General features: G+C 33.5%; 7 protein-coding genes, 1 long non-coding RNA gene and 1 pseudogene across 18 annotated transcripts; 2 read left to right on the plus strand and 7 right to left on the minus strand.

Annotated features, from left to right (window-relative positions):
- Positions 1 to 2,166: 2,166 nt before the first annotated feature.
- On the plus strand, positions 2,167 to 3,138 carry LOC133696357 (histone H1.1-like). Its single transcript, XM_062118529.1, has 2 exons — positions 2,167 to 2,370; positions 2,467 to 3,138. The coding sequence occupies exons 1-2, from the start codon at positions 2,242 to 2,244 to the stop codon at positions 2,935 to 2,937; spliced, it is 600 nt and encodes a 199-aa protein (XP_061974513.1). The 5' UTR covers positions 2,167 to 2,241; the 3' UTR covers positions 2,938 to 3,138.
- A 113-nt stretch (positions 3,139 to 3,251) lies between these two features.
- Positions 3,252 to 10,568, minus strand: LOC133696324 (uncharacterized). Of its 6 annotated transcripts, XM_062118490.1 has the most exons (7): positions 10,352 to 10,568; positions 9,469 to 9,607; positions 8,694 to 9,183; positions 6,115 to 8,470; positions 4,432 to 4,547; positions 4,188 to 4,300; positions 3,252 to 3,735 (listed from the first exon to the last, which is right to left on the minus strand). In XM_062118490.1, exons 3-7 carry the CDS (start codon positions 9,100 to 9,102, stop codon positions 3,628 to 3,630), a joined length of 3,102 nt encoding a protein of 1,033 aa, XP_061974474.1. In that variant the 5' UTR covers positions 9,103 to 9,183; positions 9,469 to 9,607; positions 10,352 to 10,568; the 3' UTR covers positions 3,252 to 3,627. The 6 variants fall into 6 exon arrangements, with proteins under 6 accessions (XP_061974474.1, XP_061974476.1, XP_061974475.1 ...); XM_062118492.1 differs by lacking the exon at positions 9,469 to 9,607 and having other exon boundaries at positions 8,694 to 9,133; XM_062118491.1 differs by lacking the exon at positions 9,469 to 9,607 and having other exon boundaries at positions 8,694 to 9,179.
- Positions 10,569 to 14,174: 3,606 nt separating this feature from the next.
- On the minus strand, positions 14,175 to 19,555 carry LOC133696115 (probable complex I intermediate-associated protein 30). Of its 4 annotated transcripts, none has more exons than XM_062118167.1 (9): positions 19,315 to 19,555; positions 18,866 to 18,933; positions 18,124 to 18,211; positions 17,904 to 18,017; positions 17,540 to 17,590; positions 16,246 to 16,337; positions 15,614 to 15,694; positions 15,391 to 15,489; positions 14,175 to 14,619 (listed from the first exon to the last, which is right to left on the minus strand). In XM_062118167.1, exons 3-9 carry the CDS (start codon positions 18,173 to 18,175, stop codon positions 14,431 to 14,433), a joined length of 678 nt encoding a protein of 225 aa, XP_061974151.1. In that variant the 5' UTR covers positions 18,176 to 18,211; positions 18,866 to 18,933; positions 19,315 to 19,555; the 3' UTR covers positions 14,175 to 14,430. The 4 variants fall into 4 exon arrangements, with proteins under 4 accessions (XP_061974151.1, XP_061974150.1, XP_061974148.1 ...); XM_062118166.1 differs by having other exon boundaries at positions 18,866 to 18,997; XM_062118164.1 differs by having other exon boundaries at positions 18,866 to 19,000.
- Positions 19,556 to 21,011: 1,456 nt separating this feature from the next.
- Positions 21,012 to 26,968, minus strand: LOC133697610 (uncharacterized). The gene is made up of 6 exons (XM_062120285.1): positions 26,392 to 26,968; positions 24,684 to 24,846; positions 24,088 to 24,264; positions 23,899 to 23,982; positions 21,721 to 21,802; positions 21,012 to 21,613 (listed from the first exon to the last, which is right to left on the minus strand). The coding sequence occupies exons 1-6, from the start codon at positions 26,760 to 26,762 to the stop codon at positions 21,177 to 21,179; spliced, it is 1,314 nt and encodes a 437-aa protein (XP_061976269.1). The 5' UTR covers positions 26,763 to 26,968; the 3' UTR covers positions 21,012 to 21,176.
- A 9,030-nt stretch (positions 26,969 to 35,998) lies between these two features.
- Positions 35,999 to 36,457, minus strand: LOC133696708 (uncharacterized; annotated as a pseudogene).
- A 1,152-nt stretch (positions 36,458 to 37,609) lies between these two features.
- LOC133697823 (protein WVD2-like 3) lies at positions 37,610 to 41,170 on the minus strand. Of its 2 annotated transcripts, XM_062120623.1 has the most exons (8): positions 40,962 to 41,170; positions 39,624 to 40,194; positions 39,338 to 39,420; positions 39,128 to 39,221; positions 38,921 to 38,992; positions 38,671 to 38,781; positions 38,213 to 38,461; positions 37,610 to 37,805 (listed from the first exon to the last, which is right to left on the minus strand). In XM_062120623.1, exons 2-8 carry the CDS (start codon positions 40,188 to 40,190, stop codon positions 37,797 to 37,799), a joined length of 1,185 nt encoding a protein of 394 aa, XP_061976607.1. In that variant the 5' UTR covers positions 40,191 to 40,194; positions 40,962 to 41,170; the 3' UTR covers positions 37,610 to 37,796. The 2 variants fall into 2 exon arrangements, with proteins under 2 accessions (XP_061976607.1, XP_061976606.1); XM_062120622.1 differs by lacking the exon at positions 37,610 to 37,805 and having other exon boundaries at positions 37,973 to 38,461; positions 40,962 to 41,168.
- A 10,272-nt stretch (positions 41,171 to 51,442) lies between these two features.
- Positions 51,443 to 56,055, minus strand: LOC133697788 (ureidoglycolate hydrolase). The gene is made up of 12 exons (XM_062120563.1): positions 55,780 to 56,055; positions 55,495 to 55,580; positions 55,142 to 55,216; positions 54,748 to 54,876; positions 54,275 to 54,361; positions 53,907 to 54,109; positions 53,727 to 53,829; positions 53,130 to 53,221; positions 52,910 to 52,972; positions 52,439 to 52,679; positions 52,088 to 52,128; positions 51,443 to 51,738 (listed from the first exon to the last, which is right to left on the minus strand). The coding sequence occupies exons 1-12, from the start codon at positions 55,981 to 55,983 to the stop codon at positions 51,641 to 51,643; spliced, it is 1,422 nt and encodes a 473-aa protein (XP_061976547.1). The 5' UTR covers positions 55,984 to 56,055; the 3' UTR covers positions 51,443 to 51,640.
- A 3,174-nt stretch (positions 56,056 to 59,229) lies between these two features.
- Positions 59,230 to 63,660, plus strand: LOC133697903 (DNA repair protein XRCC4-like). 2 transcript variants are annotated; one of them, XM_062120729.1, is made up of 5 exons: positions 59,230 to 59,493; positions 59,575 to 59,717; positions 59,832 to 59,960; positions 60,416 to 60,814; positions 60,911 to 61,774. In XM_062120729.1, exons 1-5 carry the CDS (start codon positions 59,361 to 59,363, stop codon positions 61,556 to 61,558), a joined length of 1,452 nt encoding a protein of 483 aa, XP_061976713.1. In that variant the 5' UTR covers positions 59,230 to 59,360; the 3' UTR covers positions 61,559 to 61,774. The 2 variants fall into 2 exon arrangements, with proteins under 2 accessions (XP_061976713.1, XP_061976714.1); XM_062120730.1 differs by lacking the exons at positions 60,416 to 60,814; positions 60,911 to 61,774 and adding exons at positions 62,174 to 62,296; positions 63,081 to 63,660 and having other exon boundaries at positions 59,233 to 59,493.
- A 798-nt stretch (positions 63,661 to 64,458) lies between these two features.
- Positions 64,459 to 65,009, minus strand: LOC133695939 (uncharacterized). Its single transcript, XR_009842577.1, has 2 exons — positions 64,947 to 65,009; positions 64,459 to 64,847 (listed from the first exon to the last, which is right to left on the minus strand). It is a non-coding gene; the product is annotated as an uncharacterized LOC133695939 (long non-coding RNA).
- Between the last annotated feature and the right edge of the window lie 4,695 nt (positions 65,010 to 69,704).

Raw genomic sequence — 69,704 nt, forward strand, 5'->3', positions numbered from 1 at the left:
TATATGTCTAATTAAGATTATGTTCATGATCTAGATTATAAATTTTATCCTTTAATTTAAGTTGACAGTAGTTAATACAATATGATATATTTTTAAATTTTATTTTCAATTTTATTTTTGATTTTCTTCTATCCAATCATTAATCAAGACACATTTAATGTCCAACAAAAAAATAAAAATAAATTATGGAATCGAATTAACTTATTATGATAATGTGCATTATTCATATTCCGTTATTAGGAATAGTTTGACCGAATAGTCTACAGAGTCTCCAACAACGCTACCAAGGATTTCTTTCTTTAAATATATAGACTGTGGTGTTGAGAATAACACGGCAAGGAGTTTACAATCAACTTGTCTCTTTCTTTTTCATGTATTTTTAGTGTAATTACTTTATTTATTTGGATTTTTTTTATCTCTTGAATGTGACCGCTCTACTTTTTTTTTTCTTTGAGGACAGTAAAGACAATGAAAATTTGAAACTGACTAGAAAAATAATTTAAATAACTAAATCAATATTTTCTAGGTTTAATTTAAGAGTATTTTCAGACATTAATTCATTATAACAAGCTGACCATTTTACAGAATCCAGCATGCAAGATAACTCAATTCAATTACTAAATATAAAATTACGATTGATTTTGTGAAATTACATGTTTAGGCTTTGCCTCATTTATTTGTTTATAGATATATCCTCAACAAGTTTTAAGAGTCCATTTGTTTACGCGACTGCGTTTTAAGTATACCTCAGATTTAAGTTGTTTGGTAAAGTAAAAAACAGAATTTACTGTTTATGAACCTATTGATTACTGCGTTTGCAACGCAAGGGGAGAAAAAGCAGCTCCAAGCTGCTTTTTACAGCACAGTAACCAGAGGCGCGCAACTTTCTTCTTCCAGTAACCAAAGGCGCGCAACTTTTTCTTCTTCTTCCAGTTAGCATAGGCGCGCAACTTCTTTTTCTTCTGCACTTCCATGTCTCCACTGTTCACGTGAACAATGAAGAAATGAAAGTGAAGAAGAAGAAGAAGGAGAATGAGGGGCTGGGAAAATAGGGAAAAAGTAGCTAGCTTTGTCACCCAACTCCAGCATGCAGACACGGAGGAACAGAATAGAGAAATATCATGAGAGGAGAAAGAGCATAACAGATGAATAGCTAGAAAAGTGCACGACTTTCATCTTCATTCCCTCCCGCTTTGCTTTTATCAACATTACACTATTCAAGTGAATTTTAATTCACTTGAACAGTGTAGCAACACGTGTGAATTTAGTACACGCGTGTTGCTTTGCCCAGCCGAGTCACTGGCTTGGGCCAGTGACCGAGCCAGGCTGGTTAGGTTTAGCCCAGCCCATATAGGTCGGACCGGGTCCGATCTAAACCTAAATTCATTGACCCGTCCCAAACCTAAATTCATTGAACCGAGTGAATTAATTATATATAAAATAATTAATATATATATTATTTTATAACCTCAATTTGAAAAGTATTTTTTTAACCAAACACATTAAATTACTTTTTATTCAACCTCAATTTCAACCACAGTTTTAACCAAATATATATTTTTCTAAACCAATCTCAACTAAAAGTATTTTTTATAAAATAACTTTTTTTAAATCACAACCACAACAGCTACTAACAATACCAAACGCATTCTAATTCTCTAGTACATATTTTGTCACGTGGAGTTTTTATTTTATTTTAAATTACACGTGTTTTCTTGTTATCTATATAACAACTAGTTTATTATTTTTCATTTTTCCTCGAAAAACGCAATTTCAAAATTACGATTATCTACAATAGCGTATAAAACTGTTTAGCGATATACTTTGGTTTTCCATTTCTTTTTGTTGGGAAGTGATATTTTGAAAAATTACCCCTACATATCATTATTTACCGTGCGCCGATGACTCCCGATCCAACGGCTCACCTTCCATACAAACCCCTTCAAATAGCACAATCCTCGTCAAACCTCTTTCCAGCAATCACAGCCCACCTCATCAAATTCTCTTTCCATTTTAAAATTGCGTCACTCACCGTAGATAACATCCAATCCAGCGGTCTTAATTAAATCACCCAACACCCGCGCAGAGCGATCCGCGTCGAGCCGATTCCCACCAATCACAGCTCCCCTTTCTCATTTCCCCTCTCCTATATATCCCCACCTCTTTTTTTCCCAACAAAGAGCATCATTTCGACACAACTAGATCTCAGCCTCTAGATTTATTAATTCTCTGTAATCAATCATGCCCTCTGCCGCCGTTAAAGCTCCGTCGAAGGCCAAAGCCAATCCTTCAAAATCGAAGAAACCTCCAACACCAGCAGCATCTGCTGCTGGTGCCAAGAAGCCTAGAGCCTATCCTACTTATCACGAGGTAATCGATTGATCAATCATAAAACAACAACTTATTCGCTAATCACAGTGCAATTGTGAAGTGCTGATGATGTATTTGTGTTCTTGGTGGTTGCAGATGGTGAAGGAGGCACTTGTGGCTTTGAAGGAGAGAACTGGATCGAGCCAGATCGCGATTGCTAAGTTCATCGAGGAGAAGCAGAAGTCAAGCCTCCCTGCAAATTTCAAGAAGCTGCTGCTTGTTCAATTGAAGAAACTTGTTGCTAATGGCAAGCTTGTTAAGGTCAAGAACTCCTTCAAGCTCCCTCCTAAATCTCCCGCTACTGGTGCAGCTGCTATGAAGAAAGCGGCTCCTACCAAGCCCAAGCCCAAGCCCAAGGCTGAATCTAAGCCGAAGAGTGCACCAGTGAAACGCAAGGTTGTGGCTAAGCCGAGCCCGAAGAAGGCGGCGAAGACCGAGGCTGTTAAGTCACCAGCGAAGAAGGCTGTTGTTGCGGTTAAGAAGAAGACTCCGGTGAAGAAGGTTGTTAAGAAGCCAAAGAGTATTAAGTCACCGGCGAAGAAGGCCGTTAAGAAAGCGGCGAAGTGAAAGTAGTTAGTTTGTTTGGATGGAATGGCAGGATTGTAAATTTAGGGTTTGGTAAGGGTTGCTTTGGGTATAGAATAGTCAGGTTTTCAGGAGAAACAATTTCGATGCAATTCAATTCCTGTTTGAATGAAATTTGCTTTAATCTTCCAGTTGTTTTACGAAATCAGTTGATTAATTAAAGGTATCTCGGTTTGAATGAAATTTGCTTTTGATCACACATTCTATGATTTTTTCTTAGAAATATATTAAAATATTATTTTTTATTTTTTAAGATTTATATTTTATATTAAAACATATAAAATTCAAAACCATCCAAAAAAAAACACACACAATTAATTCATTAAAAAAAAATAAGATTTTTTAGAAGCTTTACATCCTAAGAAGATCACTACATCTTCCATAATGATAAAACTATTGTTCAAAAATTTAAGCTACGACTGAAACATTCTATACGGAGAGTAGTATTTACAATGTAATTCATCTAAAACAAACCCTAGCTCGCAAACAGAGTATATATTTCGAATCTCTTAACCCCCACCGTGAAAGACAGCAATGATGAGGAAAAGGAAGAGATATATGGAGGGGATGGTGCCACCAACCTGTGATTGTCTGCAAAGGGAACACAGCTCACTTCAGCCCCAGTTCTCACTTTTTGCATTTCTTGCAAGCAATACCTGAACTTGTATCTGTCTAAACTCCTAACATTTTCATCTCTTTAGCTTTCAATCTCAAATCTTCTTCAGAAGGTATGTTGCCACCACCCTTCAATGTTGCCCGCCACCATGCCATTAGCTCATCCTGCAAAATGCACCAGACAGGTTGAGCCACCGCTTACAAAAGTAGAAAGATGCAAAGCAACGTTGGAGTCTTTGGTATGATTTGCACAACTGATAGGGGTAGGAATGTGAGCTCAATCGAAAACATGAAAGCGGAATCTGAAGGTCCATACTTAAATAGCCATTATATTAATGATAGTATTACTTCTTCTACTAACAAACAACAGGTTTTCTGTATTTGAAGGGCTCGTAAATGATCTGAACTATGTTGGGTGAGAATGCAGTGGCATAACATCAAAGACTCAAACTGTCTTCATGAGGAGATTCCATCAAGCAATTGCAGATTCAATCATACAAATCATCAATGAAGGAGACCATTTCAATGCTACATGATCTAAATTTATACATCAAAGTTGGAATTGAAATCGCTAGATTACATTACGCGCAAACTCGTTTCCCGGGTCACACTTTTACCTCAGTGAAATCTTGGTTGGAGATGCATTGACTCTCAACCAAATATTTGATCCCACCTACATTGACAGCAATAGAATTTTTGGACTTCTGTGTTGAACTCTCACTCTCAACCCCTGTATGATCAGAAGAAATAAAGAAGGAAAAGAGGGTGAGTTGACACCAGAAAAAGGAAGCTAATTCATGACAAATATGCAACTCATCTACCTACCATAGACTGGTGAAAGGGCAAACAATTTCGGCTTACCAGTTATGCAGGCTACATAATATCCAGTTCCCCCTAGTCCCTGTTCCCACTTCCCAAGTCGCAAGCGCAGAAAAAAGCCATCAAGTCGTGAGGGTGCTGTGTGAGAATCCATCAATCTGGTGCCCGTGCAAGCAACACAGAAAACATCAATAAACAGATTCAAAGCAAACAATTCCCACTAGAATAAAAGTCCAAGGCTCTGATGAATATTGCTAAGCCCAGTTTATTTCTTGAAAGTCAGTATTGAGTTTTCTGTCATATCAGCACTGATAAGTCGTTCTTTTAAGGGAAACAGGCATAAATGAGAAGCGGGACTACATTTATAATCATCTCGCAACTGAGTTTTCCAGAATGATTATCAATTGCCTTAAACGTGCGGAAAGATAACTAAGATTTGGTTCAAGAACAAAAAGTCTACATAATTTGTTATCATAAAGAGGCACAAACATATTTGGGATCACACAATCAATCCACTTTATTCAACCAACATTTTACATGGAGGGATACCGACAGAAGAGGAATAAAAGGCTACTAAATTTACTCCCCGGTGATATTGACCATGCAGGGAGCTGTAGCATAGGCAGAAGGCCATCTGAGCAATTCAAGATATGAAGGACAGTACTGTGGTAGAACTATCATAACTTAAGCAGGCTGGTACTCTCATTCTATGTCTAGTAACTCTTCTTTTGCTCCTGACACTCTCTTCCTCAGCCATAATCATTTCTCCTTTTTTCTTCCCTGTGCTTCACCAACGCAATATCTAATACATCAACTTCTTGGTTTTAACTTATTGCATAAGTTCTAAAGTATGTTACCTCATAAAAATTCTACCAATAGGATTCTTATAGTCACTATCCTGAGCTCCTCGCTAATTGTTCCTTGGAATTAATTTTCCAAGAAGGTCACTCAAATTTTGTTCGAGTTCAAAAATTACGGAAGCTAACAAGAAGAAGAAAGAGGTCATTCTTCAATGGTCCTGACCAACACTACAAACAGATTACAGTTTGATCAGCAGCAGAAGGTAAAACAGTTATCTAAATGCCATCATCTTGCTACAGGGTCAGACTCTCTACCATAAAACAATGTTGCAGAAACAAGCTTTAAAGATATGCAAGTGAAAAATTGAGAAAAACAGATTTGGAAGTGGGAGTGCAAATGCTAAAATCATCCGCCAAAGTAATATGACGAGAAAGTAGAAGAGTAGATAGAATTAACATGGACAGACCAATAAGAGAGATGCCAAGCCAAGGCATTTCAAAATTAGCAACTCACGAATTTTGTTGTTTAAATCTGTCAAACTCAGTTTATCTTTAGGCAAATGGGGCTTTATTGTCCTTACCAGCAGTTACTAGATTTTCTGCATAAATTGACAGGCATACAAACTTCCGCCTCAGACTTAGTTTTTATTATTGATAAAATAAGTCGGATGCTGGAAACCAGAGAGGCATGTCTTCCCAGCTCCAACAGTAAACAAGATGCTGTGATGAACAAACACTGCCTATTACAGGTCTAAACAACTACAAAAAAGCTCAATCAATGGTTAAAACAACCTTCAAGTTGTCTCAAACAATCGGAGGAGGGATTCAGATACCAAGTGCTAAAATGTCTCTAGTTATTGCATGTAGGAAAGATCTTGCAAAAATAACAGCGAAAATGACAGGTTAGTTGGTATGATCTACTTACTTGAGAATAACTGCTCGAGATAAACGAAGCATTTTCACTGCATCAAAAATTCCCTTGGGTCCGTCTGATATCTGGCTATCAACAAAATTACTCAAAGGCATGGCCTGATTTTCTTTCAACTTCTTTTTCCCAGAGCTCGAAACTGTTGGGAAACCAGTGTCTTTTCCAAACAGTTTCATATTCAAATTCATTTTCCCAGAGGAAAAAGCTTCATTCAATTTCTCATTGCAAACTGGAGGCGCATGAGCAGTTGGCAATTGACCATACTTGCCATCTGACTGCTTTGCATCGTCTTCATTTCTTGGATTAAGCAGAGTTTTACCGGGGCTGCATTCATGGACAAAAGAGGCGCCATATTCTGCTTGATATCTTGTGCTTGAAGAGGCATTGGGACATGCAAAAGCCCAATGATTTGACTGGAAACATCTTATGCACACACAAGGCAATTCTTTTGCTCCGTTATACAAATTAACATTTCTTAGAAGACCTTCAAGCTCACTATCTGGTATCTCTGGACAATCTCGCACATGGTGACCTTTTATGCCACAAAAGAAACATGCCAGGTTTCCATGAACAGAATCATCCGTATCATACGACGGCATGATGTGCTTGAGGGCATCCAATCTCCTTGCAAAGACAGAAGCCATGGCCTCTGAATTTCTGAATCTTGAAAAAGGCAAGATAGGATTCAGTTTACATATGGACTTCTCATCATCTTGTCCATTTACCTCATTTATGCCAAATGAAACTTCAGTACTCGTAGCACAATTTTGCATGTATACCGGGTCCTCATTGGAGTGCTCCTCCTCCCTAGCCATCACAATTTTATGATGGAAAGAAGTATGATGGTTCTGCCATTGAGCATTCAGCCTCATGCTATCAGTGGAGCTGTCAAGAGCTTCGCCAGCACTTCTGTTGCAAGGATCCGTGTTTGACAAGGGACCAGAACTTTTTGGAGTCAACCGAGTGATCCACGAGCTTGTGAGTGGGTCACTTTTGTACCTAGAATTGTTAGCAGGCTTGCCTTCAGATGGCAGTTCAGCATCTATGTTCTCGGCACTGTTTCTCTCACGTTTACACAGAGAGGAATTGGAGCTTGTCCCGTTTTTCTCCTTATCAGTTGCCAAGTTGTATAAATTTCTGTTCTCTGCATAGTTGCTCCTGTTGATCACCTGAGCAGAAGCAGTACTGGTGGAAAAAAGTTGGGTCAGGGCCGCTGGAGCTGCACCATTGCCAGATGTCGACTCATTTAACTTGTCATTTGATTGAAGAAACTGTTTGTACACATTGCCAGTCACCATACGACAGGATAATGGAGTAGCATTAGTGTCACAGATCTTGTTGTCCAGCTCAAGTTCTTTAGATTCTTTGGCTTGATTACTGGCGTGCGAAGAGACAATTTCTTGAGTCTTTGTCTTTGGACAATACAATGACTGAAAAATAGAATGAAATCCCGTAGTTTTGCACCCTTTATCCTGGTTTCTATTACATGAAACAAGATTCTTGTCAGGATTCTCATGTCCATGATTATGATTAGCAAGGGTAATTGCAAGGGAAGGTGCCTTATCTTCTTTTGATTTTCCGAACCCCTTCATCATGTTTGAGATCCAATTCATGAATGAACTATCTTGTTTAACAAATGAAGAGGAGCCGGGACTTTCATGAATTTTTGTTTTGACACTTTTGCTCCCAGCACACAACTGTGGATCAAGGTTCCATCGCTTTTTGCCAGATGAAAATAACCCAGCACTGTTGCAACTTTCAACACTTTCATGACTGTCATCCTCCATATGCACTCTTTCATCTAGATCTCCATAAGATAAAGCCTTATCCCTGCCTGTCATCTGATACCCTTGGGTTCTGCTGTTTGTGGGAAACTTGGCCTTGCCTTTCATCTGATACCTCTGGGTTCTGCTGTTTGTGGGAGACTGTTTAATCCCACGATTATTGTCCCTAGAAAGTATCTCATCACCCTGCTGAGAGCTATTTTGGACTTCTTGGGCAGATGCTGATCCTACAATCTTAGTTGCCACATCACAGACATTTTCACCATGTGGAGTTTTTATATCATTCTCTGCAGTTGACTCCAGTTTTTCCAGAGGACAGATGTAGGGACCAGTCTCCACCTTATTTTCTCTCTCCTTTTCCATGCATGAAGGTGATTCAAAATTTTCTCTTCCTGAGGATGGTGCTTGCATTTTAATGTCATAAGATTCACATTCTTTCACTGAGCAAACTTGTGAGGTCGAAACATTTTCTGTCTGTAATGTGTGAATCCCGTCACCAACATCTCTAATTCTGACAATAGGTTCCTCGGAAGTCGGATCATTCTTTGCCACATCCAGGTTCGGTCCAGCTGTTTAAATTGAAAAAAAGAAGAAAATCACTGTCTTGTCAGGAATGAGAAAATGGAAGCACGAGAAAGCAGTTCTTCACACACCAAAAAGAAACAAAAAAAGATGATAAAATAAAAGTTCCAGTAATTCTAGACAGGTTTCATCATGTACTAGATAGGAATTTTTATAGGTCGACATTCACCAATACATAATACATTATATCTGCAAGGAATTCATAGTTACCTATTTTGATTTCATGTCTAGATTCACTTAACGGAAACATGCTTGTATCACTGGTAACAAATTTAGTGGAATTGTCTCTTCCAGCAACTTCACTGTTCACATCAGATGCACCAAGAGGTGTCCAGAAATATTCTTTACTGATAGGTTTGTCAGTACTTGATCCACTTACCATATTACTTGGGCCTGCACCCCATAACAGAGAGGGATTTTTGTAGGAGAAGCTTCCATCAGCGCATTTAAGACACAAACCTTTCTGTGGAGACCAAACTAGTTCAGACAGGGCATTGGTGGCCGCAAATGTCTTGTCTACACTTGAACCTGCATTTGCACCTGCACCTGAATCATTCTTCACTCTTCTCTCAAAGCACTGATCAGTCACAGGTTCTATGTTTTTATCATCTGCATTCATCTTTGTTGGATGAACTCTTCAGTGGGCAATCCTGAAATGCCAATCAGGTCCAGGTCAGACTTCTCCATGGTGCAAAACTGTCTACACAAAACAACGAAGCAAATATATGTTACTGCGGACCTTGGAGAGGCAACAATCACAAGATGAAGCATAAGATAAAATTTTCTGGAAAAGTTAGTGAAATAATATTGTTTCAAAATGAAATATGAATTTAGAAGATTCTTGAAGGGCTAAGTACTCATTAATGATAAGTCAAAAAGAATATGAAGAGTAGGCGGTTTTTTTACAGAGTCAATAAAATCATGCCATTTATCAACTGTCACATAAACCGCAGTACTGCTCCTATAAAATGAGAAACATCCTTACTGATATCGGCAATTTCAAATTGGTGCTAATCTGGAGTGCATGCTACCTAATAGATGGCATAGAGATATGTTTGTATCAAAATCACTATGGATACAACCAGATCCCAAGAAGACTGCCTTGGTGCTTCGAAGCATTTGTCCTATCACGTACAGGATCAGAAATTATCAGTTCACTTTGTATATTAATAAAATTATTCAACTCCCAAGTCAAATAAAATTAAATGGATTAAGTAGGATTCGAATCAAAACCAAAGCATATCTTTGTTTCGTGCAATGGCGAGCTTACTCAACAGAGGGTAACCAGCATTGTAGGACTAGGCAGGGTAATTTCATAAGGTGTTCAGTGGAGTAGCTTACTCTACCGGCAGAGATAACTCATTCTTCCTCCCGCAATCCCTCTCACCCCAAAGAGTGGCAAGTGTAATATGGTCGTTATGATCAATACAGACTAATACTTCTGCACTTACTCTTAAGAGATCCCTAATAGGATGAATCCAGCATTGCTTGGCATACAAAGAACATACACCATATGATTGAATCTCGGAAAACAAAAGGACTTTTAACATTTGTTCCAAAATAATAATAATAAAAAAACCGAAGGAATATTATAATAAAGAACCGAATGATATATATTTCATCTGCAAGATTAGATAAATGCATCAACAAAAGAGGAATTTAAAATCACACAATCATCATCTCAAAACAAGAAGTCTCTAGTATTTAATGCATGAATGAACATATATAATTGGGAGAGGCTTGCATGAAAAGACCATCAAAATTCAAACAAACTCTACTTACAGCTAAAATAATCAATGGCAGTTAAGAGAACCGAAAATGGAAAAAAGAAGAAGAAACTTTGGATTGAATCTTGGAGACCCTCATACCTGACAGTCCCTTAAATCCCTAAAACAAGTAATCTTTCGAGTCCTGATGATCCTATGAAGCACAAGTAGTGCTATATATGCACTTTCTAAACAAGGCTAGACGGTTTGAGTACGTATGGACTTCACTTTTAGAGAGGAAGTACAGGATTTGGTATCCAAATGACAATGCTGTACAAAAGATTACAAAGTGGTCGTCCTGCTACAGAAGTAACATGAAGCACAGACACTGCCTTTTTCTGGATTCTAAAGCATGAGGTTCAGGGAATGCCACGTGGTGACATTGTACGCCAATAATATCCTGTTAAGCGAATGCAAAAAAACAAAATGATCGGGACCAAGAAAATTTCTTTTTTTCTTTTTTTTTCTCTTTTATTTTTAGTTTTATCCTTTATTATTTTATTTTTATAATTATTATATGTTTTGTTTTGAATCATTTAATTTTTCTCTAAACATTTAATTTTTATGTTAAATTTAGTTATATATTTTTTAATTATTATTATTTTTGTTTTGCATTGTTTTTTTATTAAAAAAAATTTTCAATTTCATCCATCGATATTTGTTTGATTAAAAATCTGACTTTTTTGTTTTTCCAAGTTTACATTTAATGGGATCACCCCGGTTTCATGATTCGGGTCATAGTTATGAAAATTTAGCTCAAGTTGATTTCCGTATTTTTTAAAGTATTATTTTGCCAAATTTGTTTTTCCTTTTCTATTTATCAATTTCATGTCTTAGATCATATGTTTAATTTGTTGATTCGAGTTGGATGCCAAGTTGCTCTTGTTATTTTTTTTTTAACAAGTTTTCAAATTTATATTTTTCAAATTGGCTTATAATAGAATTATTAATAGGACTTGAATCTAGGATTTCATATGTTGTGAGCTTTTTAATATTTGACCATGTTTATGATGTTTGTTCAAATTTTTGTAGTTTTTACAGATGTTTTCAATTTCTTCCCCTATGATTTTTTTAATTTGTTCATTATTTTTTTAATTGTTATTTACTTTATTTGAGATTATTTATTTTATTTTTTCATTAAATTGCATCCTCTTTGAATTTTTTATATCAAATTTTATCCTCATTTTATTTGTTGCTTTTGCATGTTTTTTTTTCTATCGATCTCATATTTTAAAATTAAATTGGTTGAAAATTATGCTTGTTGATTGAATCTGAGTTAAAAACTTTTTGGATTTGCCCTTTTTTTTTCTTTTTTTTCTAAATTGATGTTTTTTTTATTTTTTTATTTTTTTTAGTTTGATTCTATTGGATTATCCCTTAATATTCTTTTTTATATTTCATCCCCTACCATTTCTTAATCTATAAATAATCTATCATATTATAAATAATTTTTAATTTCACCCCCTATAATTTTTTAATCTTTCAAGTTTGATCCTAATTGTTTTAATTGCAAGTTTTTTTTTGTTTGGGATACTTTTTTTTTTCAAATTTTATACTCGATGGATTTTTTCCTATCATATTTTAGCCTCATTGTTTTTTTGTTGTTCATTTTCTTTTGTAATTTTTTTTATTAATAGTTTTTTCAATGATTTTATCCTTCAAAATTAAATTGGATAAGATTTAAGTTTATTGATTGAACTTAAATCCATGATTTAAGAAGTTGCAAGTTTTTACATTAGATTAAGTTTAGGTGGTTCACCTGAGTTTACTTTGTTTTTTTCCATTTTTTTACGCTATTGTTTTATGTTTATTTTTTTTTTCATGTTTGAATCTTTTTTTAATGTTTTTCTTTTAATTAGGTTAGTATTGAGTTATTTGATAATTTGAATAGACTCGGATAAGGTTTTTTTTATTCGTTATTTTTTTTTTGTATTATTTAAATTGCTACTTTAATCAATAATTTAAAACTTTGATTTCTTTTGCCCTATCACTTTTTTTATATAAAAAATAATTAACCGACAGCAAGGAAGCGGATGCAGCATATCTCATAATAATATATATATATATATTTAGTAGGTTTGGAGGTTTCAACCTCATCCACAGAGATAGCAAACCAAAAATAAAATATTTTAGTATCTATGCTTTGTTATTCTATGCAGGTTCAAGCGCTCCTTTTGGCATCCAAATCCATGATTGGTATGCTTACAGCATCCATTCCTCACAGTTAAAGTTTTGGAAACTTTAATTAAAAAAAATTCAAACTCAAGTCCCAATCCTGGACCTATGGACGGGAATTTAACTTTATGTCGAGTAAAGTGAAACAAGATATTTTTTAATACAAAATATATTAAATTAATTCTTTATGTTTTGTTTTTATATTTTGTATAAATATATTTAAAAACATTAATTTTTTTATATAAAGTAATTTAAAAAAAACAAAAACCTCTGGAATGACAACCGGGTAAAAAGTTGAAAGATTATCAATAGCCAATCATAACCGTTCAACAAAGGAAAAAGGATCCTTCTTTCTTGACGTTTATAATATTAATAATCTTTTTGAAAGCGGATTCAACCGACTGTCGTTGACGATTCACTGCAACAAAATTAGCTTTTTAGTAACATTTGTTGGCAAAACTTATTAAAATAATTATATATATATATATATATATATATTTAATAGGAACAACTTGATTTATATCTTGGATTGAAACAGTAAAACTAAAAGTTTCCTCTGTTTATTAGTTATTATCATATTTAACAGGAACAGCTTGATTTTTTAAAATTTTTAGCATAGTAAAATAACTAAATTATTGTCTTTAAGACAGCAGTTAATTTAACCGTTCCATGATTCAGCTGGGGGTCATTCTGACAGTGGGACTCCTACGGAGAGGACATCAGCTTTACTGTAATGGCGAGGGTTAGCTAGGGATGTGAGAGAATATGCTCAACTTGTCAGCAATCCAGGTATGGAAATGTGGCTTCAGGACCAGGTTCATCGAATCCTTTGCCTGTTCCTCGAGCAATCTTTTCTGATATTACTGTGGATTTCACTGGTGTTTTGCCTTTATCTCAGGTTAAATCAGTGATTTCTGGTGTAGCAGATCATCGATGAACTGAATATACACATTTTATTAATTAATTTGGCACACCCTTATTCTGCTAGTACCGCGGCTATAAATCTTTTATGGAAAATGTGTTTAAACTCCGTGGATTGCCCAGCCATTATTTGTTTCTGACAGAGATTCAGTGTTCTTGATAATTTTCAAATTGAAAGGATTTGGAGGCAGCCAGTCTTGCTTGGTCTCTTTGTTGAAATTTCAACTCTCGCACTGCACTGGTATAGCGGGTGTCTGTATTCATTACACGTGGTTGATACACCATACAAGCAATCCTTGCAAACCGAACATCATCTTGGACAATAATCACAGCTAGCACTAAACATCAATGAGCTTATACCTCAATTAACACCAGTGATCGGAGCCTTTGATGCACCCCTTTTTTTTTTATATATATATATATATATATATATATATAAAGAAACTGTGACCATGCCTTCTTGATCATAACAAGCTGTAAATGCTGGTATTTGAGAGTTCGATAGCAATTATTTTTTAAAGTATTTTTTATTTAAAAATACATTTAAATATTTTTTTCATTATTTTTTATATTAGCATATCAAAAAGACATAAAAACATAAAAAAATATTAATTTAAAACAAATAAAAAAATAATTTTTTTTTTCAAAAACGCAAAAACCTTGCTGATGTTACATCTCAAATCTCTCACATCATGATTATCAAGCATATAGATGTAGTGGACGGAATGGATTTTCAAATATGATAATATGCCCTTCACTCGTTTAAGTTCCTAGGGTTTGATTGAGAGGGAAGAATAAAACGATAAAACACCCCACAGAAAACTGTCGCTTACAAAACATGACATTATCCCAGTTCTTTCGGCCGGTATCCTAGATTTTTTTTATAAGGTGGCTGATGAACGATCATCCGAACAAGATAATTGACGAGGCTGGATGCCATTGTTAATTTGGCATGCATGTGAACCAAACAGGACGAGACTACATTATTGGGGCCTGGAATGAGTGTTTTACTATTTTTGCACCAAAACAAAACATAGGCTTTGAAACAGCCATTTCCACAATTCTAAGCAACAGTTGACAGCAAGTCACTGTGTCCTAAAGGCTTTTATCCAATCAAGTTCAACTTTGAAATCACCTGGTCCGGATCTAGCACCGGGGATCCCACCACCTGCATTGACGGATAGAGACATGCCGAGAATGCGAGATTGATTCATTTCCATGCTTGCATCTATAACGTTTCCTCTCCATGTTGGCAAATATCGAGCAAGAGGTATCTGAAAAAAAAGTGCAAACCAAAAGGCTTAATGTATTTACTCTACATAAACCTTTACATGTGCACAAGCAACATACTCTTGTGCATATGTCACATTAACAGCACTCAATTCTTAATTTACTAGCAGAGAAAGACCAAGATCAAGCAAACATAAAATACTCCTTCCGATGGGATTCCGTCATGCCCACAAAATAATCTATTTGACAAAATCAGATACCATAAGAGGCTAGGCCACTGATCAATGATTTCTTTTGAGCACAGCAACTATATATTTGCCCTACACACTTACGAATGACCAATATTGATTAATCTTGCATGTAAGGTTATTCCATTAGTACAGGGACAGCATGCCAACTTCAAAACTTCAACGTACCATGTTCCAATTGCAAAAATTCTGCCCCTGGCAATAGTAACGAATAATAATAAAGTGACCCTTGAATGTTTTTTTTGGGAATAAATTTTCTTTATCAGGGGTTAACAGCAAGACAAATGAAAAAGGTTATGATGTGATAATTTCATTGTTTCTTGTGCATCTATAGATTGTAAGCAGGGATGCCATGTTCCCCAAACAGGGGCTTCATAACAGAGAATCTCTAATTCATCATGGACAGATTAATTAAGATCCACAACAGCATGCTACCTACAACAGCCAATTTTTTTGATTATGATGGTTCTTATTCATTATAACTGATTCCTGTAAACAGCATGCTACCTACAACAGCCAAATTTGATATCATGCCTTGGCAAATAAGCAAGAGAAAGAGGGACATACCCTTGCAATATACCAGTTGTCTTTGGGTACAAAAACAAAAGCTTGCCATGAATTATCTTCCATTTGTCCGGGTGAATTCACCCAATTCTCAGTATAAATCTGCATTAGAATCAAATAAAGAGATGGTATAAAACATGCAGTGACCATTAAGCAGCTAACGAAAAAGGCTACAGCAGTTTTCTTACTCTATACCATTACATCAGCAAAGAAAGAACAAACTCACTGTGGATATGTAGCTTCTTCCATCACCTTTAAGCTTTAGAGCTATTGTATCATATGCGTCTAGATCAATGAAACCATCAAACTGCAAATGATTAAAACAGATAAATGTTGTACAGCAGTGTCTAATGTGATATTAAGAGAATGGAAGGATGGGAAAAATGCAAATGAAAATACCACACAATTTTGTTCTATATTTAATTTGAAGCATACTGTCCAGAAGTGAGAAAACTACAAACGAGTGTTCATTAAGAAAAAACATTCTCTTACTCAAAAAATGTGCTCATGACAACAAGATGAAACTATAACCAACCCCCCATGACTTAGGTAACATGGATAAAGAATAACCTTAATCTAGGATCTGTGAATTGAAATAAAGGTCTTTAATGCATTAGGCATTCAGTCATGCTTAGTTTAGTAACTAGGAAACATAAATAGATAAAGAGAGAGAGTGGGGGAGGGGGGGGGGGGGGGGAGGCCACATGGTCCAAAAGTCAGATAATGTTTTCACTTAGTTTTGAGAGTCATACATTTGACATCTGAGAACCCATTATTTAATGTGAAAGAAATGCATTACACACTATATATGCCGCACGTGAGGTGAAAACATAATTGAAAATATTATTCACTATTCACCTTCTTGGACCGCATTCCACAGAAACCACTCCGACTAATATTCCACTTTGAACCCTCAGCTACATCCAATGACAGGTTACCAGAGAAGACTCCTATCAGATAAATTTAAGTTATCAGGAATCACAAGTGAAAAGCATGAAAATTGACAAAAAGTAGTGCTATAATGGAAGAGGTGAAGTTAAAACAGCGTCGGATTCACAAGCTCTAATTTGCAGAGTTGCCACTGGCAGGCATGCAGCATTTTTCTAACAGAAAGCATCAGTTTTCATCAAGTGGCATGAATGTACATGATGCATGGCCAAAAACAACAAAAAAATCCAACTGCATAAGATAGCCAATTACAATTAAAACCAAGTTACCAAATAGCTAGAAGCTTCATGATCTAATAGATTAACTCCGGACTGATCTGTTGTTACAAGTCAAATATGTAACATGTAAGGCAATGAAATAATCACAAGAAGAAGAAATCTGAAAGCAGCAATTGCATTTGAAGTACAATTAATAAGAGATTTAAAATTCACGCAGAGTGTGATCTTCCTCAAGTAAAGAAAACAGCAAGAAACAACATTCAGAATGAGGTAAAGGCAATCCCAGGTTGAAGAGCTTCAGTCTATTAGTTATTTGTGAACTGCACAGATAAAATCCTATTAATTCTTTGCTACAGGCAAACTGGAACATCAAACAATAAAAAATAACTCCCCACCTACTTGATTTTCCATAAAATTGGAGAGAAAAACTGCATAATTCAGCACAAAACATAGTTGGCTTGATTTATGACATCCTTACAAGTCACATCGAAATAAAAATCACACCAACAGTTGCCCTAAAACATTTCCTACATTAACCAAAGCTAATTTGGAAAATGAAGTTATTCCTTCAAAGCTGTATGAATAAGAACCATCCCTAGACATGAAAATTAACAGAAACCCAATATAAGTTTTGGGTCCATAAAAAATGAACACTATGAAGGAGTACACTTGTCAAGTTACATTCGACACATGAAGGACTTGAGATCCCCGTTGTTGAAGAGGATGGACCTTCTATGTGATGTTGCCAAAGGTTGGGAATTCCAAATCTAAATTTCTTTGTTAGTAATTGATTTCAAGAACCACATACTACTTCCCGTTTGAGATTTTCACCCACTGTTGCATCAGACTTTTAAGCACAGTATTAAATGAATACTGAAGTTGAAATAGCAAAGTAATAAACACATGGGTTGGAGGGCCATGGAATCCATCACTTTGGCGAAAATCGTAATGTAACATGTGAAGAAATAACAGGAACAGGCTGATACCTTTTAGTCCATTTCCCTCATCCATGATCTCCAATGACGCTGAGGACGAACCTGAATAAATAAACAACTAAAACTTTAAACAACTAAAACTTTGATCAGTAAAATTGTTGGCTTGATCAGTCTATAGTGATTTACTGCATGCCCAAGACTTTCCCAGTCACAATCATTCAAAAGTATGGTACTAATGGAGGGATTCAAGAAATGATATTCACCCATATACTTCCATAAACTTTCATATATACTAGACAGTACCATATTTTCCTAGTGGAATTGTCTTTTAAAGACATGGAAACAACAGTAATTTCTAGCAATTGAGCTCACTTAACCAATAAATGGATGGTGAAAGCAAATAATTGTTTTTTACCTCCGTACTCAGAATCAGAATAAAGATGCCACTTCTTTAGCTCTTCCCTTGAATTGAAATTAAAAATGAGCCTCTCAGTTGGAGGCATCAAGTCTTCCACATTCCATGTGAGAGCTATAAACATGAAAAATTCTGTGAGTTGTGATCATAACTACAACTTTGCAGTATAGCATAAAGAAACCATTATCAAGCAAAAGAAAAAAAAAATCAAAGGAAGTGCCTTTCTTGGTAGCATCCAAAGAAGCTTGCCAGAGTGATCTAAACCTGGACATCCTTAACAATAATTAATTGGACCTCAAATTTCCTTCCTGCACAAACATAATAGACATTTTAGAGAATCCATTTATTTATGTACAAGGACCAACAAAAACCCATTAAACAGAACCCACAAAACACATTATAACCAGAAAGGAACAAAATTACATCAAATGTGTAGCTACAATTTTGTAATGAAATCTCAATATATTTGATATCAATAAAGCTCATAGCTTTCACTTACAGCAAATGGTTATTTACTTTTTTTTTATTTTGAAAAAAATTGTTAAATTTTTTTACAATTTCTCGTATTTACCTTATCTAATTCCCCTACTTTTTATCTTATTTTTCCAATGAAAAACAATTGCTGAAAGAAAGCATATATATTGACTTTGTACTAGTCTCTGACAACATCTTTTTATGATGGAGCATTACAAACTTATCAAAGATCACATACTTGCTCATAATAAACGTGAGTTACTCTCAATTTGTACATTGCAATCTATATCCTTATAATAAAGATGCATACCATAGAAATATGCATTTTCTAAAATCTTTTGGAAAGTTTCACATGGTATTGGCATTATAAACTCAAAACCATTAAGCTCTTAAGGAATGGCAGAACCACATTTGGATACAGCGAAGAGATTAAAGCTATTTTATCCAAAATCAAATCAAATAATCTTCTATGCAAGAATGTATTTTACCTTAAGCAAGTCCCAGTCACCCTCTAAGTCCTTATACACAACTAGCTGCTGGGAACAAGAACTTTCACCTTCAACACGAAATGGAAGCAAGACCTTTAAAATTCTTCTTAGTGATCTACAAGTTGATATAACCTACTATCCGAAAGAAAAGTTAAGATCAGTGTCCACTAGATAAATTTCTTGACTGCATTGGTTATTTTTCTTCTTCTTCAGATTATAGAGAATTATACTATACATATGTTGTTTTGAGCATATTTACAGAGAGAAAGTTCAAACTTCAAAGCAGCATCTGATGGTAATCATCCTTGTTTTCTACGATAAACACAAAAAGAAACCTAACTGCAACAGTTCCAACCCCCCACCCAGTATAGGATAAAACCATCATTCAAGAGACTTTATTCCAGTAGAAATTGAAGAATAATAAAAACCCAGTTCAAGAAACAACAAACCAATTGGAGTGGGGTAGCTCGTGCAGTGTCGCGTGGATTCACACGTCGGTGAAAATGGGACTTGGACAGCCGGGTCGAGGCCTTCTAAATCTCTTATACTCGTCGGAGATGCTCTCCTCCAGCCGATGAGGGAGATCGGAGATAGGGAACGTGGCTAGCTTGCCGGCGTCTGTTAACGCTGCCGTTGCTGGTGCCCGTTGCGCTACTGACTGCTGTCACTATTTGCTACACGTATAGTGTTTTTGTTATATATATAAATATATTTATAAAATATTTAATTTTTTTAATACAATAATATATATTAACATAAAACATTTATATATAAATAGTATTTTATATTTTATAATTTAATATATACTTTAAATATATATTAATTAATAAATAATAGATATTCATTATTAAATGACCAAAACTTAATAAATAGTTTATAAATATTTAATTTTTTTATTTGATAAATAATAAATAAAATATAAATATTAAAAAATCCAACTGCAGCTTCCCGTTGTCATCCATGGTTGCAGCTGGCTCGGGTTTGGTACGATGTAGCTAAATTAAAATATAGTTTTAAACGCGAGTGACAAATTGAAATATCTTATATAGCAAAATTATATATAAAGTAAGAATTCTTTTTATGGGTAACGACACACACACACACACACACACACACACGTGTGTGTGTGTGTGTGTGTGTGTGTGTTCTCCATTGCTATAAATGATATGCATGCTACAGTATTTGAATTGAATATTTTATTGCTTCTTTAATGCGCTGCTACTATATTGAAGATCTCATTGAAGACAATACGGATGTAAATAAAATAGCGTGCATTTTAAAAACTACGATTAACTTTTAGTCAGCTAAGTTTTAAGGATATATAATTTTAATCAATGTAATGGAGGTTGAGTTCAGTGGTGAGAAAAAAATCAAGAAAAATATTTAAACAAAAAAACCATAAAAAATTAATTGAAAAAACCAAATTTTTTTTTAAAAAAACTGAATTAATTTATTAGAAAACCCAAAAAAATTATGCCCGGTTTGATTTTAATTTTAAAAATTTAAAACCAATTGAACTAGATTAGTTTAACCTATATTGAAAGAACTTAGAAAAAAAACAAATATAAATAGTAAATTTTCTTCTAACTCTAAAATCAAAGCAAAAGGCAGTCGTTCGTTCATACTTGTCTCGCCTATCTCTCTCTCATTGTCCCCAAGCAAGCTCGCAATCCTCCATCGTCCATCCTTGCCTCTCTATCCATGTAGATTATGTTTGAAAATCCTGTTGTAATTGTTTTTCTGTTTTACTTAGAAATTTATCAAAATAATATTTTGATTTATTTTTAAAAATCATTTTTAATATTAATACATCAAAAAAATTGATACAGGAAAGAGAGACCTGGATTTGGAGCCGATAATTCATCCCAACCCTCCCTCAAGCTATCTTAAGCTCCAAATGCTTGAAAACATGTCTGGGTCAAGAAGCCTATCGAGTTGCATTGGCCTCCTAATCAAAATCCTCGCTTAGGTCCTCACTGTTAGAGTTTGGTAGCTTTTGTGAAAATTCGACCCCCCACTAGGCCCATACCCGCTCTCTTCTCAGGAGAAAAGAAATTGCATAATTCACAAGTATCTTTAGTGATGATCCAGTATGAAAGTTCTAGAGGGGAATGGCGCACGAGATTCTTAACAAAGAGAGACAACAAGAAAAAATATTGATCATTGATCATTGATCTTTGATAAATATTGGCCCATAACTCAACAAGTGGATAAAATTTCACAAATCCTTGAAAAACTCAACAAGTGTTGAAAATTTCACAGATCCTTGAAACGGTTGGGTAGGTACATGATATCGTTGATCTGAAAATTCTCACCTCCGTGCAATTCTTTGGCCTGCTCCAAATAACAATGCCTTCCCAATTGCACCGGAGTGAAGACAGCAAACCAGTGTTACCGTTCCGCCTATAGCTATCCATTTCCAATCAATTCCGTGATCATTGTGTCTTTGGATATCTACAGCTTGACTTTTATCCTCTTCACCACCAGCAACTGGTTCTGATGAATCCATGCCTTCATCAAAAGAAATTTTTGTTGTAATTCTAGCCATTAGCGCACTTCTGGACAGTGAAGCCTCTGATTTCCTTGCATTCTGGTATGCTCTCATACCAGAATGCAGCTTCTTGACAGCTCCCCACATCCCATGTCGAACCCCCAACTTTGCCACGTCTTTGGGGATCCCCATGTCCTCATAATGTAAAAGGGTAACCTCACATGCAGACATCTGTCCATCTCCTCTACGAGATTCCACTGTATGCATGCAACAAAGACACAAGAAAAAATGCGCCATTGCTTTTTCAAGAAAAAGTCTGTGAAACTGTGAAAAAAGAGATTGTGCAACCAACAACAATGCTTACCAGCCCTAATCACCCAACTTGAGAAATAAAGGTCAACACGCCTTGGCTTGTCACGCTTGTGCAGGCCTGGATAAGGCACCCCCTGCGATGTTGTAGATTTGAATGTCAACTAAGATTGTGATAGTAACAACCAATGCTAGATATAGTAATTCTACTGTAATGCCCCAAAATAAAAATAAAAATAAAAATAAAATGGATTGAAAAGTTAACGAGTGCCCTTGTGTACATTGTTATGGGTATTGATGGGCAAATTGGACAATTCATATGATTTGATAAATATATATATATATATGGTCAAGAGAAAAGAGAGAGAGAGAGAGAGAGAGAGAGAGAGAGAGAGAATCAGATTTGTAGAGAGAGAGAACTGAAAGATGAAAAGGGGAAGATGGAAAAAGGATGAAGAAAGGGAAGAAGAAGTGAAAGTTTGATTTTAGAGTTAAGGGCTTCTAAGGTGAGATATTGATGTTCTTTTTATGCTTGAATATGCTGGTTAAGTTTGATTTTAAAGTTTGAATTGTTTAAGAGGTTTAATAGATGTTTAGGGTATTAGCTTGGCTTAAATTGAACTGATTATGGACTAAAATTTTGAGTTTTAAGGATCTGCAAAATTTTAAAAGACTGACAAATCGAGATTCTAGAATCCCGATCAACCAGTTGGTTGAACCGGCTGATTGGTTGGCTTGATGGTGCCGATCGACCAGTTGGTCTGAATCGGCCGACCAGTTGGCATGTGGTGGCGGTCGACCGAGCGATGGGGTTCAATCGGTTCTTTTAAGTGCGGTCAGTTTGAGACATGTTCGAGATCGATCGGGTGGATCTGTTTTGGTTTTTATAATTACGCTTCGGTCTCTACTATAAGAGTTGAAATCTTTTATGTTATAAGTTTTGAATCGTTTTTTAGTATTTTATGTATTCGTTATAGGTTCTGTTGATGTTTCTCCTAACAATCTTCAGTAATCTCCAGTTCTATGTTTGTTTATCTTTTGCTTTTGTTTTCCAGTTGAGTAAAATAACCTTTAATATGCATGTAATATAAATATGAATATAATGATTAGAAGATGAGCACAACTGGTTATTTCTTGAATATTTATATATGTTTATTTTTTAGCACTCATCAATTTTTTAAATATGTATTCGCATTCTATTGAATTAAATTCTATTTGATATCACATTCAATCGCTTTGATAATTATATGAATATCTATTATATTTTGATATCGGACTTGTCAAAAACTCCATACTATACTATTAGAGAGTAGTTAACCACTGAGCACATCATATCTATATACCTAGCTGGTCAGAGAAGCAATTGATCATCCCACAGTGCTATGTTCTGGAAACCTTAGAGTTTCATATGTTATCTCATCTAACATGTATTCTACTACCATATGCTAATATGCTTAGTATGTATATATGTTTATATCAATATATATACAACTTAAAATTTATAATATCTAAAATGTATATTAAATGTTATTCCTTTACTAAATTGTTTGAACTCACCCCTCATTATATATGTTTTTAGGTTCTTAGTTTCTATTAGCATGTTGACTTTATCAAGAGTTACTGCTTTTTTGCTTTTGATTGGAATGCCTTGCTTGCTTTAGCAAGGTTTTTATTATATTTTTTATTCGATATCTTAGACACTCCACTATTACACTGTTTTATTTGAAGTTTGGATTTTCATATTGATTTTTATTGTTTTTGAAGAGCATTTTGAAAGTTTACGAAACACTGTGAATTTTGTATAATTTGTTTTATGATATGTATGTTTTGTGGTTTAGTGTAGGTGCAGTGTCCTCACAGCATCGCTCTAGCGTTGCCAGTCACGGACCCGGAATTCAAGTCGTGATAACTACATTAAGTCATTAACAAAGAAGAAAAGTTTCAGATCCAGGTTAAAAAGGGATATATCAATCTAATTGCCAATAGATCACCATGTATAGTAATGATTGAATTGACAGAGGCAACAAAGAACACGTTAAGTTTTCATATATCATCAGGATGTCCACTATGCTACCAAACACCTTTATTTCATCCTTCAATTAACCATAAAATTCCAATCAAACTCTTCCTCCCTAATAAACAGACAGGGGCCTATTCTTGAAATGCATAAAAAAGAAACAAACGAGGACAAAGGCAACAGCAAACAACAATTACGATATATCTCCATCAGTACCTTGGTCACACAATAAGATGCCTTCCTAGCATCCCATATTCTTCGACCAATGATATATTCTCGATCACTACAGAAAAATGGGAACTGCAGATTGGAGAAGCAAACCTCAATCAATGAAACATGTTCAAACAAGAAAGTGGAAACAGGATAACAATAAATAAAACTTTGGGCATAATTTATACAACAAACCTTTTTTATCCAGTGCACAATCATTCTACCAGTATGAGGGCACTCTTCAAGTATTTTAAAGTAAGCAAGCATCGGATCCCATTTAGGTCGAAACTCATCATCCCAGAAGAAATCTCTAACCAACTCTGGAGTTGCATCCTCAAAGACAGTTCTACTTCGGTAAACAGTGGGACCTTCCTGATAGAAAAACTCACCACCAGGTACAAATGTGTTACTCTCAAAATCATTATCTAGCATTGCTATATGCCACATAATTTGAAGAGAATTAAGGCCAAAAAGGAACATTATCAAACATAGACTAAAGGGTTACACAAACATATTAGAAAATGCATGCTAGGCATGCAGCACAAGGCATTTTGGCCAAACAACCAGCCATTTGAATACGTGACAAATGTAATAACATATACACACCTCAAGACCAAATCCAGAAAATGCCAAGGGAACTAAGTTGCAATATCCATAAGCTCCATAATGAGAAATTCCAGCATACAGCAATAATACCCAAAAAATATGTAGTTACAGTATGGTTGTTGAATAAAAACCACAAAATTATTTCTCTCAGACAGTTTCAGCAGTGAAACACAGTTTGAATCTACCTGAGGCTCATGGCGCCAGGCTTGGTATCTCATGTTTGAGGTTGACCTTTCCATCATACATTGCCACTCCTTCTGTCCATCCTTCCCCTCCAGCAGATGCAATAGGTGTTCTAAGTCTTTCTCTGTCACAATGTCCTCCCTGTCCTCCGGCTCACCAGTGGAGCTGCATGAAAGTAGCATACCACAAACCAAGTCATCTACGTGAACCAGCAGTACACCATTTCCAAAACAACATATTAATGATAGCAAAGGTATCTAATATGGAAACAACTCAAACAGGGACGAGCTAAAAATCAATTATTATCACCCTACAATAATCCAATCAAACCATTCATATCTTTTGTGTGTGTGTGTGTGTGTGTGTGAGAGAGAGAGAGAGAGAGAGTCTGTCAACACCTCAGAAGTTACTGTTTCAATAAAAAGAGTCTGAGATCATCTCTAGAAAATAGCTACAATTATCATATATAATAAGAGAGGCTTTGTTTTTTTTCCCCCTTCTTTTTTGTAGATGAAGGCACAAGTCACATGTATCACAAGATCCTGAGAGTTTAAAATGGCAAACAGAAAGACTATTTTTGTTTTTGCGATAAAGCTGCAATTATCATATATCATAATATCCAGAGAGGTCAGAAAGAACTCCAAACATCCATTATCTGAAAGAGCGACAAACTCCACTAATAAAATGGATATTTTCATTCACGGAGAATGTTTGGATCACCTTCTTGTACATTGGAACCTGCATGTTATTGCTTTTCAATTGAAGCACACAGTCATTCTCATGAAATAATTCACAGTGGATGGATGATACACTATGTATTACCTATGGCAGGAATACAGAATTTTTCTTGAAGCACAAAATCCCTGGTTTTTCTTCTGATATACATGGCATTTCACTAGAACCTATAAAATCTACTTTTTGACCATGCAAGGAATCAAGGACAGTACCCAATAAAGACATTTAAGCAACCAAACAGCATTGGCATTACAAATGCTGTTTAATTATTCACCATGCTTATAACACGAGACGCCGCCAGTTACTACTAAAAACTTCAACAATCAAAACATGGTAGTGAAAGATGCTCTAAGTCTTCAAAACAGTGACTTGAAATCAGTTAATATAACCAGGACCTGGCATTTCATACCCCTATAACTGGTTTCCCAAACAAGGCATGAATATATCTAGCACATAGGTGTAAAATTACAACTAAGAAATGTACAAAGTCTCAAGCCCCTGGATATTGGACGCTACTGAATTTCTGGACTAGAAACTGAACTTAGACACTCATCATTTATGATATTACCTCTTTAAGAAATGGATACACAAAATACATGTTTAACACCCGTTTATTGCGTCAACCTTGTTCTACCCCAACACATGACATTTCCCCTATCAAATTTAAAGCAGTAGCTAAAAGCACTCATATTCCTTAAAACTTGCTATGCAACTACACAACTGTAATCGATAGGCCTCAATGATCTCAAACTAGCACATCCCATCGTTGTATGCGACCTGCTAATAAATATGAATTATTGCTAATGTACCTCAACTTTTCAGGATTTTAGAGCAGCCCGCATATAGGGTTTCCAAATAAACACCAATTAATTTCATTTCAAAATCAAACTTGCAATTAATCAGAAAAAGGCCACTGCAAAAATATTATTTAAAACCAACAAAAAAAATATAGCAAGAAAAAAAAAAGCCACTAACCTAACAGAACCGTCACGTCTCTCCCCCGAATTCGCTCCCGAAGATGAAGCCGCAGCGGCGGGTACTGATTTTCCATCTTTAACCTTAAAATTGGACCAAATGGTGCGGCAAACAGAGAGAGCAGATAGAGCCGTAAAAGCGAGCCAGAGACGCCGAGCTCCGAATCCAGGAGGCGCCCAAAGGAACCTAAACTTGCTCCTCAAGCCAAGAAAGACCAATCCGGTCCACCTAGGCCGCCAAGACCAGCCAATAACGAGGCCGATCATAACGGCTAGCCATATCGGTACTGCACAAAGCAAAATGTCGACGAATGTTTCAGTTATTGAAGGTTTCTTTAAAAACTCCATTAGATCGAAGAATGTCTCGTCCATTGCGACAAAATTAGAGTTTTTTTTTATGAGATTGAGAGGGTTGACGATCTACATGGATGAATTAATTGTTTGTCGATTCTTGATATTTTCTCTGCTTTCATCTGTCTCTGGATTTTGGTGGTTCTAAGGGGAGAGAGAAGGGTAGGAATGAGGGGGGGGCCGTTGATTTCGTTGTTGCGGTCACATGACGTGGCATTGGTTGAACCGTCGATGGGGGGTTTGGTTTGGGGCGGGAGGACATCCTAACATTTTGTTTTTAGGCCGACGTGTTAAAGAAAAGGACATCCTAACTATTAAATTTACTCCATATTTTTAACCATTACTTTTACTGCTTGTTTTCTAATATTCTTCGAAAAATTATATTTCGATTTCTATTTAAAAGTTTTCAGCTCAATTAAGAAAAAAAATACTTCTTTTTTCGGAGTAGAAGTTAAATCATTATTTATCCAAATTTAATGTTTGAAAAGCTTTAAATCAATATAAATAAATTTATAATCAATTAATATTTTTATACCACCCTTCACGCGCATGCTTAAAATATTTTTTAAAAAAAAGTTAAACAAGTTGAGTAAGCCACCTATTCCCACCAACTCAGATTAAATAAATTTTATAATTTTAAAATTTATTATAGATAAAAAAAATTAAATTTATTATTCAAAAAAATTGTTGAGATATGAGATATTCTATTTCATCTATTTAAAAGTGTGATTGTGATTTCGATTGTTATTCAAAGTATTTTTTATTCAGAAATGCATTAAAATAATTTTTTTTATTTTTATAAATTATTTTTGACATCAGTATATTAAAATAATCTAAAAATATACAAAAAATTAATTTTAAAAAAAATTTCAAAATTTTAAAAATATTTTTAAAACACATGTTTTAAAAACAAACATGAAGTTAGCTATTCCTTCTATCCAAAAGGTACAAAACTCGGAATCCTGCTCTGTGGACAAAACAACAAAACGGCTTTGATTAGATATGATGTTTCACACTGTAGTTGAAATATTGTTTGTTTAAAATTTAAATAAAAATAGTTTAAAATTAATTCTTTTAATATTTTTAAATTATTTTGATATATTAAAATTAAAAATAAATTTTAAAAATAAAAAATAAATTATTTTAATTTATTTCTAAATAAAAATAATAGACAAGCTGTGATCTTGGATCTGCCCTCTCTAATTTAATTGACCGGGCTTCCTTGCTTCTTCTTTTTTTTTTTCTTTTTTTTTTTAAATGTAATTGCCACCATGTAGGGTCGCTAAGACTGTTAGAGTTCAAATTTTCTCTCCAGTAAACTAGTTGAGTTAATTATAACTCAATCCCTCTAATCTACCACGATTAATTAAGTAGTCCTTATAAGATAAAAAAACAATTAAATAGTCTCTTGATGGATATTCACCATCCTTGATTAATACTAGATATTTGACCCACGTATCCCTACGGGTTAGATATTTTTTTTCAATAAAAAAATTATATATATAGATTTTTCGACATGTTTTAATTATTAAAAAAATTCTAAGTGAAAATTAAAAAGTTTATACATATATATAATCAAATAAATCAAGCATTATGTGTGTTAATAAATGAAAAAAACAATAAATAATAATTAAAAATAACAATAAAAAAATCAAAAGATAAATGTAAATCAAGATATTTAATTTTGCAAAATGAAACATTTATTCAGCTGTATTTGCTATATTTATTTATTAAAATAATTTTTTTATTCAATCAAACGATAATAGAAATAGAAACATGTTAATTGATTAAATAAAATAATAAAAAAAAATTATGCGAGCATCCACATATTAGAAATATTATCTGTAAATAATTTTTTTTCTCCTCTCCATAACGAATTTTATCTATACAAAAGATAAAAAAATATAAATGAATCAGAAAAATCTTTTAAAAAATTAAATAAAATCATCATTTAAAAGAGACTCTTTAAAAAAATAAAAAAAAATAAGCGATATTAATATAAATATAAATAAAGTAAAAAATTGAAAAAATATAAAAAGTCATAAATTAAAAAAAATAAAAACAAATCAATTGCTATTAAGCTCAGTAAGCCATGCCAATCCGCTTAGCCTAATTTTTCAGGGCTTGTGTGTTGGTCTGTCGTGGCAGGCCCGGGCGACTGGCCCTTAATTTATTTTGAAAGCATTGCCCGCCCAAATGTTTTGGAAATTCCGGTCAAAATTCTGCCTATCACCTACTTCTCTTTTCCTTGTTCTGTTTCTTTTTTTTTAAAAGAAAAATAAAATACGACACAAAAGATATAAAAACATAGAAATTAAATATATAATTTCTAAAATCATAAGAATTAATTAATTTATTTATTAAATTATAGGAAGTAACTTATAATTCACCGAATAAAGCTTTCTCGCATACTCTTGATCACAAGACGATCTACACAATTAATAATTAACTTTATTTAGTTTCGTTAAACAATTGTCAGTCACTTGTAATTTGTTTATTCAATGAAATCATCTCTTAAACTCTCTTCACTCGCTACAAAAATAAGAATTATAAATTTATTATTTGTTGAGATTATTTAATTTTGATTTTATGCATCATATCTATTATCTAGGTCTAGGGTACTTCACTCATTAATTCACTCTTCGAAAGGGTACGATATAGAATTAGAAAAGGAAAGGCTGCACCAAGTTCAAGGTGGTGTTTTTAATCATATTTTTAAATTTTTTAGAATTTATTTTAGTTTTTAATTTTTTTTTAAATTATTTTGATGTGATGATGTAAAAATAAAATTTAAAAAATAAAATAAAAATTATTTTAATGTATTTTTAAATAAAAAAAATATGTTTTAAAAAATAATATATATCATACTCTACATATACTTATAGAATACATTAAGGGTGATTATTTTTGGTTTGATTCGGTTTTTATTACAAAAAAAAATAATCAAACCAAATTATTATTTTTTAAACTGAAACCGGTTCAAACCAACCGGTTTCGGTTCGGTTCGGTTTTTTTGAACAAAAACTGGTTCAAACCGGTTTGACTCGGTTTTTTCAGTCTGGCTCGGTTTTTTCCAGTTTAGGTTTGGTTTGGTTTTTTTTTTGTTTTAGGCTTATAAAACCGAACCGGTTGGTTTTTTTAAAATTTTAATCAGTTTAATTGGGTTTTTTTATGGTTTGATTTTTTCAGTTATTTTTTTTCCGGTTTTCTCAATTTAATTGGTTTTTCAGTTTTTTTACTCACCCGTAAAATACATTATCACATCGTTAATCTTGCAAGTAAAAAAGATTGTGAGGTCATGATTTTTATTGATGTATTTTTAATATTAAAACGTTAAAATAATATATTTTTAATCTCAAAAGGAAAAGAAAAATATATTTGGGCACAATATCTGGTGAGTCCTATGCCCAACAAAATCTCACTTTGTCTCTTTTCAAACAGCCTTTTTTCAAGTGTTTTTCAAATTAGCTGTTGAATGCTTTTTTAACCAATTTCATGTCGTCAAGTCACAGAAAAATAAAAGCAGTAAAAAGTATGGAATATGGACTTTATCGAGCATAGGGAATACCTTTTTTTTTTTTTTTTCTTTCCTTGCCATACACACTCAAGATGTCTCTCCTTCTCTTTTGACTCCTCTGTCTTTGGCTTGTAAAGGACAAAGGGCCACCCATATCCATTGGATCGTACAAAAATGATGTCATTTCCTACGATTCTCTTGCCACCAAAATGATGTCATTTACGATACTGTAACGGATGAATCCTGGGTTGTTTCAAGATCCCATGAAAGGGAAACCCAGATTAATTTGTCTGGGTGTTGATTTGTATAATAATCCTGTATTGAAGAATTTTCCCAAAATCTAATGCTGCCAGCAACAAGTGTAGCCAGACTGTCAAGCATAACTTCATAACAGCCATGGATCATTTATGGAATGGATTTGTATACATTTTCCCCCACCGAAGATGGCCTGTTAATTTTGCCAGATTCTGATACCGGACGGCTATATATATATGTAATGAAAATATGAGTACGAAAATGATACTCTTCTCTGCCATGGCTTTGAAATACTTGCAAAGAAGATATCGTGATCTCATGTAGTAAATTAAGGACTAGCAGAGACTATATTTCCATTCCCTCCGGTCTATGTTCTTGATAAATGAATCATCTTGATAGTAACTCTTACAGCGTATACCCTATCCGATGCAATTCTTTGTTGTGTCCCTTCACCCATTTATGCAATCAATTTCATCAGCTGGCCTCTATTTTATATGGATTCTCCATTACCTCTTCGAGTCAGAAAATCAAACATGTGAAGTAGATAGTTGATTCTCATGGTCAGATCTCACTATATATGAGACAAAAGGGTTAGCAGTTCACAGATTATTACTGGTTCAACAAAGCATATGGTAATGAACAAGGACTACTTGCCAAGGACCTAAATTCATTCACATGGCGGCTTTGCTACTTTGCTCAATTCTCATGCAGAGCAAACCCGCATGGAAAATGAGCCACGAAGTAGTTTAATGGCGTACGTGTATCAGATTATGGGCTAAGAACAGGATGAGGAGAGACAGATCCACATGGTGGGATAGCACTTGACTGACCCACTTGGCATAAAAAAGGAAGGGATGGGCTAATGAGTAAGGAGCCGGGTTATGATGGCAGTCTTAATGTGGAAAAGGAGCAAGTTCAAAGCATATTGATACTAGACACTCACTCCTCTCATGCAAAAAATAAAGTGAAAAGCTACATCAAGCTTCAATATTCTTTGCAACTCTCTACAAGCAAAGCCAAATTGCCAAAATTTCAACCTTGAAAAGATGAAACATGACTTTGTTTGTAGTATTTTTTTTTAACCCTCTTTTTCAGTCAGATTTTCACACGAAACACCCGATTCTGTTTTTCAACGAATTTGTAAAAAAACAAAGAAAGGTAGTGCAGGCTAGAGGAGGTGGCGTCTGGAACCGAACTCCAAGAAAACATAAGTTTTCAACGGTTTTTTTCCACACCTCAAATTTCTTCAAAGAGTAGACGCGGTGAAGCTGTTGCGAGTTTCTTCTGAGAGATACATTATTTATCTTTGTCGACATGATTTTCTTAATTAACTAGCTAGTTACTGCATATTCACAGCACCCCTGCATAATTTTGGCAAGTTGCATGGTTCAACACAAAGTACTGACACACCATTGCAGTACCAGTAGATCAACTTCCTTGATTAATCTATCATGCTTTAAACTAGGATTGGCCTCTGCATCAGATCATGTCCTTTTGGTTGCAATTTCCAAGCAAGTTTTACAATCAATAATGATAAAATCACAATGGAAGCTACATATAGTCATCACCGGAAAAGTTGCAGTATAAAATAAGTAACATGGCAGGCATACCTGTTTGGATATCTTGATTCTAGCTGATCACATCCGATCCCTTAATAAGCATCTTTTTGTTCATTTATGTACGTGCTTTCTTGATCTTCACCAGGGTTTTCTTGCGAGCTGCAAATACAATGAAAAAGAGACATAAACTGAAATGCTAAACATAATGCAAGATTGCCAAATCTTGTGAGAGAGAGAACTGCAGTGGAGCCGGCTCGGACACCAAACCATTGATTAAAGTTGGGAGATTGAGGTTTATTAGCGCGTGATTTTGAGTTGGGGGGAATGAAGCCTGGTCCGAGATCATTCGAAAGATGAATGTGTGCTTAAAGTGAATGGTCTCGAATCAGACAGCATCCCCCTCAACTGTGTAGCAATCAAAGAGAGGAGACTGTTTGACATTTGGCCATGCATTCATGGGCCCTTATATACGTGAGAACAGAGGATGAGTTAGCTAGACTATATCTTTTTGTGGGTCATATATTGACATGGAATCCCAATTTCTACAGCTGCCCCCCCTTCTAATCATGCTTTTCACACGGTGTTGGAGAAGAAACTTTGGCTTTGTTTGCTTTGAGTACCCAATGTTCACTGTGCTTCTTGCACGCAAATTGTAATCCTCACATAGGTCCAGGGATTGAACTGTACAGCTTTTAACATTTCAGCCGTGTTCTTGCATCACAACCAAACAAGCCTTTGTAAATTAGTACAGGGATTTCGAAACGCCTTTGTAAATTAGTACAGGGATTTCGAGTGTATATGTCAAGGATCGAGAATTAATAATAAAAACAAGTAGTTTGGTAGAGAAAATGGAGGCTACTCGTCAATGATTGATAATAATAACCGGGCTCCCGTTACAGGGTTTAGTACAAAATTGAGGTCAAAACAAGAGCTTTTTGTCAGTTTCTAGCGTCGGTATCCATCTAATAACAGAAAGCATACCAAAAGCTATCTCCCACCCGCCTGTCTATTGGGTTGAATTGGCTTGTGACATAGTATCATTGTATTATCATTATTCAAATTTCACCAAGTAGATTTATATAAATTTCAAGCTTAAAATACCTTCATGTTTCTAGAAATAATATAAATTATTAGATAAAATCTAATTTATATTATTCTGAAACTTTCTCATCTCTTAATAATAAGACTTCTAATTATATGCATATTATCCAATGGGAGATATAAGGCGTCGAATGCTCGTTTGTTAATAAAAGAAATCTATTAAAAATTGCCGTTATGAATCATTGCTCAAGGAAGGAACTACTTGATATTCGTCTTGGATCACTTAAAAATGAAATGAATAAAAAATAAATAAATTCGGGACATGTTGACGCATGATGATCTTGACAAGGGTGTTTAAAGGATATTTCTTTTGGTTTCCCACTGGAGGAAAAGGGGAAGATAGGAGGTGAGAGAAGCTTCATCAATGTTTGCCATACACAGTTCGATTCCAAGCTTAAATGGAAAGAAATACAGGTTGGCCTGTTAAAGCTTTGAACAGAGCCATAAAGAAGGGCGGAGGAGTGGGCATGGGAACCAAAAAAAAGTAGGGGGAAAAGGAGTTCATGAAGTTATGCACACTGTATAGCTTGACTACTACCATGCTTGTGAAAGTTAATCAACTACTTGCAATTTTTCAAGATCCTAATATTCCATCTGTTACTAAAAGCTCAATAATCAATCAACTGGCTTGGTAGCTGGTACAGATGGAAAAAAGAACGGGAAAATGACATTAAAGACACATGGCATTGCTCTGAAAAACAGCTCTGGAGTCCTCTGCTTAGGCCTTGGAGGGCACTGAAGCTGGACTGTAGAATGCATAGTTGGGATCAAATACCATATCAGGTGCAAGAAAGATCGTATGCTATTGAAGTAGTAATTGCCTTCTCATCTAACAATACTCCATCGGAGAAATCTGAAAAAACAAAACAAGTAGTATCAGATTGCAATACTGCTGCATAATAATACCCACTTCTTAGTTCTCACAAGAACAAATTGGGAAAATACTAGCAATTTACTTCTCAAACCATTATGCTCCAACGGCCACAAGTCCCAAGGCTTTTAAAATGATACCGGTTGTTTTTTAAAATGTGTTTTTACTCGGAAAAGCATGAAAATAATATTTTTTTATTTTTTAAAATTTATTTTTGACATTACCACCTCAAAACAATCCAAAAACACTAAAAACTATTAATTTGAAACCAAAAAAAAAACAAATTTTGACAAAAAACATGTTGAAACTCCCTCTCAAACACCCCATTGCTAGCATTCATTACCAAGACAAAAGAATTATATTATTAATTAAAAACCATGTCCATTTTTTTAACCTTTAATTAACAATATTTTCTGCATAATCCGACTCTTTTTTTCTCTAGCAATATTTTATACATTAAACTATATTTCGGTTTGACTTGCCAAAAAGAACTGAAATGGGAAGTAAAACGATTCCGGTATAAAGTATGGGTCTTACCTAACCTTATAGAGATGGTTTATATGTATATGAAGTTTTCATTATCAAAGCTACCAGGTAGAAGAGATAACCCTACAACAAGAGCATTACAAACAGCAGAGAATATGTATTACGAAGACAAGTGAACAAGAACGTCAACTAAAAGAATGACCTAATTCCAGCATCTACCACAAAAATCTGGAATCATTCACAGCAGCCAAGTATTGAACAAGAATTGAATAATCTGATGAATCAAAACAACATTATTTGAGCTCTCAGATTTGTGAATTCTCATTTATTGAGTAGCCTAGTTTGCGGATGCACAAAAACCAGAAACTCTCTTGATGGAACAATATCTGGGACAGAAAATTGACAGATGCACTGGAATTCAAGAGCTGAAAGTAGACCCAATTTTAATGCAAGTCCTTTTGACCAGCAACTTTTTTTTCACCACAAAAAGGTCTCCTTTTGCTGTTTGGTTACCACAAACACTTAAACACAAGGTGCTTTACGCTCCATGGGCATCTTTTTTCCTTTTGCTTTAAGAGCTTTTCATGATGACGCTTATTATAATAATGCAAAACAAAGATTTAGCAAAGGCACAAATTTCCACTCTAACAAAGCACATCCCAGCATTAGGGGACCCCCTTACTTGCCTCCTTAACTTTACATCCTCTTTGTGCGTGTGTGACAAACCATTCAAGAACACAATCCAACAAACGACCATTAGGTACACACAAATTCATTATATTCAAAACACTGTATATTAACATTGCAAGTCTCAGTCCCACACTACATAGCTTTCCAATTTTTCTACCAGATGCACAATTTCTACTTTTTTTTTTCAATTCTCAGATAAATAGAATAGTAAAATCAGATAATTGAAGCATGTAAAATAAGAATCGAATACTGGAAGACCAGCAGCTTGTGCCACACTTTCCCTGTATTCCAAACAGAAAGTTCAAGACCGAGTTGTTTGAAGAAAAATTGGAATGGTTTATATAGAAATCATAAGCTGCAGAAAATTTACCCTTCATGCATTAAATAAACATTGCAACAAGCCCTTGCAACTTATAAAGGGGGTGACATTCACATTCTTCAGAGCAGTCACCGAAAACAAGAGAAATTGAGACAATTTGCCTCTTATAAATTAAGACTTCACCGCCAAATTAAGACTGGGCATCAATGTCCGATTAAAGCATTCAAAACCAACTGTCAAGTTACAAAGTTTCAAAAAATGTGAATGACATTGCTGCGTTGGAAATTCTTGTTCCTTGGTAAACACCACATAAAAGAGATCTATAATCCACCGCCCCACTAGATAGGCCAAGGAAAGCTGCAATTCCAGTTTACTAAATCAACTATACTTCTAGTAAATTCACTGCTTGAAAACAGATAGCTTGAGCAACAAATGCACATTTTAAGAAACAGAGCTGACCTCAAAAGATTTGCATTAGAAGAACGCCAGCTCTAAGAGGAAGCGCTTGCAGAGGCAGGCAAGTGGTCCACGACCAATGGGGCAAGAACAGCTTGGTGGTTTACCTCATTTTTATTTATGGGCCTTGTACATCTCTTCCATTTCAACCACAACTAACCTCTTCACCCGATGGAAAATTAAATGATGTATTAGAACACAATGCCCTAAAAGTAGAAGAAATTGCAAATATTTGAACAAATCTTTTCCTTAGAACAAACTAAATTCTATGAATCATTGCGAGTTGATACTATACCTGTTGGATCACCCCTGACTGTGGGAGTATTCCACCGCATGAAAGTCTGGTTGCACTTGCCAAGACGTGATGCCTTTAAGGCACGCCCGTGAAGTCTCCTAGTTCCTGGAACGCCCCTCACCAAGGTTATATAAAACTTGGGCTTTGAAAGCATTGAATGCATTCATGTCTTCACCCTTTCACCTGCGTTGTCAGCTAAAACATCTGAACAAAGCTATATTGCAAAGAAAATGAAATTGCACAGTAACAAACACTACAGGAAGAGATGACTAAAAGTAAAAAAAAAAAATAATAACATTTTGAGCCATTCCTTTACTATAGAGAGTTTGGTTCATTTATTCATCAAATCTATTCTCTAAATTCAAGAGAAAAACCCATTCCCTTATACAGACAAACAAATAAATTCTGAAAAAAAATGTAAGATTAAGAACAGGTCAGAAACAGGTTCGAATCAAGATTGTTTATGAAACTAAAAGCGGAGATTAAGAGAAAATGTAAGATTTTTTAACTCACCTTAATAAGTATTATTAGGTGAAGCCTGATCCCTCAAACTTCCTTTATAAGATTGTTAAATTTGTTTATGTTCGCATTCTCTCCATCGAAATCTCTGTCTCTGCTCTCTATCCAATAGTAATGATGGGAAGATAAGGAAGAGCAGATGCGTTCCCTTTTTCAATTTTCTGGCAACTTTAGGATATGTTATTTTATATTTTAAAAAACCCATAAAAAATAAAAAAAAATAGATAAATAATTTTAACAACCCAAAATGGAAACTGGGGATAAATGGGATCCCTATTCGAGAATTTCATTTCGGACTGAATTGAGATTAATAACCTAATGGCTTCTTCTTTACTGAGAGGCTGGAGCCGCTGGACAGTTCGGTTTTTAAGTGATGTTCGTTAATGTGATGGAGTTATTTTTTAAAATATTTTTTAATTAAAAATTATTTTATATATCAAAACAATCTAAAAATATAATTTTAAATAAAAAAAATTAAATTTTGCTCCACCCTGTTTGTTTGGCAATATCGAATGAAGGCTATTAATTGGATTTATAGGACCTGATTGTTTTGATATTGTATTGTAGCCTATCATTTCCTATTATATTTTTTATTTATTTTAGATCATAATTAAAAAATTATTCTACTCGTAACAAAAATGAATTAAAATGGCTTTAAATTATAAGCATATTTGATATATATATATATATAGAAAAAAAAAACTTTGGGCTTTTTTTTATCTTATAACGCACATGCCACCGCTACTAATGCTTGTGTTTCGAATATATCTCTTGCTTGATTACCGAAAACGCCCAACCCAAGAAATAAATCGGGATTATTTAAGAAAACATCATTCGCATCATCATACAAATTCACCCCTAAGTACACAATCTTCACTAAATGCAATCAATTCACTTTTATTTTTATATGAAAATCAGTACCCACCACGTACAGTTCTTCAGATTTCCTGTTTTTCTACAACGTCCACTGTTCTTCTTCTTCTTCTTTTAACAACCCTATTATCAGATTAATATAAAAAGATTCGATTAAAACAGGGATAGAAAAACTGGAATACCAGCAGCTTGTTTCTCATTTTCCTAATCATGTGCTTCAAACAGAAAGAAAGCAAAATAGACCCCCAGCAGTAAGAAGACTACTCAACAAAAGTGCAAAATGCAAGCCGTTTACAGAAAAAAAGGGAATGCTTTACATAGATAGCATAAGTTACAGGAAATTTACACTTGATACATTACATAAACACTGCAACAAGTCCTTGCAACTTAAAAGGGAACAACATTCATATTCTTCAAGCAGTCGCAGAAGGAGAAAAATTGGGACATTTTGTTTCTCATAAATTAAGAATTAAGAACTCAACACCATATTAAGACTGAAGGCCAATGCCTGCAAAACTCTGTCCACTTACCTCGAGTGGAATCAACTCATCTATCCCTTCCATTTGCCTAGTTTCATCTTCAAATTTGCAAATGACATGGCCTTTCGGGATACTGTGCTGAGAAACAGGGTTGCTGGTATCTTCTCTGAAAATACCCTGACTTTGGTTATTTCCATCACCACAAGCTCCTTTCACTCTGTCTGGCTGAGAAGAATTCACTCCATTACTGCAGCTCTTCCTTCGGCCCAATTTTGGTGATTTTGCACGTGTTGGTGGCAGCTGACAGTCAGATGAAAGCAGATTAGTCAAGTTTCTAATCATAATAAATTTGTTATCCTAGGAAACTGGTTTCCGTGCATAATCTTCTGTCATCAACCTCTGCCAAGTACTTTGATGATTTAAGTAGTTAAAAAATAACATCCCAGGAAACCTGTACTGTAAATCTTTACAACAATAGCAGGAAAGGGGTATGAGTCTGCCTGCAGTACCTTTTTTAGTTCGACCTTAGGCGGTGGTCCTTCATGGTAGAAACTTGGCATTGGGCTAGCCTTAAACATCAAACTCTTCCTCAGTTGCTTGATGGCTGCCTCCTTCTCTTCCTTGAAATTTGTTATTGAATGACGACAAATCAAGAAATACATCAGGATCATTTGCTTAGACGAAATGTCAACAGCTAAAGTCGATGTGTGAGAGAGACTTTAACTACACTTTGCTATCAAGCTTCTTGAAATACTTTACCTTGGTCCTTGCTTCACTTTGGGTTTTCTCAGCCTCCAATGCTAGATGTTTTTCCTCTAACTTTGAATAGAACTACAAGATTTAAACATAATAAAACCGTTGAGTCTTCACCTTCAGGTATGTTTCAACCGAAGAACTTGCATTAAAAAAAGAAAGAAAGAAAACAGAACTTCAACTCTGAATGAAACAACGAGATAAAGGCAGTACCTCCCTCCGCTTTTCAGCACGTTCATTGCATCTAAATACAGGGGCTGCCACAGCAGCTGGCTTGAACGTAGCAGGCCGTGCAGATGTTGTGGTACTATGCAGAGTCAAGGTATGAAATATAAAAAAGAAATCGAGCTACAGAGGTGACAGAAGTTTAAGAAATGCACATAAGAAAACTGGTTCAAACTTAATATGCTAGAAAGAGGATACGAGGAAGTGACAGAACAATTATCTTCCTCATCTGGATGCTTCTTATTATTTGGTTGCAATGGCTTCCTTGACACAGAAAGTGGCTGCAGTTAAGCAAACAAGAGTTCCAGGATTAACTAGGAGTACAGTTTTCCAACCACTTGATTAAATTAAAACATGATTTCCCAATATATCGAAGCTCAACTTCACATGCTGAAACAATATTATTATTATTATTATTATTATAGAACAGACACATGGCTAAATTAACAATTATTAAATACTTATGCCTGGCTGCAGCAGATACCTGATTCTGCTTTATAGGGTTTGGACGTAGCACATTGTTTGCCTTGGATGATTTGTTTAGACCATTGGTGATATCAGGTTCGCCAGAAGGACGCATTCCCAATGAAGCACGCTTTTCAGTTGCTAAGGCAAATGGCTGCGGAACAGTGTGTTTTGTTCGAGCAAGTCCAGCAGGAGCAGGTTTTGATGCATGCTTTGTAGACGATTTTTTCTGACCGATATCCTTAGATTTCCGGTTTAGTGCTTTGACCTTTTCCACTTTCAAGCCATCCTCAAAATTTGAGCATACTGTAACAGTCTGATCTTCCTTGCTTTTTTCAGCATGGGAAAGCTCAGTAACCTCAACTGAGACTTCAGTGGTACATTCCTTCACCACATATTCCTTCGCTTCAGTACTCTCCTCTGAGCTATGGAGCTCTGGAACACCATTGATAGGTTCATAGGATTCCAGAACACCATGGTCGTCAGGAACAGTTTCATGAGTTGGACCATGGGAGACACCATTTGAATAAACGATGACACAATTTGGCTCCTTGTCCATGCAGACGTCAGTAACTTCTATGCCCATTTCACTGGATCAAGAAATACAAGAATCAAAATCACATTAATACTCATATTTTCATCCATTTCCGTGTCCAAGGAAAAACTTTGCTACATCCGCTTCAGTCCCCTCCAATCAGAGAATAAGAAGTTAACAAAATGGGTATGCCCAATCCGTAATTATGACAATAAACCCAGGTACGCAGACTCAACAAAGAATTAAACCCATTTTCCAATTAAGCGATTTTCTTTTTAGCTGAGCAAATTATTCCATTAGAAATGGAAAATGGTAAATATAACAGCAATAGCACTCATTTTGGAGAGATGGGAAAACAAGGAGGCTTAATAGACAATAAGCACCACGTAAATCTCAAGGAAACACAAAAATTACCACTATAGGAAATAACTAGACATTATCTCTTTCACTCTCTAAGAATAACTCCACTGTACTTAGAACAATGAAGCTTTAATTTTCTGTCAGTTTCCTTTGCTGCATTTTCTCAATAACCAAACAAACATAGAATCAGATTTGTTTTGCAAACTAAAAAGAAAAAAAAAAAGTAGATTCTCCGGTAAAAATCCAAAAAACCAAAACTAAAATCAAAGATAGATCGAAGAGATGATAAGAACTAAAGGAGCAAGCAAAACGACACCGAAAAGATCAAAGAAGAAAAAATCCAATAATGAATTAGAACCTGCATTACATGCATGCAATTAAGAGAGAGAGAGAGAGAGAGAGAGAGAGAGATCCAGAGAAAGAGATTGAATCAGAAAGTGGCAAGTTTCGTAAATAACTCACGGTTTCGAGCCCGATCTGTTAAGGAAGAATATGGAAACAACACCAAGGTTTCTTCAATGTGTGGTTGTTGTTGTTTTTTCTTGCTATTTGTTCTTCGCTTTCTGTTTGTCTTGTGGAGCTGTGTTTGTTTCTGTTACTGGTTTCTTTTATACTCTTGTTTTTAAGGGCGTCTCGTCGGTGTTCCCTCTGTCATCGCATTACACGCCGTTACTTGCTTCACGATTTGAATTTTGAAATTGAGAACGCTGTTAATTTATTGTCTATTCGCTGGTGTGGTTGCGGTTGCTTTTTAAATAACTTTTCATGTCGAAATACATGTTAATGATATTTTTTTATTTTTAAAAAGTTATTTTTGATATCAGCATATCAAAACAATTCAAAAAGTACAAACCACACTTAATTTTAACAAAAAAAAATCAAATTTTTTAAGAACGCAGCCGCAGCTGCATTCTCAAACACTGCCTAAAAGTGTAGGGAACGTTTGGGAACGCGGCTGCGGCGGCATTCCCAAAAACTTTTTAATTTTTTTTTGTTAAAATTTAATATGGTTTGTATGTTTTGAATTGTTTTGATATGTTAATATCAAAAATATTTTTTAAAAAATGAAAAAATATCATTGACATGTATTTTAACATGAAAAATTATTTGAAAAACACCCACAACCACACTGTCAAACACGCTTGAAATGTTTCAGGATCTCAACTTTTATTTTTTTCTATTTCCGGATTTTTACTCCCAAAATTGGATCAATCCATTTAGAGTAGTGTCGAGTACTTAAATATTTTACAAAATATCTCTTTGTATACACTTATATGATAAGTTTTCCAAATCAGAATTTTATCACAATTAATAATAATAATAATAATAATATATTAAACTAATAAATCACCAACCACAAAATGCAACTTACAAAATGAAGGTTAGTTGAATACTCTATATTTATAAATTAACTTTTAGATTCATTAATATAATATTATATAAATATTAAAGATAAATTAATCTTTCATTAATAATAAATTTTTTAGTTACATGAATATAATAATATCATGTGCAATCAACCGATTAATTATAAGGCATATTAAACTAATACTTATTGAATCAATCAATACTAGTAAGTTTAGTGATTTTATTTTTATTATGATTATATTCTACATACCTAAATAATACAATATTTTTAGCTATATCCAAATATCCAGTCTTACAATAAAATAGTATTATAATTTTTTTTTATTTTTAACATGTATCAAGCATGTGATTTCTTGTACTGAATTCTTTAATATTTTTTGCTTTATTACTCGCCGATTATTAGGGTTTTTAAAGTTTTATTTATTTTATTTTCTTAACCTTTTTGTTTTTTTCATTTTTAATAGTAAAGAATTTCTGGTCAGGCATCGATTTTAGTGAGGTGGCAAATACTTTGAAATTATAAATTTATTCTTTAAAGAATTTTCAAGTTAATACCTTTATAATTTGATTAATTTTATGTATATATTTAAATGTTGAAACTATTTTCTAGTTAACAGACATTAAAACTTAAAACTAGTTGGTGATTAATAAAACTAGTGTTATATTGAATAAATAAATGCTAAAACTAATTTTTGATTATCCAACTAGTTCCATGTTAAATGGATAAATATTAAAATTTGCTCCTAAATAATGGAATTATTTTATTTTCTTAACCTTTTTATTTTTCTCATTTTCTTTCTACCATTATCATACATCTCTTAATAGAAAACTTTTTTGTGTTAATCCTTTTTTGTTTTTGCTATGTTAATCCTTTGTATTCTATGGTAAGCACACCATTGTTTTGCACAACCCTCTTGTATAGTTGCCATTGTTGAGTTTGGAATCCCAAGCAGACTATCAATGATAAGTCGGGGGAAGGTGAGGATGGCATAAATAAAATTCTATTATTATTAATTTATATTTGATCAAGTGGCTTAAACTCTAGTCCTAGAATCTACTAGCCTTGTTTTTTATTGTCCATGAAATCGCAATTTGAAGATCATCTTTTATTAATTATGCCTTCTAAGCCATTTTTATTGTTCGGTTTTATTTTTCAAGATATAAACTCGAGTAAATTTTGACTTGGATTTTTTATGGTGTGTGGAGAGTTCAATATTATTCTGAAAAGATTTTTTATTGGCTTTAATCTATTGAGGTTATTTTAAAAAATAGACATCAAGATTTCAATATTATATTTGTTTAAATTAAATTTCCAAATTTGAGAAGGTATGTTGAGAAAACAAATCAAGGCACTAGAGAAAATCAAGTTTTGCATCCGCATCAAAAAATAAAATCTAAGATTTTTGAATAATTAAAAATTATAATTTATTTCGATAATTTTTCTTATTTTTTATTTTGTATCAGAATTTTAATAATGAAATAGTTACAAGTTTAAATTCTACTATTCATATCCTAACTAATAAAATTAAACACAAGATATTGTGAATTCTAACCAATTTCAAACCTAAATTTTTTTTATTTGAGAGATGTGTTAAAAAGAAAAAAAAATCATGATTCAATCATGAGTATATTTATAAAATATTATAATTTTATAGGTTTTTTTTTTAATTTGAATACGTGTGATAAAGTGGAAAGCAAATCCACTTGCTAATCAGACGAAGCCTCTAACAAATTGCACATGGTGCTGGAATTTTCTTTTTACTTCTTTAATATTTTTAATTCTCACCGTTGATTTCGAATTATTTAGGATGATGTCAGGTCCAAGAATGCTACAATACAAATGTTTCCGTTTAAAAAATAATGCCAAACAGGGCGCTCCTTTTTCTCAATAGATAATTTAGCAATGTCCGTGGAATCTATCATGCCCCCCATCCTCCATCTCATACACATGTCTTCAATCTTTTATTTCATGTCGGAGTTGGTGAATAAATAAATTAGTACTATATAATAACCGAATAATTTTTTATTTGTTTGTGGAAGAGGACGAGTCAGTGCAATTTAACCACTCCAGGAAATCAATCATTGGTCACACCCACCTTTTATTTAATTTTTAGAACAAAGTTTGCAGAAGAGTACCAACCGATCCAACCATTAAATACCAAGGCTAACTAACAACTTTGTCGCAAAGGCAAGCTGTAACAATCCTTTAACAATTTTATTAAATTAAAACAAATTGACAACAAAGACCTAACTGAAAAACAAAAAGAAGGATAGTTTCTGAGCACATTCGAGGTTGCTTGGATCTTCATAAGGATATATTCGAGGTTGGTGAATTCCTTTAGTTTATTTGTTTTTATGTTTTAAAAATGTTTTAGAAAAAAATTAAAATTTTTTTTCTTTATTTTAAATTAATATTTTTTTGGTATTTTTAGATCATTTTGATGTACTGATGTTAAAAATTATTTTTAAAAAATAAAATATTTTTTGGTATTATTTTGATATATTTTCGAGTGAAAAACACTTTAAAAAACATCTACGACTACATTCTCAAATAGAAAGTCCTCGTAAGTTTTTCCATAATTTTTTTATAGTCTAGAATTCTATTTAAAGTCTGTTTGGTATGATGGTAGCTGTTATTTTTTTAAAATGTTATTTGTAAAAAAATAAAAATAAAATATTTTTAAAAAATATTTTTAAAATGTAAAAAACAAAAGGGAGATGGGTTTGTTTTTTCCCTCTTTTAAAAATAAAAAGGAAAAACAAAATTAAATTAAAAAAATTACAAGACCCATTGCGAACCATGTTGGCAGATGGCTTTGTTTTCTCTCTCTCTCTCTCGAGCAACCACCTTGATCTTTCACAGAGAATAACCCTTCTGTTTAAAATTAGAATCTTATCCTTCACGACCAAATACGAACCATGTCTCTCCCATGTTAATTTATCTAGAAACAACACAGCATCACTCTGTTGAGAGGCAGCTCTGTGAAGGTGCTGGCTTCGCTTGAAATAGCGACGGAAACATTTCGAATGTTACATCGATGGAAGGGTCGTGTCTCAGCTCTGTTAATGTAAATAGAAAATTCCATTTTTTTCTCTCCCAGAACTAATAAAGATACATATTTTTTACGTAATTTGGCAAAATTAGCTGGGATGTTTGGCCATGGCATTATGATTTTCAAGAAGATGTTCATGTCTTAACCAGAAAGTAATTTGTAGAAGAGAAGACGTTCCATCGAAATAATTGCCATCCTTGATTATTCCTGCTTAACCCTCTTGACAAAGCCCCAGCACCCTCTAAATAATTTAACACCCACACCCACCTCTTAAATCTCATGCCTGATTTACCTGTGTCCATTTTGTCCGAATATCATTCAATGTCCTTGGCAGGAAAGACAGGTAGGTGACGGCCTCTGGTTCTTGCTTCTATTTCTGCCTGAACCCTTTAGCTGCTAGCTAGACCTTCACAATCGCCGTCCAGGGTAACTGAAAACTCAAATTTCTACCGGCGAGCTCAAAACTCTGCTGGTTGGAAACATCACTCGCCCGTTTAGGATGATAATTTCATGTTGAGAGACAACTCGCACTTAAGATTCTGTTTAGGGATTATCCGATCAATAATCTCTTACCCTTAATAGAACAGTTTAATGCACATTCATGGAGATGTAAGCTTAGGTGAACAACATTAACTATGCTTAAATATACCCTCTGAAGTTAAAGTTTCCTAATTCTACAATCTACATTAAATACAATTAATGATCATGATAAAAACAAACGAGTGTGCCTAAATCTATTCAAGAGCAAATTTACGGGGTCCAAATTAACTCTTGAAGTTGGTGAGACGTGTAGGGGCAATTATAGATAACTGCAAAGATTACAGGGAAGGTATGGCGGAGGAAGACAGAGTGAGCTGTGAAGAAAGAATCAAGTATGGGACCCCACGTACAATATTAGAAGAATGATACATCCATCTCCCTCCATCACGCCTTTAATCTTGAATTCCAAGCGAATGATTTGATCATCTGGTGGCTCCCACACATCCCAGAATGGACGTGCCACCGGCCATGATCGATGACTATCATCACCAACTCGAGAGCTCGACCTGTGTTTTAGCCCCTCCAAATCAATAACAGTCTCCTTCAGGACCAGAAATTAATGATAACAACAAATCAAAGTCTACCTTGCACGCTTACCATATCTCACTGGTGCCAGTCTGACTCTCTGGGGATCATCCGTTGCCCAGTAGCGTCATAGAAAAGTTCGAGTGTTTTATTATGATAAGCAGTCAACGAATCCTACATCAAGATCAAGCGTGGGCCCATCCCGATCAATCGATTGGTGAAGTGTCTTGATTACCATTTAATTTCTTGATTGATCATATGCTAATTTGTTGTTAGAATGAACCATGTCAATATCCGTATGCCCTGGCATTGAAGGTGGGTAATCTTATTGAGATTTCTTCTCATATTTATGGCTCATCTTTATCCTTCGTGTCCCTTTCTGCCACACAAAAAAAAAAATTGAAAATGAAAATAAAAGATTGGTATTTGCTTGAATTGTTATATTTATTTTCTTTCGATAGATAATTTTAAGAGATTGAAATATCAATTTTTGTTGATGGATGTCCCATTCAACGCTAGGAAATGTTAACACCTCTGCGTTGTCACCGTGGCCATCAAACACAGTCACCAGCCGATCATATTTTAAGTGTCACGCTTTGATGCATGAATTCTTTTTGTTAGAAAATAATTTTTTTAAGATATTTTTTTATAAGATAAATATTTTTTCTATTCTACAGTCTTATGTTTTTCTATTTGAAGCACATGATTTTCTCATTTTATTTTTTTATTCAGTATTACTAATAATTTATAGTTTTTTTATATAAAAAGATTGTAATAATCTTTTGGCATGTGGGATATGGATAAATAAAAAATAAATATTTTGAGTGTCTCCCTCGTAGTTCTAATTTCTTGGTATTTGAAAGTTTTAACTTGTAAGAAACCTTATTATCATTCGCCTACGTCTATATTAGTTGATATTAAAGTTCACATATTCATATTAGTTGGATATTATGTAATGTTAAATAATTATGGATGAAAAAAGTTACAAAACAAGACGTGCTTTATGGGATAATAATGAGGTTATTTTTAGGGAAAAAATTGTTCAAAAAGTAGTATGTTATTTTCTTTTACGTTAATTATTGTTATTGAAAATCTTGGTAGTAAGATCAATGATAAGATAACTCATACAAAAGTATTATGTTAGGGATTTATCATAGAATGATCTATACAAGATATTTTATTAGTGATCCATAATGAAAAAAGCCACATAAATATGTTATATCAGAGATTCATGATGAGATAATTTACATATAAAATTTTTTTTGTGATTATGATAATTTTGATTAAGATCTAAATTCAAGAACAAGTTTTATCCAATACGGAAAGATGTATACATAAACTTTATTTTAGGAAAATAGATATTTGTTTTAGTTACTATTATTTATTTACACTTCTATTTTCTACTATTAATATTATTATTATGATTTTCTAGTTTTTTTCCAATTTGAAAGATAATAGTTTTCCTAATTTATTTTTTTCTAATTAGTATTACTTAGGTTTTATATTTTTTATATATAAAAAGTTATAATGCTTTTCTGACTTGTAAAATATGGATAAATAAAAAATAAATATTCTGGATGGGTCCTCTGTAACCATAATCTTCAAAGTCTTTGAAAGTTTTTGCTGATAATAAATATTTTCTTTTTGCTCTCATACGTGTCACTCTCGCTGTTTTTTTCTTCCTTTTATAAGCCGATATGCATCAATAATCAATTCTTAGTGTCAAGAGAAAGGAGAGCCAAACCTCATACCTACTGAATAAGGATCAATTTCAAAGTTTAAAAGCTTCAAAACGCGTACGTATTGTATCAATTTATTCATTTTATAAATCTATTATTAATTATTTTGATTTATTATGTCCCTTTATTGTATTTTCTCAATCAATTATATACTTTGACTAATAAATTACTAACCATAAGTTAATGTTGGACGCATGCCAAAATTTGAATTTGAGATTTTTTTTATATTAGAACAGGAAGAAAAAAACACAAATTGTGGGTTAAATAATTCATAAGCCCTAAAATCTCAAATAATTTTTTTTAAAAAAATTATTAAATCTAATAAAACATGAAAAATCAAATTAAATTGCAATCACACTTCAACAACTCAATAACAACTCTATCTCGTTAAAAATAAACTATATTAATTTAGTCATTTTACCATTGATCATCAACAAATCAACTTTTCAAATAGCTAATTCTTGTAATAAAATCAACATCAATTATAAAAATATATCACATTAATATTTAATAAATCAAATATAAAAGGTAAAAGTAAAGTTAAAGGTAACAATATCAAGGATATAAAGAACTAAATTGAAACTCTTTCAAGAAAAGAAAACCTAACATACTAAACGTTATTGTTGGTTGTTGTGACCACTAGAATATAGTTGAATCTAAGTTGAGAACACTAGAGAAGGTCGTGTATTATTGGAGATTATCATTGACGGTTGTGGAGGATCAAATCAGAGTTTGGGACACATAAAAGGTCCCTAAACTATCTGATTGATGGGTCATAAAATTCAAGATGTTTAGGAATAAGATTGATATATTAGATAATTAGTTAATTTTTTAGTTCAAGCAATTTGATTTGTTCTTTCTAGTTAAGGTGTCTGAAGACTTGATATGGAAGTTCGAATGATTGGCAGTGGTAGGTGATTCTTTCAAGCAATTTGATTCGTTCTCCCTAGTGCGTTGCTTGAACTCAAGCATGTTGGGCTCGGGTATGGAGGCCCAAGCCCACGAGGGTGCTAAGATGCACGCCTTACACTGGCTGGGTAGCACGCCCGATTGGGTTTTTCACTTGAGCCCATGCTCTTTAGAGCAATTAGGCTCATAATATCACTTATGAACCTCTGTTTTTTAGGTGCCAAGCTTGAACTACCATGCTGAAACTCATTTTTTCAGACCCCGAGTATATATTGAGCTCAAGCTTAATAGTCCGAGCATGATTTTTTAAAAGGTTTTTAAGTGCGTGTTTGGCTTTGAGGTGTAATGGATTTTTTTCAAATATACAATTTTTTTAAAGCACAAATCACACATTTAAAAATTAAAAATACATGTTTTTAAGGACAAAAAAAAAAAAACCAAAACCTCCTCTAAACCAAACACTATCCTAGATCCATTCATTCTAGAAAGGTAATTCTATTTTATACTGAAAGCATCACTTATCTAATTAGATTGGGACAAAGCAAGCTTGCTGACATCGGGGATTTGCTGGCATGGTCAGGGTTAGTTGTCGTGAGTCGCTGTACTTTGATGGAACCTCATCGGCTTTTAAATGGTGATCACCGTACTTGGGTTTCTTTTATTTAACATGTGTGTTTGTTTTATTATTATTTTTTAATAGTTTGTTAAAAAAATCTCAAATCTTGACACGTGTCTAATATTAACCATAATTAAGTATTATACCATAAAAAAACATGAGTAAAAAAAAACATATTATAAAAATATAATAAACCAAAACAATAGGAATATTTTATTGCTTTAGAGTGTGTTCCCTTCAAATTTGATTTTTTTTTTACTTAAAATGATTTTTTTGGTTTGTTTTCCGATTATTTTGATGTACTAATATTAAAAATAATTTTTAAAAAATAAAAATTTTTATTTTAATACATCTCTAAATAAAAAATATTTCAAATCACCGTAGCTGCTACTATTACTACCACAATTTTAAATACATCCTTAGCCTATTAATTTAACCACCGCAACAAATATGAGAGGCTAACTTGATATTACTATTGTTATTATTTTTGACAAATAACTTGGTTTAAGTCTTACACAAGATGTGATGTAATTGAGCTTTTTCTTATATTATATTGTTTTGAAGCAGAACTTTTTCTTTTATATATATATATATATATATATATATATATATATATATATATATATATATATATATAAAATTAGGTGTGATTTAACCCGTGAAAGAGGTAAAATTCTATCACCTTCAGCACCTAAAAATTATATATATAAAAAATAAAAGTCTACCTTATATTACACGTAGATAATAATATCACATATGATGTTGATGTGTCTTAATTAAATTTTAATTTCTTTTCTTTATTGATAACGTTTTCTGAGTGGACAATTTATAATTTTATTTTTCTGTTAGAATGAATGGTATCGGGTCTTACCATTATTTTATCTTTCTACTTTCTATTTCTTTCTTAATTGTGATTTAGACCCTTTATTGTTTTTAGAATTGATGGACTCCATGTGCCGTGTAAATAAACAATATAATTCTTTGGTTTAATTATCACTATGAATAGTGTTTTTCAAAATAATTTTTGCTTTAAAAATAAAAAATTATTTTAAAAAAAATTATTTTGATATCATTACAACAAAATATCCGAAAACATAAAAAAAATTAATTTTAAATTAATTTTTTTTTTAAAAAAATGTAAAAATAAATGAATTTTAAAACTACTAGCAGCAGCTTGTCCACACTTTTTCTCTGTATTTTTCAAATAGGATGTTCAAAACATGCAGATTTTCATCAGTAAAAAGATTTCTCATCAAGACCACAAGCTGTTTACTGAAAACGGGGAATGTTTAAATCCATAAATATACAAGTTGCAGAGAATTTACCCTTCACACTTTAGATGAACCTTGCAACTTGATAGTTTGGTTGATTTGTATTTGTAAAGTCCAAATATTTTTGAAAGTATACTAGCAATTATTTTTTAAAATGTTTTTCTGCTTATAAATATATCAAAATAATTTTTTTTATTTTTTAAAAAATTATTTTTAATATCAACACATTAAAATAATATGAAAACATCAAAAAAAAAATTTAAATTAAAACAAAAAAATAAATAAATAATTTTTTTCAAAAACATTTCTTAACACAAAAACAAGCATTCCCGTGATCTCAATGTTGCTGAGGCACCTCCGAGGAAAGTAGATTTTGAAATCGGCACTGTTTCAAGATAACCAGTTTTAAACAAGTAGGATTAAACTGCTATAAAAAACAAAGAAACAAAATGATCTGGTGAGTGCTGACACACACACGAACGTGGCAGCAGTGCGCTATTACCAGATAGAAATTCTTCCCAGTTTCGTTTATATACTTCGTGCAAAGTAAAAGCCAACTGTTTCAAGGTGCTCAGCTTAAAACAACTAAGATCAAAACTAGTTGCTAATCCCACGAGAATTGCAGTATTGGACACCGAATCGAATTCCATTTCTATGACTAATGCTTGATGCATCAAACGAAGGTACATTTGCTGGTAAAGAGAGGGTAAATTTCGTTCGGCATATAACAGATCATATTGCAGTACCTGAGCACCGCCCTCAGTGAAGGAGATTGACTGGTTTTCTTTGTGCACTTCACGCATTTTCTACCGTGTCTTTGAGCAAGTCCAAAGGCATTGGCATCTCAATTCCCGTGCAATTAGTTCAAATTTCGTGAAATTAAGATTTAGAAGCTTACTACTTTACTTCCTTTCTATGCATATTACTGCTGGAATCTCCAACGTCGTTGATTCAAATAAAAAGTTTACATCACATATTTTAGAGATGAGAATTGGGCATGGAATAATCAGATGCCTTATTAAAAATGTCCTACTGTCGAGTCCTGTAATATAGAGCGGAGTTCTAGGAGTTTTCTATCTGGGAAACTAAGCGGTATTTAGCAAGAGTGGCAAAGAACGCATTAGTTCAAGGACAGCTTGGCAAGGGTCATTGCTAATACTTTCACCCCATTTCCCATGTCGTGACTGGATGCGTATTCTTCAGGTTTATGGCTGTATCCTGCAAAACCAAATGTCTGTATATATTAGCTAGTCACCAGAAAGATTGTTTATGGCTCTATAGGATCTATGTGATCATCTATAGCAGCCATCAGAGGGTTTCCCTTCAACAGGATCTCATTGTGCTTCAATAAATGGATAGTGTCACATGCAAATAGCAGTAGCGGAACTTGAACATGCAAGGAAATAGATTTTGAAGCATGCTGCATGCTACATTAAAAGATGAAGGTTACTGAATGATGAAAAGTAAATTTGAACTTCAATTGCCTGCCAATATTTTGTGATACCAAATCAACTAAGCAAGACAAAAGGTGTTGAAATGTTAGCCATAGAGTGAAAGAAACTCATACCTTTGTAACATGGAATGAACAACATGCCCATAGGAGATACCCTACAAGGATATGTAAGAAGTATTAAATTTTACAATCAGATGCTAAGGCAACAATTGAGTTGTCATATTGTATAACACTGACAGAGTTCATAACAGAATATAATCATATAGACAACAAGTAGAAATTGCATAAAGAGATTCAATGGCGAGAGAGAGAGGCATCAGCAGTGCGATTTCATTTTATTTTAGTGTGTGTTTGTGCAGAGGTTCAAGAAAAATAGAAATTGAGGAGCAAAAGGAAGGACATTTCAACTTTAATCATGAAAATCCGACATCTATGTCATTTGCATATATTTTGTGGTGTGTTTACCTAGCCATGAACAGGGAATCATGGTAAGCTCTGCTTATCATCAACTTATGTGTTAGGTTCAACTCTTTTGATGCAGCTTCCATTGCCTCAATCACTGATTTGTCAGAAAGCGCTGGTGGGTCCTGATTTACGATTTTGAACTCTGATAGCCTGACCCCGCGCTTGCTAGCTATTGTAGTGGCAGATTGATGAATTTTTTCAATTACATCATTTCTTCGCTTTTCATCAATGTCTCGTGTGTCTGCCAAAATGTAGAAGAAATACTAATCCAGATAGATAACCTTACACAAATTCAATTAGTATAGGAACAAACAGCACAGGAACATCCTGTGAAAAATCAAAAACCAATTTGGGACGCGCCAAAACCAAACATGTAACACATCAAAGAGCATGACACAACCATTTTTTAGCATTTACTTTGTGATGAACTATATCCCATCAGGGAAAGCTAATTTACGGTAAGAAGCATACCAATTTCTACATGTGATTTGCTTGGGATGCTGTTGATTGCTCCAGGATGCAGCTCCAAAATACCTTCAAAAACAAGAATTGATAATATATACCAGAGATCCATGAAAAATGAATGTACTTTAAGAAGAGATGATGGCACAACATTCTAAAAGAAATTTCAATGAGATAAAAAAAAATAGCCTTATGCTTTGGTTCAGGTATGAAACAAAACATGACATACCTACTGTACCAACAGTGTCAATGGAACCAGATCCCAATACATGTTTCTCAACAGCTAGTGCTAACTCCGCAGCTGCCAGTCCAGCATCATTTCTGCTCCAAAGTATTCATGTACATATTAATACTACAATTTTCAGCAACAGGAAAACCATAATAATTACAATAAAAAATTAAGTTCCAATCGGAAATGGATTTGAAATTGGATAGATGACAATAAGTTAATAACAACATAAAGAACCAGCTCCTGAACTGTAATTTACCTAGCAGTTATCTACACATCTGGAGGGACTTAAACTATTTTGGAGAAATTTACAAGATTGAGAAAATTTCAAATGAGAGCTAGAATTTGTCAAGCTATGCAAAGAAAGAAAAAGCAGAAGTAATATGAGGAAAACGCACAAAATAGAAGTTATAAAGATCATTGGAATACCATAACCAGATGGGTAAAAAAACACATAGACCCACAGTTTTATGCAGCTAACCCTTTTGGCCTGGCAGAAAACAATCACATATAGGCAATTCTTCAATAAGACATGTGCACCAGTTCAAAAAGTTACAACCCGGAGAAAAAACATGTCAAAATATTAGCAAGGATCACCTATTTGGCATCAAGACAGCTCCAGCATGGCCCCCATTGCCTTCAAAGTCTACTTTCAAGCTTGCAGGGGCTGCAATTGCAGTTACTATACCTATAGATAGACCTGAATCGACATTCAGATTAATAAGAGCTTCAATTTATGGCTTTGAAAGGATAAAATAGAAGAGAAAAGTAGCCTACCTTCTGCTTCTAGAATGGGTCCCTGCTCGATATGCAGCTCCACAAAAGCAGAGTAACTTCCTTCCTTTAAGAAAACACTGGATATGTCATCTTGTTCTTTCGCATACCCAGCAGATCGAGCTGCCTCCAAAAAGGATATATTTTGGCCATCAAAAGTAGTCTTCAGAGCTTCTGCAAGTGCTTCACTCCCTGCCAATAAGCGGCTGCATGTTAAACATAGGACATGAGGTTCCTTGTGCAAGTGACTAGTATGATATACTCAAATATTCCTAGAATGGAAAAGATAAATAGAAAAAAACTGGAGAAGAAATGCAGCCAGTATGCTCATTTAGCGACTGATGTAAAGATAATCATTTGCTGGTCCTTACCTTCCCAGGCAGCTAATCCCAAAGCGTGTTGGCTCTTCTGAGGTGAACAAGACAACCTCCAGTGATCTTTTAGGTTTGAACCCAGACCTGTAATAGTTCCATTCAACATAATGTTGACACAAATTAATAGCTATCTGCTGTACATTTGTTTGAAAAGATCATATGTATTTTTTTAAAAAACCAAGAAGATTATCTTAAAGAATCAGGATGGGAAAGCAGATTAATGTTTTCATTTGGAAACAAAATTGCTAAAATGCAAGGCAACCGCTGTTTCATGTAGACTGGTTGTTGTTTCAAATGAAGTAGAACCGTGCATAAAAACTGAGCAAACAATTAATATTCTACATTTGCAGCAATGCATTTGCAGCTACACTTGTTCTTGATCCACCCACAAAAATATCCAAGGAAAAGCAATACAGTCTTTCAGTTTTTATAGCAAATACCCTTATTCACATCAGCCAGAAAGTGCTAACCTTTTTAGCACATTTATGGCTTCTATTGCACCTAAAACACCAACAACTCCATCATATTTCCCAGAATATGGAATAGCATCGATATGAGAACCAGTCGCAACTGGAGCAAGATCTGGCTCATAACCATCCCTGCAGAAGACACAACACAAGTAAAATTACAGAAAAATGAAACCTAAAAAAATAAAGAGAGGTATATAGATATGTGCTTAAAATCGAACATTTCAATCCAAAGATCACGACCAAAAAAATCAAATTAATGATCACTTTGAAACACAAACAACCAGCCTTATTGAGCAACAAAATAGGAGTTATTATCGAGTTTACACAAATGAAAGCTTGATATATCTTTGAAAATTGTGAGTGAGAAATGATTATAGAAAACAAAATAACTCACCAGCGACCAAATATGTTACCCACAGCATCCTCTCTAACAGACAATCCAGAGAGTCCCATCAAGTTTTTGATGTACCTGAAGTAAAATATTTGCAAGAACAACTGGTATAAGACCAAATATCTATGATTGTAGTTGTATTATTGTCGTAAAAGATACGAAACGTACCATACTGTAATTTGCAAATTCCCACACCCCAATTAATTCCATGAAAACATACATTTCCTTTATGTTAATGAAGTATTAGACTACGGAGTGTGAATACTAATAATAAAGCACACCTAAAGGAACTATCACGGCCACCCAAGATGACAATATATCTGGTGGAAATGAAGAGAAATTTTTAATAGAATTACCTGCGTGCCAAAACATCCTTTTCAGTGTACAAAATCCTAGTAACAGATGGGGCAGGAGTATCCGATAAAGTAGAAAGCTCATCGATCTAACAACCAAAGAAAAAATAATAACAACATTATCTTACAAAAGAGAAACATGACCTCTGTTGGAAGGACTTAACCAATAAAGAAACGCGGAATAACAATACAGATACTTCGTTAAAAACCCAGCAAAAGAAAATCAAAACACAGCGATATTGAACTACAATAAAAGTTAAAGAAGAAATATGTCGAATTAGTGAGTACCTGGTTTTGGAGAGTTGTGGTGTCAACTCTAAGGAGAGAAAGCAGTGAGTTTGGAGGAGCAGATGGGTAATCAGTTGGTTCGTGAAACGGGTATCCAGAGAAGTCTTCCATAGTTTTAGCTGTTGGGTCTTCATTATTTATTGCAAGGATTCCAGAGACTGAGAATTGAAACAGGAGAAGAAGAAAGAATCTCAGAGACATCATTTTCTGGGTTGGGAGGCTTTGGGTGGGCACTGGGACACATGATAGATGTTACCAAGTTTATGATGGCAGCAAGTGCTAATCCGACACTCCCATTTCTGGCACTTTTGTCGTTTCATGGCGCTTTGATATATTTTTATTATTATTATTAATCTATGTTTGAGGAGGAATCTTGTTGCTGATTTTATTTTCCTTTGTTCACAAGGAACTGGAAATATATACAGTTTATTTAAATGAATAATTTATTATTATTATTATTAATCTATGTTTCAGTATGAATCTTGTTGCTGATTTTATTCTCCTTTGTTCACAGGGAACTGGAAATATATACAGTTTATTTAAATGAATAAAAAATAATTCACGCTATAAAAATTCATGCTCGAAAAAAAATCATACAAAGTTGAACATATTAACAGTATTATTTAAAAATAAATATTTTTTATTTCAAAAAATAAAATTTATTTGTATAAAAAAATAGATGGATTAGAATAATATCTTGAAAAATCAAACACAAGCAAGATAATTTTAAAAATAATTATATTAAAAAAAGACATGCAAAGCCCGTGATATAAATCATGTGACCAAGATAAACCCGTGGAAAATAAATTGAAGATAATCACAAAATCAATATTAAAAAAAACTAATATAGAATAATAAGATCATATAAAATCGTATCTCTAATGAATCAAATGTCAAAAGATGAAACTAGATAAAAATCAATTATACAAAATGATCTAGATAAAAACAAGGGTGGAAAAAAATATTAATTAGAGGGCAAATAAATTTTTTTAGTTGGATTGTTAAATTGAATTGAAAAATAACTTTAACAAAAGAAAAACAAATCAAAAGAATGAGGGTCAAAATAAAAAAATAAAATAACAAAAACTTTGATTGAATGATAAATTTAAAAGCATAAAAAAAAACTTCAGCAAAAGGGTCAAGGGAAAAAATATAAAAAGAACTGAAATGAAAAATAAAACATACAAGAAATTATAATCGGATGACTAAATTAAAAAAAAACTTATAAAAACAGAATTGAAAATTAAAAGAATGAGGACTAAAATAAAAAACAAAACAAATAACAAATTGTAATTGGAGGACTAAATTGAAAATAAAAAAACTTATATAAAATGAATAATAATGAAATAAAAAATGAAAAAAACAAAGATTAAAATTGAAAAATAAAAAATAAAGAGGACAATAATATACTTGAGAGAAACGAAGGAAGAAAAAATATATAACCATCAGCGATAATATGATCACCATACGTTGCCACACACCAAACCATATGAAAGAAGAAATGGTGATGTATTTTGAGAGATGGTCGACGACTAGATTTGTTTAACGAGTGGTATTACATGTGCTGGCTGAATAACACGGTCATTCACTCGCTGAATGGCACAGGTGAAGACTAGATTTGTCTAACGAGTGGCGTCACACGCATCAGTAATTAATTTAATTTAAAGATTCAAAAAACAACATGAAAATACCAAAATGTATTTTTATCATGTAAAAAAAAAATACAAATATCTCTAAACAATCTTTCAATGGCCAATAAACCAGTGAAAAAAACTAAATCACTCCTAGCCTTAATACTTATCTTTTCCCCACTTAAAGATAAATATATATTTTTACTATAGCAATCCATAATAAATTACATCATTTGCTATAATCATATATATAACAAGAATTCATGCAGGGGTTGTTGTTGAAGTGGATGTTTGGTATTGTAACAGATATGTTTTTTTTAAAAAAATTTGTTAGAAAATATATTATTTTTTTAAAAAATTTATTTTAAAATATTAAAATTATTAAAAAATATTTTAAAAAATATTTATCTGATATTTTTTAAAGATTAATATGCTCTTAAAAAACATAAAAAAGAAACAAAAGCTAATACATTAATTCTCACATTCTCAAACATATTTTTTTAAAAAAATAGAATTAACACAAATGTTGGTGCTGAATGCAAGCAGAAAATTGATAACTCACTTAGATCATCCCTGAATCTTTTCACTCCAATTTAGAGTCTGCTTAGAAACTAGTAAATTTAACACGAAGAGAAATTAAAAATATAGTTGATATTAAAATATTATGATTTTTTTTCTAAAAGGGTATCCTTTTAGTATTAACAACGATGTCAAACAAATTATAAAAGTTTATAAATATTTTTATCTAATTAAACACAAAATAATATTCAACAATAACCAAGGATCTCATAAAAAAAGAAAAATCAGGATCAGACTTAATAATTTTATAGATTTTAATGTGATTTTATTATTTTTTATATTTAGCCATTGGTTTTTGTTGACCTGTTTTAAATTAATTTTTAAATTTAATAATCTTAATAAAGTATCAACAAAGTACTATATAGGTTATAAGCGTTATAAAAAGCTTATTTTATATTATTTAAGATTTTATATGATGTATAAATAGGTATATAAATAAAAAACGGGATTGATATATATTTTCTAGTCTGTTCTAAATTATAAATTATAGAAAGAATTGAATTAATACATTTGATATTCACTAATATTTTTTTAACGCATTTGCTAATTTTTAAGATCCAAGAGTGTTTTTGTGAAATGAAATATTTCAATACATAATTCATACTTTTATAAATAATTATGAATATATATTGTTTTAAAAAATGAATCAATAAATATATTAGAATCATTCATACAAGAAGTTTAAGAGTGTTGTAAATATTTTTTTTTAAAGTTTTTTTTATAGAAATGTTTAAAAATAATATATATATATATTTTTTATTTTTAAAAATTTATTTTCAATAGCAGTACATTAAAATGATAAAAAAATAATTTTAAATAAAAAATAAAATTTAACCACTCTGTTTAGACAGCTGCCCTCCCAAATGGAGACTAATAAATAAATAGACATGAATGTTATATAATTTAGTGTGAATGGATTTTTTGTCAGCCCGTATGTTATAAAATGAAGTCTTTAAGAACTTATTTGTTTTTGTATTTTAGTAAAATATGAGATTTTTTTATTTTTATTTTTTTTAATTATTATTTTTTTATTTTTAAATCATTTTGATTGATGTATGATATTAAAAATAAAAAAAATATTATTTTAATATATATTTTTAAATAAAAAATATTTTAAAACTAATCTTCATAAAATGGGTTTAGGATAATTATAATCTACCCAAATTACAGGAGCCTGACGCATGGCAATTTAGGACTCAGTCTGGGTTTTGATTTAATGCTACCCGAATTAGTGAATCCATTTTCACAATTCTAGTGAATTTTAAGAGAATGCGGGAAGAAGTCCATCCTGTCCTCTCCACAGGCAAATAAAACCCCACGACCGAAACTCGCTGCCACTTTAGTAACTTTCCGGAGAAGCCGAGCCAAAAAATGGAGTCGACAATGGCCAGGCATACATGCCTGAAGCTTGAAATCCCCGAACCAATCTTCATAAAAGGCACTTGGTTTCCCTTTCACTTCAATCTCTCCATCACCGACGGCCTTAATTCCTGGTTCTGTAACGGTAAATAAAACCCCACAATTTGATCTCTTATTCCATATCATTTTCATTCTCAAACCAGAATTTTAATCTTCTATTTGACAGCAACGGAAGAGGAGGTGAGAGGTAGAGCAGCACAATGGGACCAACCTGTGTCTACCTACATTGAATTGGCCGAGAAACATTTAGGGTTTCAAATTCCCGGTTCTGTTTACAAATTTACTGATGCTGGAGAGGGGAATAAACGAGTTAGTACTACCTTTCCCTTTTCCCTTTTTCATTATAAATAGTAAAAAAGCTGCTGCTTTAGTGGAAATTTGAGTGGATTTTCGTAAGAACTTAAAAACTGTGGTTGGTTGTAGTTGTCGTGGACTTTTGAGAAAGAAGGGACAAAGCTAGAATGGCGATGGAAATGCCAGCCCTCGCCTGATACTAAGAAGACAACTACTTTAATCTTGGATTTTCTTATGGATGCTAACATCAGACTAAGTGTGAGTTCTTTTTTTCTTTTGATTTCTTTCTGGATTGCGTAGATGTTGTTATGGGGTTTTCGTTCCTCTCTGCAAATACTGTTCTTTGTGACCATGCAGTATCGTTTCTTGATCGTATGTTTTAATTTTCATGTTTTATCCTAGCATTCCTCTGTAATTTGAGACTTCATAGCACATCTAATCAAGAGTCAAAGCCTCTGTGATATTATTTACTTTTATCATGCTATATTATTGGTGCAAAAACAAGAGAACTTAATTATTGGAATGATGAGTTGATGAACAGTGAGGTTTTACTCGCTATTATCCTTTCTGGATATACACTGTCTGAGTTATTTAGATTTTGTGCTTGCTAATTGTGAAATGACATTGTTTCAGGATTTTCATAAAATGTTTCAGGATTTTCATAAAATGTTTGTGTTGTTTCGTAATGGGACTGACTAGGGTTGCTGTTGTAGATGGGAAAGAGTAAGGAAGGTAAAACATCCTATGAAACTGAGAATAATTTAGCCATGGATGTATTGGATCGAGGAATTGAAACTGAATGTAAAGCAGTTAAGGCTGTGTGGAGTAGAAGGAGTACACATATATTTTGTGATATTTGTATCCAAGCTGTTCAGATGGGCTTGCGACCTGGGACTCATTTCTCTAAACATGGATGGAGGTATGTTATTGGACAATTTGAGAAAGAGAGTGGACAAAGTTTTACCAAGAAGCAGTTGAAAAACAAGTGGGATGGGATAAAGAAGGACTGGAAGATTTGGAAATCTTTGCTAGGTCAAGAAAACGAACTTGGTTGGGATCCCAATAAACAAACAGTTGCTGCCTCTGATGATTGGTGGGATGAAAAGATCAAGGTTAGTTTCAAAAATAAATTTTAGGGGCTATGTGGCTTTGGTTTTTCCTTTCATATATTGATTCACACGTGGATTTATTTTTTCATATCAATATAGGCTATGCCAGCAGCTGAAAAATTCCGAAATTCGGGTATTGAGCCTGATCTTTGTTCAAAATATGATTTCATGTTCACTGGATCTAGTGCTTGGCCCACCTCTTCAGCTGTTTTTATAGACGAGGAGGAAAATGATGGCAATCTCATGCAACCTAATGTTAATATTGGACCAGCTGTGCATGTGGAAGGGAGTGGTGATTTAGGGGATGAGCCTACTTTTGTGGAGAGTTTGGACGAGATGTTGACTGCTGCATGTGTAGACCAGGACTCCCTCCAGATTGAGGAGCAGGGAAATGACAAGAAACAAAAGAGAGTTGATGAATCTGGCACACAATCAGTCAAGAAAGGAAGGAATCAATCAGGAGGCACAGTGAAGTTATCCCGCAAACTTGACAGGTTGATGGCTACTGTTGAGAGTGGGGGTAGTGTCACTTCGAGGAGGAGAGATGCTCAAGGATGTAGCATTATAGAGGTCATGGATGAATTGCATTCTATGCCAGACATTGTGAAAGGCAGCGGCCTTCATGTATTTGCTTCAGAGTTTTTCCTATTAAGGACTAGAAGAGAGATGTGGTTTGCAATGAGAGAACCAAAAGCCAAAATAAATTGGCTAAAGACTATGTATGATAAATCTGTAGCAAATCAGTAGGTTGGCTCAAGGTTTTCTCGCCTTTTCATGTTCATTTCTGGCTTTGCCAGTGGTTTGAGTTGCTTTGCAGGTTCTACATTTTTTTCTGGTATTATGAACAATTCCATCATGTTTGCTTGTATTGACCAGGGCTGTCTGTTTGTGATAATTAGGCGTGTTTGTAGACAGTTATTTTATGATGTTTATTTTGACAAAATATCCATATTATTGTGCGTAGTTACTCACCTTTTTTAACCTGAGTGTTGTTTTTCTTAAAAGTAAAACTACACATGTAATCATGTAGTCACTAACGTGTCATGTCATTTCATTAAATGAAACATAGCATCCTTCATGAGCTAGTAAGATATTTTTGTCAAGAGATTTAGTATTTTCAGTATTATTCTTTGAACATTTTCTGTGTAAATAGTGGCAAATTCATTATGTTTATGTTTTCTGATGATGAATACGGATGAGATTATGCTGATTCTTGTTCTGAATATTATGAGGTGTTGATAAAATATATGATGTTGATGATGATGACTTTTATTGAAAAAATGAGGATGTCAATGATGCTAACTACAATGATGACGAGGAAACATTTGAAAGGCTCAATCACTTGAGTTTACTTATGTATAGGAAGAAGTTGTCAGAAAGACTCAGTCGTTTGAACGACTGAAAGGAGAAGCTGAGAAGTGTTTGGCACAAAGTGAGAAATTTAACAGTCAGAAGATGGAATTTGAAGCTGCAGTATATGCAAAGGTGTGTTACTATGTGCCTTTAAATTCATAGAAAAGTATCATAACACTACTACTTTCTTGATTTAAGTTCATTGCATCGTTGCTTGATTCTGCTAATAAAGTTTGAAGCAGGACTGAAGTGATTGGTAATACTGTCTTAGTGCATGGATTTAGCTGAGGATGGTTTTAGTTTGATAGAGTTTTGTGTTCTCGTACAGTTTTATCATAGTTGAAACATTGTTGCCGAGGTTTGATTGTTGAATAATGTTTTGTCGTCATGAAATGCCAAATAATTTTTTTGTTTAAATAAGTCATGTTTGGTTAGCACAATTGGATATTAAGTTTGAATTCCATGCGTGCCCTTGTTTATCCATGTGATTTTGAAATTTGCATGTCAATTGTCCAAAACCATCCATTCATTTGATACTGGATATACCTTTTGATGGGAGAGTTTATTAGGAAAACTGGAGTGAGAAAGTCACCTCCAGATCTGCACTTTATTTCTGTAATGGTTTGGAAGAGTGGACCAATATGATGGGAGCCTATTCCCATAAACATTGGTCAATGAGACCATAACACAGTAGAGGAAATCTAAATGGCAACAGCACTGAAGTCTAGAGTCAACTGTTAATCTTTTTGGTTAAAAACATGATTATTTAAATGCAGTTTACAAGAAATTATGTTTTTGCTTTACCTAGCATGTAATGCACGGTATGGGTATCTGTCACTCCCTCGCTGAGGATGTATATTTCGTCTTTCATCCTTTTTGACATGTTAGAGCTAATTTGGTTTTTCTTGGCTTCTAGTTTCTTGGGGTCTTAAATTCAAAGAAACGGAAGCTTAGAGAACTTCGAGATCAGCTCTCAAAGAAGGAAATTTCTGGAGAATCGGCACAGGAAGAGGAAGATTCTGACAAAACTGAGAGTTTTGATAGAGGTAGTGATGATGAGAAAAGTGTGGAAAAACCTCGGGAGAAACTTGCAGGCACTTCTAAGGATCCACCACCTCGCAGGGGTTATGTTAGGAAGAAGATAACCCACAAGTAGCATTTCATTGGCAAAGTGTAATCTTGGCACAAAGGCAATGCACTTCACCATGCCTCTCTGTCCTTTTTCAAGCCTCCCTTTTTCTGCATCAATTGCATCTCACCTCTGCTGATAGTCTAGAAGTTATTTTTATCTGCAAGAAATTAATACGTAACTGAACTTGCGTTTGCTTTCTTTTGCTGATTTACTTTAAATTAAATATAACATTAGACCTATTGATGACAGAATACTGAAATTTGGAAATTGATACTCGTGGAAGGAAAAAAAATGCTGGGCCTCTGGTGGGTTTGAGGAAAGACAAGGCTGAATTCGAAGACTTAAATATATATTTTTTCTCGTACTCGAGCCTATATGTGCATCATCTTTCTGCTTCGTCTCCGAAGTTTGTTGAACTTTAGGAGCTAATCTTCGCTTTGACAGTTTCGTTTCCCATTTTCCGTCGCTTCATTTTTCGGATGAGGTCTCAGCACGGTGGCAAATGAGAGGCAAAAATTTACGGCCAAGGGATTCTATTTGGTAGCCAAATGCCAGGCAGGCTTAATTCTACCGACTCTGAGTTGCTATGTGTGCGTTCTTTTTGTATTTTTTCCAACCTGCCGGTTTTCAGTTTTTTAATTAAAAATCAGAAAATATGTTTATTTCCTATTTTTCGGAATATCTTTTCAAAATAGAAAATTAGAGAATACAAGAGATAAAAAGATGATTATTTGGATTTTATCAAAGAACCACCTCATGATTTTATTACTTCCTCTGTACGAAAATAACTACAGTGCCATCTCATATGATCAAAATGAAATAAGTGCTCTTTTTTTTTATTTACCTTTTTTTTCTTCAGTGGAGAAGGCGTATTTTTCCCCAATCTTTTTTTTTAATTTCCTTTCCTTTTCTTTCCATTCCCCCTCTTTTTTCATTCATTTTCATTTTTTTTTCTTCTAATTTTTTCATTCAATAATTTCTTGATTTTAAATTTCTTTTATAATTTGTTTTGATTCGTCACGTGACTCGAGTAAATTAAATATATTATTGTTTTTTTAATTAATAAAGCCTATGCATATCTTGATTTTCTTCCACCCACACACACACATATATGGAAGAACATGAATATTTAATTACCAGGAACAATAGAAATACTCACAAATTAGGGTATAAATGTATACATATTTATTGCTATTAAATTTCATGACGGTACATGGAAAAATACAATTTTATCAAGCAATGAATGCATGGAGATCGGAGCCTTCTTATTTAAATTTTATTCCAGACAGTCAGTGATGCCAAAGCATTTAACAAATAACCAAGAAAATATTGGAGTTTTTTTTTTTATTTTTTTGTCTTAACCAATCATAGGGACTCTATAGACAGTGTTATTTTTATCAACCCAAACCCAAACCCTATCACACCGGAAGTTTTGGATGACTGCTGATCCTTCAGGCACCATTTTAGCTCTAACAAGAGGATTTTCTCTCTCGATCTTTGCAGCAGCGACCTTCCCCTCTGCTCCAAGAAGCTCTGGCCATGAACTCTTACCTGCATGAACACAACAAGTTCTGCGTCACAACTCACAACAAACCATGCACATGAAATTCTCGATATTGCTTTTCATGGGAAGAAAAATATATTCATTACCTTCGCAGTATGTAGATGCCATTTGTTTTAAATTCCGCTTCGCTCTTTTGTGCTGTTTCTTTGTTACGATCTAATGTTGTTCGGATCGAGGTGGGAATTTATAGCCTACCAAAACTGGCAGCTAATGGTTGGTGATAATTGACTTTCAAGCCGCCAGCCAAAAAACTAATTAAGATGGGCAGTTGATTGTTTTGGCATAGATAAGGATAAAGGATGCATGTTTTCGTATGAACTTAGCTACTTTCCGACACTTGTTTTTGTTTGAAAAATCTCATAGTGTCCGAAGAGGAGATGACACCTAATATGGCTGAAAGATTCTGTCTTCCTCATCCAAAACCTTAATTAGGTGAAAATCTGGACGAGAAAGTATTAGCCCCCATGCATGATCTAAGACACGTGCCTGAATCTGTGATCATGGCAATTGTGTTCATACATGATATCAATGGGAAAGCAAGCTGTTAATTGTTTGTTACAATTTGGAGTTAATTAGGATCAAATGGATAATATTATATCGATCCTGAAATATCTCCTCCACGTGTGACGTGGCATGAACAGCAGCAGCCGAACCTATATTACGTACAAACTCATATAAACGTGAAACCTGCAACTCATCACATGCATGTAACTCATAAACTACGGAGATTTCATAAAATATTTATGAATTATAAATATTTTATGAAATCTTTAGAATAAAAATTCATAAGTTTTATCTTTTATTGTGTGTGTGTCTATATATATATATATATATATTCAGAGCATTTTTATTTAGAATATTATTGTATTTTTTTCTAAAAAGATTTAATTAATATATTTTTATTAAAAAATATATAATAAATAAAATTAGAATATAAATTTTTCCACGAATACATGCTAACTGCAAAGTGACCAATTCCTTCACTAAATATTGAAGCCATATCTATTCGGTTGTTGCATTTATCAAGGCTTGTATTCTACTTTAATTAGTAGAGGAAAGCGCAATTGTCAACTTGCCTTTTTTGGTAGGCGGTGTGAACAAGTTTTTCTCTAGAAATGGCATATGCACCACTTTAGTAGATTTATTAAGTAATACTCTAAAAGGCGTGGGAAAGCACTGTAGCTTCCCCACGTCTTTCACTTATTAATATATTATATTATATTATATTATTATTATTAAAATATATTATAGAACTGTAGTTTTCTTTTTTTCGTTTTTATTTTTTTTGGTTTTTTTAATGAATTTTTTTTGTTTGATTTAATTTGTTAATATTAATTTTTTTTATTTAGTTATCAAATTTTCATGATACGGATCCCGAATTTGATGGGTTAACCTGATTTGATGAGTTAATCAGAATTTTTTTAATTAATTTTTTTCGTTTAGTTTAATTTGCTAATGTTAAATTTATTTCTATTTAATTATCAGACTTTCATGACATGTATCTTGGGCTTGATTGGTTAACTTGGTTTGATGGGTTAACCCAGTTAATTCTGGGTAAACTCGTCAATTTTTTTTATTTATTTAGTTATCAAACTTTCATGACGCGAATCCAGGTTTTACGGGTTAACCTGGTTTGAAGGGTTAATCCAATTCATTCAGATTTTTTTCTTCATTAGTTTTTTTCTTCCTGTTGGTTTTTTTATTTGTTTTTTTTCTTTTTAATTAATCTATTTAATTATCATATTTTTATGACACGACCTTATAGTCAGACCCACATCCAATATTCTTGGGTTCGGTTTTGCAGTCAGGCTCACTTAAACTTGGATCATGCAAGTTTAATGTTATTAATGTTATTATTAATATTATAAATATTACTCTTAGGTCAGGTGTTATAGCCAAACTCAAGATTCTTGGGTCTAGTATATATATATATATATATATATGATGATCTATACATCCAGCCTACTTCTGTAAAGGTCTCAATAAGTTAAAAATTGATTTTGATGTGTTTGAAAAATCTTCTTATTATTTGACGAGAACACTCCCTAACATGTTCGAAGCTCCATAGTCCATATATCCAAAACCTTATAATAGAACTATATATATTTGACCGGCCAGCACGTCCCATGATCAAACATATATACGTGCATGAATTTCTGATCATGGCAACTGTATTGCGTGATATTAATGGAAAACGCAAGCTCTTAACATGTTAAAAACACCCACGAGAAATACTTGAATGAATTTATTTGTGATTTCGTGTCACAATTTAATGTTTTTCTTTTTAATTTGAAGATTAATGAGTTAGTATAGATTTCGATAAGCTTTTTGTACGTGTTCTTACGATTACAAATATTAATTACTAAAAATATTTACTGTAGATTGTTCTTTGGAAAAAAGTCAAAACTGGATTACTTGAAGGCACTAGCCGGCAAGGTGATGGCTAGGAAAGAAAAAAGTCAACAGGGATATCACAACCATACCAGAAATTCTGCATCCCTGTCCGGAGCCTGCAATTAGCTAGATTGCCATCAACGCCATTTCCTTCTCTAAGAAAACGAACAAAGGAAACTGATCTAAAACCCTTACACGTAGAAAAGATAGCATTGAAGTACTCATGATGCCGTTCATGGTGATAGATATTGGTAGAATATAATTAATCACGTATAACTCTATTAAGGGTGGTGTACATTTATAGTTAATTAAGTTCAATGGAAATACATAGAGAAATACAACTTTTATCAAGATTGCAATACAGACATGGAGATTGGACCCAAGCTCTTTATTTCATTTTATTCTTTTGTTCTAGGAACAGCCCACAATTCCACAGCATTCCTTAACACTTATCACAAGAATATATCGCAGTTTTTGGATCTTAACCAATTACAGGGACTATATAAACAATGCCATCTTTATCAACCCAGACCCAGACCCTATCGCATTGAAAATTCATGATGACTGACGATCCTTCTGGCACAATTATAGCTTCAACCAGAGGATTTTCTCTCTCGATCGTTGCGACAGCGCACTTCCCGTCTACTCCAAGAAGCTCTGGCCATGAACTCTTACCTGCAAGGACACAAGTTAATTTTTTGTCAAAACAAACTATGGACATGACGTTTTCATTTACTGCTTAATTTCAGCTAGAAAGAATATTCATTACCTTGACAAATAGATGCCATTTTTTCTCCTTTTGATCACCGTTTAGTATTGTTTCCTTGTTCTGATTTAGTTTTGTTGAAATTGAGGTGGGCTGTGGGCATATTTATAGCGTAGCATTCATAATTGGTGGCCATTGGCTGGTGATCATTGACTTTTATTCTAGCAGCCAGCCAATAAACTAATAATTAAGTTCGAAAGTTGATTGCTTTGGCAGAGATAAGGATAACAAGGATGCATGCATGTTTTCGTATGAACATATAGCCTAGAGTTTCCTAGACATGACGTTTATCTTCTTCTTCTTCTTCTTCTTCTCTTTTTGTTAATAAGTGGGGGTTTCATTATTCTAAGTACGATCTTCATCCACCGACAGGGTAACATATATTCTTTCACATTGATGTCATGCCATTTGTACATGTGAAGAATGCAGTCATCATTATTCTAATTTGGGTCAATAACTTCGGATAGAATTTGAAGAAACGAAAATGGCGAACACAGTTGGCATGATCCTGAATTCAGACACGTGTCTTTGATCGTGTGAGTACTGGGGGTCAAATATATTAAAGCTGAGCCCTGATATTAGTTTTTCATCGAAAATTTTCAGCATAGGGTTTGGTAATACATCAGTAATTAAAGGAGGGATATGTGAATAATATGCATCAAATAAATCTTTCTAACATATACATTAGTCAAATAAAAACATTTTCAAACAAATCAAGCTTGCGTGAATGCGAAACTATATATATATATGTTCGTACGCAAACACATGCTACAGTCAACAATGACCAACCAATAGCTACCACACGCTACACTATAAATAACCATCTCGACTTCAACAAAATCATATCTCAAATACAAGGAAACATTACAAGAGAGTTTAAAGAGGGGGAAAAAATGTCATCTGATAGTACATGCCAAGGTACGTAATGAACATTTTCTGTGCTAAAAATATAGTGCAACTTAATCTGATATATATATGCTTGGTTGTGACACAATCATATAATTTGTGTACATGCAGGTAAGAGTTCATGGCCAGAGCTTCTTGGAGCAGAGGGGAAGGTCGCTGCTGCGACGATTGAGAGAGAAAATCCTCTTGTTGAAGCTATAATTGTGCCGGAAGGATCAAAGGTCATTCTGGACTTTCGCTGTGATAGGGTTTGGGTTTGGGTTGATAAAAGGGGCATTGTTTTTCAAGTCCCTGGCATTGGTTAAGATGCAAAAATACTGATGCTTCTAAAGGAAATAAGGAGGTTTAATTAATCTCCACGCATGTACTGGGTACTAGATAAAAGATGCTATTAATTCTCGTCCATTTACTACCACAGAGTTTACTAATAATTCAGTACTATATCATCAATAAAGTACTTATACTACGTCATTTTAATGCTCCTCTCTCCCTCTCCCTCTCTCTATATATATTCTGGGTATGGAGTTCCCCTTTTTGTTTTTCTGGTTCGAGTGTATATGGTGTTTCTTTCAATTGTTGTATGTTTGGTTGCTACAGATTTGTATTCTGTTTCCTTCGCCTTTCTTTGATGCTTTAACGATAATCTTGCTTATAAAAAAACTAATCTAATACGGATGAAAATCAAAATTCTTTTAAAAAAACTGTGCACTTAGCTTAAATTGAAGCACCCATTTGATTTCTATAATTACAACCCTATCGCATAAGCTTTTAATTTGTA

This window comes from Populus nigra, chromosome 6, assembly GCF_951802175.1.
Source record: "Populus nigra chromosome 6, ddPopNigr1.1, whole genome shotgun sequence".
Lineage (NCBI taxonomy): Eukaryota > Viridiplantae > Streptophyta > Magnoliopsida > Malpighiales > Salicaceae > Populus > Populus nigra.

What these genes read in the sequence shown, in the direction of transcription:
- LOC133697903 (XM_062120729.1), top strand. Translation starts at nt 59,361, where the DNA reads ATGGAGTCGACAATGGCCAGGCATACATGCCTGAAGCTTGAAATCCCC. An exon ending in CTGGAGAGGGGAATAAACGA is followed by an intron (nt 59,718 to 59,831) that starts GTTAGTACTACC and finishes GGTTGGTTGTAG; the next exon opens with TTGTCGTGGACTTTTGAGAA. An exon ending in ATGCTAACATCAGACTAAGT is followed by an intron (nt 59,961 to 60,415) that starts GTGAGTTCTTTT and finishes TTGCTGTTGTAG; the next exon opens with ATGGGAAAGAGTAAGGAAGG.
- LOC133697610 (XM_062120285.1), bottom strand. Translation starts at nt 26,762, where the DNA reads ATGGACGAGACATTCTTCGATCTAATGGAGTTTTTAAAGAAACCTTCA. An exon ending in AGACGTGACGGTTCTGTTAG is followed by an intron (nt 24,847 to 26,391) that starts GTTAGTGGCTTT and finishes ACTTTCATGCAG; the next exon opens with CTCCACTGGTGAGCCGGAGG. An exon ending in AAGTTGGGTGATTAGGGCTG is followed by an intron (nt 21,614 to 21,720) that starts GTAAGCATTGTT and finishes GCATGCATACAG; the next exon opens with TGGAATCTCGTAGAGGAGAT.
- LOC133697788 (XM_062120563.1), bottom strand. Translation starts at nt 55,983, where the DNA reads ATGATGTCTCTGAGATTCTTTCTTCTTCTCCTGTTTCAATTCTCAGTC. An exon ending in AAGGATGTTTTGGCACGCAG is followed by an intron (nt 55,217 to 55,494) that starts GTAATTCTATTA and finishes ATTTTACTTCAG; the next exon opens with GTACATCAAAAACTTGATGG. An exon ending in ACCCATTCTAGAAGCAGAAG is followed by an intron (nt 53,830 to 53,906) that starts GTAGGCTACTTT and finishes ATGTCGATTCAG; the next exon opens with GTCTATCTATAGGTATAGTA.
- LOC133696115 (XM_062118168.1), bottom strand. Translation starts at nt 18,175, where the DNA reads ATGTCCAGGTTTAGATCACTCTGGCAAGCTTCTTTGGATGCTACCAAG. An exon ending in TTCTGATTCTGAGTACGGAG is followed by an intron (nt 17,591 to 17,903) that starts GTAAAAAACAAT and finishes TTATTTATTCAG; the next exon opens with GTTCGTCCTCAGCGTCATTG. An exon ending in TGAGGGAAATGGACTAAAAG is followed by an intron (nt 16,338 to 17,539) that starts GTATCAGCCTGT and finishes TTTATCTGATAG; the next exon opens with GAGTCTTCTCTGGTAACCTG.
- LOC133696357 (XM_062118529.1), top strand. Translation starts at nt 2,242, where the DNA reads ATGCCCTCTGCCGCCGTTAAAGCTCCGTCGAAGGCCAAAGCCAATCCT. An exon ending in CCTATCCTACTTATCACGAG is followed by an intron (nt 2,371 to 2,466) that starts GTAATCGATTGA and finishes TGGTGGTTGCAG; the next exon opens with ATGGTGAAGGAGGCACTTGT.
- LOC133697823 (XM_062120622.1), bottom strand. Translation starts at nt 40,190, where the DNA reads ATGGGCATAGAAGTTACTGACGTCTGCATGGACAAGGAGCCAAATTGT. An exon ending in ACCCTATAAAGCAGAATCAG is followed by an intron (nt 39,421 to 39,623) that starts GTATCTGCTGCA and finishes GCTTAACTGCAG; the next exon opens with CCACTTTCTGTGTCAAGGAA. An exon ending in GTGCTGAAAAGCGGAGGGAG is followed by an intron (nt 38,993 to 39,127) that starts GTACTGCCTTTA and finishes TAAATCTTGTAG; the next exon opens with TTCTATTCAAAGTTAGAGGA.
- LOC133696324 (XM_062118492.1), bottom strand. Translation starts at nt 9,102, where the DNA reads ATGAATGCAGATGATAAAAACATAGAACCTGTGACTGATCAGTGCTTT. An exon ending in TTATGTAGCCTGCATAACTG is followed by an intron (nt 4,301 to 4,431) that starts GTAAGCCGAAAT and finishes CTGATCATACAG; the next exon opens with GGGTTGAGAGTGAGAGTTCA. An exon ending in CCAACCAAGATTTCACTGAG is followed by an intron (nt 3,736 to 4,187) that starts GTAAAAGTGTGA and finishes TGCATTTTGCAG; the next exon opens with GATGAGCTAATGGCATGGTG.